General features: G+C 39.2%; 3 protein-coding genes and 1 long non-coding RNA gene across 8 annotated transcripts in view; 2 read left to right on the top strand and 2 right to left on the bottom strand.

The window, feature by feature from the left end:
• The window catches only part of LOC134634886 (zinc finger protein OZF-like), a 10,988-nt gene extending 2,018 nt beyond the window's left edge, over positions 1-8,970 (bottom strand). For 2 of the 4 annotated variants that reach the window (XM_063484318.1, XM_065471683.1), the window contains exons 1-4: positions 8,862-8,970; positions 6,005-6,110; positions 2,629-3,034; positions 1-444 (exon numbers count right to left, since the gene is read on the bottom strand). The exon at positions 1-444 is cut by the window's left edge and continues 405 nt beyond it. In XM_063484318.1, the coding sequence (XP_063340388.1) occupies positions 1-444; positions 2,629-2,733 (549 nt within the window). In that variant the 5' untranslated portion in view covers positions 2,734-3,034; positions 6,005-6,110; positions 8,862-8,970. Of the gene's footprint in view, positions 445-2,628; positions 3,035-6,004; positions 6,111-6,945; positions 6,967-8,861 lie in introns of those variants that run through there. The other 2 variants (XM_063484319.1, XM_065471684.1) reach the window with 2 other exon arrangements.
• A 24,358-nt stretch (positions 8,971-33,328) lies between these two features.
• On the top strand, positions 33,329-53,610 carry LOC134634610 (zinc finger protein OZF-like). Of its 2 annotated transcripts, XM_063483922.1 has the most exons (4): positions 33,329-33,425; positions 45,362-45,467; positions 50,590-51,438; positions 52,529-53,610. In XM_063483922.1, exons 2-4 carry the CDS (start codon positions 45,450-45,452, stop codon positions 53,219-53,221), a joined length of 1,560 nt encoding a protein of 519 aa, XP_063339992.1. In that variant the 5' UTR covers positions 33,329-33,425; positions 45,362-45,449; the 3' UTR covers positions 53,222-53,610. The 2 variants fall into 2 exon arrangements, 1 of the variants encoding a protein (XP_063339992.1); XR_010094851.1 differs by lacking the exons at positions 50,590-51,438; positions 52,529-53,610 and adding an exon at positions 48,688-48,740.
• Positions 53,611-58,967: 5,357 nt separating this feature from the next.
• Positions 58,968-61,225, bottom strand: LOC134634844 (uncharacterized). Its single transcript, XR_010094892.1, has 4 exons — positions 61,028-61,225; positions 60,040-60,102; positions 59,892-59,954; positions 58,968-59,768 (listed from the first exon to the last, which is right to left on the bottom strand). It is a non-coding gene; the product is annotated as an uncharacterized LOC134634844 (long non-coding RNA).
• A 2,670-nt stretch (positions 61,226-63,895) lies between these two features.
• On the top strand, positions 63,896-71,208 carry LOC134634109 (zinc finger protein 883-like). Its single transcript, XM_063483178.1, has 4 exons — positions 63,896-63,903; positions 64,183-64,255; positions 68,815-69,747; positions 70,073-71,208. Exons 1-4 carry the CDS (start codon positions 63,896-63,898, stop codon positions 70,763-70,765), a joined length of 1,707 nt encoding a protein of 568 aa, XP_063339248.1. The 3' UTR covers positions 70,766-71,208.
• The last annotated feature ends 881 nt before the right edge of the window (positions 71,209-72,089 follow it).

Below are 72,089 nucleotides of genomic sequence, written 5' to 3'. Positions count from 1 at the left end.
CCAGGAAAAAGACTTTCCACACAAGTCACAGCTGAACGGTCTCACTCCAGTGTGGATCACCTGATGCTGTTTTAGTTTATCCTTCAAAGTAAAATCCTTCCCACACTCGTCACAGCTGTATGCCTTAATTCCAGAGTGGGTCACTAGATGCTTCTGTAAGCTGCTACTGTGAGTAAAAGCTCTGCCACACTGATCACAGCTGTATGCTTTAACTCCACTGTGGATGAGTTGGTGTGTTTTTAGGGAACGCTTCCTGGAAAAAGACTTTTCACACAAGTCACAGCTGAACGGTCTCTCTCCAGTGTGGATGACCTGATGCTGTTTTAGTTTATCCTTCCCAGTAAAATCCTTCCCACACTCGTCACAGGTGTATGTTTTCTCTCTCTTTCTTCTGTGAGGTTTGTCGGCCTCCTGAGAGCGCTGACTTCTCGCTCCATGTTGGTCCTGCAGTGACAAAGATACAAACAGAGGCAGTGAGTGAAATGCAGTCGTGGAACAAACTCAACCTTCAAACTCCCTCCATTAACACTAGTTTTAAACCTGAAGGTGGAGTGTGGCACCAAACACCTTAAAGGTCTCTTATCCCCACCTGCTGGTAGTTCTAACACATTACATCCAACCTGGTGCAAAAAAAAAAAAAAAAACATGACTGTTTATATTAAATATTTCTATAATTAGTATAGATTTATACATAATTATTCAGTGATATTAAATCCTATGTTTGTTTATTTGTTTATTCAAAAGGAACCCCATTAGCTTCCACAACAGATGTTGCTCGTCCTCCGTCAAATACAATCACATAAAATATTATACAATAAAGTGGATTCAGGATATCCACATAATTTGGCTCTTACATCCACAGTGAGGTTTCACAATTGTTAAAATATAAGCAATCAATAATAATAGTATAATAATAATATCAATAACATTGAGGCACATTACACAAATTTCAAAAACAAATCCTCTCTTACAATATTTACAACAACTAAAAGTTCTGTAAATCGGCTTTTAACCTCCTAGGACCTGGCGTCCACATATGTGGACATCACATTTTTGATAATTAGGCCAAAATACTAAATTTTGCTCTACAAGGGCCTGATATCCACCTACAAGGACATTATACTGCTACTGTTCTATCAAAATTTTAAACGAATATCCTCATATGTGGCTCTTATTTTTCTTAAAAACAAAAATAAGGTTAAAAAAAAAAAAATCTGGTAATTCTTTGTTTTTACATTCATCGGGCCCCAATCTGACCAAATATTACAGAGAAATTAAAAATGCATGCAGTGGAAGAGTTCAGGTCTTAGGAGGTTAAATGTTCATTGAAGTTTTGAATAGTTGCTAATTCTCAAATTTTATAAGGCAATTTATTCCACTTAAAAGTTGCTCTAAATGTAACAGTTTTACAAAAAGTTACTTTTAACTCGAGCATTTACTAAATTGCCGTTTATTGAAAACTGTGTAATATGATTATGTATTTCATCTGGATACTGCAGCTGAGCAGGAATAAATGTGGTGTGTTTAACAGAATTGCTTTCTTTATAACTACAAGTAAGCCATAGAATATTTTAGCCTGTACAGGAAGCCAAGAAAGTTGATCATTCATTTTATCAATATTAGTATAGTATGAACATCTTAACACTAATCTGGACGCCTTATTCTGGACTAACTGAAGTCTGTTAAGATCTGTCTTATTAGCTGCTGACCAGATGATTGAACAATACTCCAGATGAGACATTACTAGTGCATTAATGACATCTTTCATAATTGAAGAAGTGATACAGAAAGAGCATTTCATAGCCATAGCTATGCCTTGTCCCATTTTCTTAATAACAGAGTCGATGTGGTGAGACCATGAAAGGTGGTGATTTATGGTAACTACTTATGAGCACCTGCAATCGTTCTGGTGCTGTGACATAAAAACAAAACGCTGACCCCTGACTCTGGCACACAGTTTTGCCTCTTTTGCTCATTTTAATGTGTGATTAGGGCACGATCAGGTTGCCTTTCATGTAGGGCTGTGCTATATCATACCATTCACGGTAATACCGGTATAATGTTGGGCAACGATAAGAAATTGAAATATCACGATAGAATATGGGTAAAACACGCATGCGCAGTGCCTTTGTTTTCATACGCACATGGAGGAAAAAGCATGGCGGCGACGGAGAATGAGAAGGACGAAAGTGGATTGTTGAATGAAACAGATGAACCAGAATTGGTTTGTAAAAATGCTGCAACTTCAGTGGTGTGGAACTGGTTTAGCTTTCGTCGGTCAGACACACAACAAAGCACTATTTGTGGTAGAGCATGCTAGCAGGCCGTCGTTATTACCGTGTTTTTTTTGGAAAATACAGCACACTTAAAATCAATCCTTTGATTTTTCTGAAAATCGACGGTGCCCCTTATAATCCTGTGTGCCTTATGTAGGAATTGCTGTTTATCAAACTGTTGTTGGGAGAAGTTGTTGTTGGAGGCTGTTTTAGTAACATTCTTTATTCATGGCTGTGTTTTTGGGCAAAATTGTGAGTGAGCCCACTCCCTTGGATGAGAAGCAACCCCACACATGAATGGTCTCAGGATGCTTTACTGTTGGCATGACACAGGACTGATGGTAGCGCTCACCTTTTCTTCTCCAGACAAGCCTTTTTCCAGATGCCCCAAACAATCGGAAACAGGCTTCATCCGAGAATATGACTTTGCCCCAGTCCTCAGCAGCCCATTCACCATACTTTCTGTGGAAGATTAATCTGCCCCTGATGGGTTTTGGGTTTTTTTTTTGGAGAGAAGTGGCTTCTTTGCTGCCCCTCTTGAAACCAGGCCGTCTTCCAAAAGTCTTTGCCTCACTGTGCGTGCAGATGTGCTCACACTTGCCTGCTGCCATTCCTGAGCACGCTCTGCACTGGTGACACTCTGATCCCGCAGCTGAATCCTCTTTAGGAGACGATCCTGGCGCTCGCTGGACTTTCTTGGACGCCCTGTAGCCTTCTTAACAAGAATTGAACCTCTTTCCTTGAAGTTCTTGATGATCCTATAAATTGTTGATTTAGATGCAATCTTAGTAGCCACAATATTCTTGCCTGTGAAGCCATTTTTATGCAACGCAATGATGGCTGCACGCGTTTCTTTGCAGGTCACCATGGTTAACAATGGAAGAACGATGATTTCAAGCACCACCCTTCTTTTAACATGTCAGGTCTGCCATTCCAACCCAATCAGCCTGACATAGGCTGTATCCCAATTCAGGGTCTGCAGCCTTAAAGGCCGCATTTTAGGGCCAATTACGTCACAGCGACAGCGAGGCTGTCCCAATTCAAAGGCTGCTCGAAATGCAGCGGCAAATGCGTCATTAAGGATGGGTCGGTGTAGCCTTCATGGCCCAACATATCCCAGACTTCATAGCGCGGCGGTGGATGTGGATAAGTTTGCCGAAAAAACGGCGGAAGAGTAAACTTTTAAAAGTAAGTACTGAATATTATGTCACTTATTTATGTGTAAATGTTTTTATAATGAAGAACATTAAAACATTACTGTTGGCCACATGTCGGCAAAGTTATGTGACATTAGTGATGTTTGTACTAACTTGGTTTTAAAGCCTTTACTTTAAAATATACGCGGTTCAATAGTCGACCTTAATCTTACAGAGAATGTGATGATTTTATGGATAATTAAAGTCAGTCATATATCCACAAACACAACAAGCTGAAAGTCAGTGATGCTGCTCGGTTTGCAGTCCTGAATATCACGGCACAAGCAGGATTCACTGCACTGTTAATGTTAGCTATGTTATATTACTGCCTCTGTTCGGTGGCGTCGAGCCAAACGGACTTTAACGTGTGTTTGAACGAGCTGACGGTTCACTCGTTAAGCTGAAAGAAAGATGCTTTAATCACAGGAGTCACACATGTGTCCACTGGACCATCTGGGAACTCTTCTTGTTTAGCACTCGTAATAACACAAACACTAAATCCTCCTTCTCTTGTGCTGTTTTGTAGCAGTGTATACACCTGAGACTGTCACATGTCTGTCTGTCCTGCACTCTCTCTCTGTTTCTTTCTCTCTGATTGTGTAATAAAAGTGTGAACATGTATTTATAAGTTACACTTGTGTTTGAATCCTGCAGCTTATCACACATTTGATTTCCATGTGTGACAACTGCAAGTGTCCAGAGTGAGGACAGACTGAGGGACCCACTGCTTCACATCATCTGTGAGGCTTTGCACCCCTGATGGTCCACCAGGACAAACTCAGCAGTGTGTGAGGAAGAGGAGGAGGAAGAGCCAGCAGCAGCTGACAGATGGAGAGAATAGACAGACTGTTCCCTGTTTGTGAAGGACTGCTAGGAAAGTTTAAAATAACTAATTGTCTGTCCTGAATCAGTCTTATTAGGTAATGTTCAAATAATTATATCATTCCAGTGTTTTCAGTGTGGGAGAAAGTACTCAGAGCCTTCAAGTTACACACTATGAAAGGCAGCAACAAGTTTTAATGTCCAGAAACCTGAAGTATGTATCAGCAGCAGAATGGAGCTAAAAATAAATGTTTGTTTCAGTTCTCTGAAGCTTTGAGTATTTTGGATTAGTAGCACTGCTGTGTTTGTGGCATCATATTGCTGTAATTGTTTATATGCTTTATATATTCTGACGTAAGTTGATCTATAGTGTTACATCATATTCTATAAGGATGTTATGTGTTTGTTTACTTTCTGCCCAGTTTGACCCATTTAGCAGAAGTCAGCCTGTTTAAGGCTCTGATATCTATTCTGTGTGACTTAAAGCAGTTATGACATGGTCTGATTTTCTCACCCAATAAAGGAATATTTCATATATCAGTCTACTCTTCATTCTATCAGAAACAGTTATCACAGCTTGTACATTTGCTTTTTACACATATGTAAGCATTGAGCCAAATTTAGTAATGCCAACATATTAAACGAACAATATTTGTCTCTTATATATGATACATCTATATATACACTGTCAAAGATACTTGTCTTTGAGTGAAGTGAGTAATATAATCACTATAATATCGGCCATATTATAGTTACTTTACCAAAGTGAGATGACTTTAGTCTCATGAACAACATTAGCTAATTGTTATTTACCAGCTAATCTTAAATGACTGTTCAGTACAGAAATGAAGCTCAACAATCATGTTTTACAGTCCTGTGGTCTCAGCCTCAGATACTTATTAAATCACACAGAGCTCATGTAGAAACAAATGAACAAAATATGTTCTCCTTCATTTCTGTCAAACACAGCTGTATGAAACGTTTCCAGCTGTTAGTATCATGGTTGCTAGGCAACCTGGGCAGCATGATGGAGGCTAGACCGTCCCATTTCACAAGCCTACAAGCCTCGCACTTCTGGCCTTAGCGGTCTTTGAGTACGCAGCCCTTGAGGACCGTTGAGGCTGCGTACTTTAAAGCTGCAGAACCTGAATTGGGATACAGCCATGAAGACGATTACTGAAATGGTCTCAGCAGGTCCTTTAATGACAGCAATGAAATGCAGTGGTAAGGGTTTTTGGGGATTAAGTTAATTTTCATGGCAAAGAAGGACGATGCAATTCATCTGATCACTCTTCATAACATTCTGGAGTGTATGCAAATTGCCATTATAAAAACTTAAGCAGCAACTTTTCCAATTTCCAATATTTATGCAATTCTCATAACGACTGTATAACCTGTTTTTAAGTTTGTGGATATTATACATGGTTATGCTCAGGATATGCCGCCAATTTCCACTGGAAATGCCTTTTGGTTAAACTGTCAGCAAGGAATTTGCATTTGCACTGTTAAATTTTTATATAACTTTAATGCACATAAAAAACAGCTGCTTGTTTAAGTGAAAATACATTGATGGGTTTTTTAATAAAGTTGTGGAGTTGTAAAGTATTTTGTCTAGTGTCAATTATATCGTCAGTTATATTGTTATCGCAAATTTTCAAATGTATATCGTGATAAATATTTTTGGTCATATCGCCCTGCTCTGTCTGTCACCTTCTGTGTTGAGCTCATTGTTTTCTCTGTAGTGGCTGAGCTGAGTCCAAGTAGCTGAAAATGTTCCTCTGCTGCTCCGTCAGACTCTTCTCCTCCTGCTGATCAGCTGGGACACAAAACAGATCTTTGTTAGGCTCCACACTGCACTGAAGAGTCAAAGTGTCTCATATGTTCATCTGACAAGTAAAAGAACACATTTTTGCTTCCTGAGGTGGGCAACTTATTGTAAACAAACACAAAAGGTTTGAGCACCGATACCTGGCATTGCTGGCATTGAAAGACGCAATGCCATCAATGAGGATTGTCAAGACTCAAACCAATCATTAAGCAAAGACAACAGGGATCATTTGTTTCTGTTTATTTAGCATTCACAACATTTGTAGTTGCCTTCTGTACAGGGGAAGTCCACGCACACTGTGTGGTACCGCCATCCGCAGAAGGTGCATTCAATCTCTGTAAGAAAAACTAGATTGTCTGAGACTGAAATGATATTAACAAAAGGAGTGGTGATTTGTAAAACTTCAAGTGTATGATAAGGTGAAAACAAATACACAATTGCATGTCATGTAGTTGAAGGTTTTTTTTTCTTCTTTTGGAAGACACTGGAAACACTGAAAGTTACAAATGTATTGTGCTTGAAACAAATTCAAAATAGGTGATAAAGCCAGCTGCACATGTGTGTCACAAGTAAATTTGGCTGTATAATAAACAGAAACAAGTGATCCCTGCTGTCTTTGCTTAATGATTGGTTTGAGTCTTGACAATCCACATTGCTGGCATTGCATCTTTCAATATGTTTGTGGGTAGATTTGAATGCACCAGTGTAAGTGCAGCCACTCAGACTCTACTCAGTGTGGTCATAGAAACAGGTGCAGATGTGTCACGAGTTAATCTAGTAGTAGGCTATGGCACTTGGCCACAGGTGGCAGTAGTGGACTGACCTCCATTTGAGACTGCTCCAGCTGCTCTGTGACAGTCAGTAGATCTGCTACAAATTGCAGATCATATGCAAGTTTTGGAAATTACATTATAAATATTCCTAACTTAGTCATGGCAGCCATGTTGATGTATTACCTATATTGGATGAAAATGTTCATTTCCAGAGAAAAGACACAAGCAGACTATGCTTACAGGATGTGATGTTACATGTTATTATGTGATGTTATTGAAATCATCATGAATAACCGGAGTGGTGATTTCTATAACTTTGTGTATATAATTTGGCATTTCTTACTGATGTAGGCCAAACATAAATACATAATAAAATTTAATTTATTTTAAAGGTTTATTTGCAAGACACAAAAACAGACAAAATAGAAAGTTCCACATGTATTGTGGAACTTTCCACACACACACATAAGACATATTAAGGATTGTGCATAAACATAAAACTGTTGTCGAACTTCACCAGAGAAACACACACACACATGAAGAGAGAGAGAGAGACAGAGAGAGAGAGAGAGAGAGAGAGAGAGAGAGAGAGAGAGAGAGAGAGAGAGAGAGAGGATATGCAAGCAGCTACCAAACAGCCATCATAATTCGTCATACAATGAGAACATGACAAATCAACAATGACTAATTAATATTAAAATATGTAACATAATGTATTGTTTGGAGTTTAGTCTGATTGTTTCAGGATGACCTGCCATTATCCAATGACACATCTGCTTACCTGTATCTTTTGCTCGTTTCTCCTCCTCTTCTTTTCTATTTTTTCTAAACTGAGCACCTGATGGCTTTAAAACTTTTCTTGTCCATCTTCCATTGGTTTTAATTTTGCACTGCAGTATGAACACAAATCCCGCAACTCGAGTATCACCACAACTTAACCTAATAGACCTACAGCTTAGTTCACAAATTCACTTTGTCTAAGGATTATTTCTGGGATTTCACACAACCCAGTATTCAGATCGTGAATACATAATGGGCTTGGATTTACAGCATTATGAATGAAATGTGCTCTATTTGGAAGCAGCATGTCCCCCTCCCCTTTCCAGGGGTTGTGTGTGAGACTTTAAATCATCAAACTGTAAATTATTAATTTTTAATTGTTATTGATCCCTTTACCCCTGGTCCTAAAATGAATATTTATTTTCTTACATTTATTGTTTGTTTACTTGCACTGCTGTAACTGGGGCCAAGTCGTCTCGTCTCTCTATATACTGGACTGTATGTAGCGGAGATGACAATAAAGTTTACTTTGACTTCAGCAGCAGGCGCACCTCGCAAACGGAGGGCGCCCTTAGTCCCAGCAAATGGACGATAGAAAACCGATCGGTGCCTACGACATTTTCAATATGCGCTGGCATGATGTCGGGGCAGCATGAGTACTAACAATTTTTATTTTTCGCCGACGCCCGTGATGCCGCCCCCCACCACGATGCCGCTCCGGGAAACCGCACGTGTCAAAAATCGCTACTGCCTATACTACTGTGCTGTGATGTTGCTCGTAAGGGTGAAACTCATTGTGAAAAGTTTGAGAACCACTGCTACAGAACAATGGAGATTTCCGTTATATGGTAACACCTGCAACTCACGTGACGCCCAGAATTGTACAATACTGATGCTTGAGAGCGCGCGTGTGATGCAAGTATGTGTAGAGTGTTGAGCGCGTGATCAGTGGTGAGAAAAACAACTCACGAAACTTGACCTTTCTATACTCGTGGCTCACTTGCACTTCTAACCTATTCGTTTGCACACTCACACACACACAGCTGCTGTTTCCTGTTTTGCTACACTCTGGAGAGCCTCGCCTTTAACGGTCTTCTCTCACAGAGAGCAACAGAAAACTTCATTCAGAAAACTTCGAAAAACTCGAGATTGACTGAACTCAGTTCGAAGTTACCTTGGCACTTACCTTTAGATGTGAGAGGTAGTGACGGTCCGCTTGAAGCTGATGCTCCGGTGCGTGTGTCAAAAAGATCAACACGCTGCTTCAGAAGCACTGTGTCGAGGCTTGATTCGTTTGGCCAGAGTCACGTGATTAGTGACGTCTGAAGCTTCGTTTAGAACGTACCTTTTTTTTTTATTTTAACTTTATTGAAACACAATGATTATAGAACATACAAACAGATAAAGTTTACAAAAGAAAAGAACATGAACATACAGAACCAGGGGTAAAAAAATTATCTTATGAGTACGCGCAAAGATTCACATATAAATGGACAGATGACATGATACAATCCAGTAAGAGTGGCTGGATCCAGGCAACTATCCACTCTTACTAGATTGTATGATGTCATCTCAACAAGAACAAATTAAGTTGCTCAATTTCATGCAGATGCTATATGATTTAATTGCGTTCACCATAGAAACATGGAATTATTTAGTTCAAATTACAAGTTTCGATCTTATGCATGTAACAACCACCCACTCTCTTGCACCTGTAAGAGAAAGGTTAATCTGAGGCCTACGATTTTAATAAACATCTTAATGCAATATCAGTGCTGTAGGTTATATTATTAATGCAATGTTAATGATGATGAAGGTTATATTGTAGCAGTGAAATATTTCTGTATCCCCACACTGTGAAAAGCAGATTTTTCCCACTGCTGACTCAGCTGGATCAGGGAGAGTGACTGAGGTAGATATTGAGCTGTCAGTGTTTTTATATAACATTAAAGTACCTGAGGGTATGGCACCAAGCACCATTGAGAATTCCCAAACACTGACGGGAAAATTATACAGTGTAAGGAATTCATTGTAAGTAAGTAGTGCTCCCTCTTTATTAACCCATCATCCCATCCCATTTATACACATTTAAGAATTAACGTGGAAAATATCCTTTTGTTTGCATTTGGAGACTCGGCATTTGAACCATCCCAAATATCTGCACCAGGGAACAACTCCTCAAGCCGGTAAAAAGGTCAAGGACACAGTTACACGATCGCTAAACTAACCTGTTTTTGAATAAAAGAAAACCATATAAGCATGAGCCCTGGAATCTCGGACGCCGGACACCTCCTGACCTTATTTCCACGAGCCCTCGACTCAGCTGCAAAGTGCTTACGGGGTCAGTTTCATCAGAATTATCTGCTGTCATTCAGACATAAGTTGAGCAATGGTTTAACCAATTTTCCATCAAACCATAAAGGGATGTCGGAATTAAACAGAACATTGGATGTAAGTTAAGGAAATATAAGTTTGACTATGGAGCACATCTCCTTCAGCGTTCACAATAATGGATTGCATTTCTCTCAGTCAACTGACTGTTTAGGGGGGAAAGCGGCTAATAGTTAGTGGGCTCTGTGTTTGTGGTTTTTGTTTTTTAATCACACTAGGAGTGAACAAAAGCAGAAAACAACCCTGTAAAGATGCAGACTGTGAAAGTCTGGTTTATACCATAAATCTTACCAGCTGTAACTGAGTTTTTTGTGTTTTAAGTTATAAGCACGTGTCAAGACTTCTGTCTCCCAGCAACATTGCCGATGTGATCCTTCTTTTTTGTTCCCTATTAATGATCTACGGTAATTTGTGATATTGCCCCCATAAAATAATAAGTCTTTAACCCTCAGGTCTTGTTTAAAATCACTACCCTTTCAGCTTGATCGTGGCCAAAAGTGGCCACCTACAGGTTAGGCCTGTAATTTTTTTTTTGTTTGTTTTTTTTGCCATTTTTTCTGCATAAAGCTTTTAAGTAACTTCAGTTCTTTCCATAAATATAAAATAATTATTACTTTTTTATTTTTTAACCCTTTAAACACCAGTTTGTTTGTCCACTGCACCAGCTGGACGACAACCTCAAATCTCGCAATTTTATATAATTGCATTGCTACTGAAATTTCTTGTATTAATAATAGTAGAGTCTGGGGCATATAATTGATTCACATCAACAGTGATTATAATGCATTGTTATTTTAGTGCAGAGAGAGCAAAAACATAAAAACTCCCTCTCAGCTTGTTCGTGGCCACAAATGGCCACCCCTTGTTTACATTTACAAAATGCTATAAAATTCATATATATTAAGAAAAATGTCCAGTTTTTTTTACATGATTTTTTAGATTAGCATCAGGGCTGTTCATGAAAATCAAAATTTCATTCAAATTCTGAAATTTAACCCTTTAAATACCAGTTAGAGCACATAATCATAACAACTCATAAATAGAGAAAATCATAAAATCCCATTTTTTTTTCTAAATAATACATGCCATCTGATTTATTTGCTAACCATGATGAAGGTTACATGCATAGCAATAATTAACAGCATCAATAACATTTATGCATCTTTGTTTTTTTGTGCAGTGACAGAAAAACAAAAAAACTCCCTCTCAGCTTGTTCGTGGCCAAAAATGGCCACCCCCTGTTTACATTTACAAAATGCTATAAAATTCATATATATTAAGAAAAATGTCCATTTTTTTTACATGATTTTTTAGATTAACATCAGGGCTGTTCATGAAAATCAAAATTTCATTCAAATTCTGAAATTTAACCCTTTAAATACCAGTTAGAGCACATAATCATAACAACTCATAAATAGAGAAAATCATGAAATCCCAGTTCTTTTTCTAAATAATATATGCCATCTGATTTATTTGCTAACCATGATGAAGGTTAGATGCATAGCAATAATTAACAGCATCAATGACATTTATGCATCTTTGTTTTTTTGTGCAGTGAGAGGAAAAACAAAAAAAAAATTTCTCTCAGCTTGTTCGTGGCCAAAAATGACCACCCCCTGTTTACATTTACAAAATGCTATAAAATTCATATATATTAAAACATTTTTCTACTTTCATTGACTTGATTTTTTAAATTAGCACCGCTTCTAGTCATAAAAACCAAAATATAATTCAAATTCTGATATTATACCCTTTGAATACCAGTCAGATTATGTATTATTATAGTAAAAATAGTAATACAGTTCACATCTTTTAGCATATAAACGGTGAAACCTAATATGTTTTTTATCATCATTGCAGGTCAGTAACAGTAACTGTTACAATGATTTATTTTTTATTTATTTATTTATTTATTTATTTATTTATTTATTTATTCTTTTTTTTTGGGGGGGGGGGGGATGAATGGCCAAAAGCAATGTCACACATGGTGTGTTAGTGGCCAGAAAGGCAATTTAATGACCAAATAATCCCTGCAATCACCAATAAAATGATCAAAATTTATATTCCAGTATCTGTGTGCTTCTGTGTGCATCCTCATTAGCAGCAAGATGTACTAACCACATTAGAGTGGTTTTTGTAGGCACACTTTCTACACCTGGTTCAAGGGGCTGCTGTTCCGTTCCTTTCACGCATCCTTTATTCCCCATCACCGACTGCTGGTTCCTTGTGTGTTGCTGTCAAAAGAAGCATATTCCTCCGTTGCTTTGGCATGTGGGATATTGCTGTGGTAGTTTTGGTGAAGCCAAAGACAGACAACAAAATCTTCCTCTGTTGCAACTGGAGGAGCTGAGGAGGAAGCTCTGGGTTGTTTCCCCTGTGCCGGTTTTCATCTGAGGAGTTCCTCTGCCAATGTGACCGAAGGAAAGACGTTGTCCTCGGAGCTCCTCCGTCAGTTGGAGTCTGAACCCCATGCCTTTTTTACTTCCTGAGAACTTCCAGTGTTTTCATCCAACATGCTATGTATTGCTTTATTCTGGTGTAGGTTTTATCTCCACTTCATCTATAATCCTCCAATCCTCACACCTTGGCCTCCCGTGCAGGTTTGTAAGGGTGCACAGCAGCTAAAAGATCTCCTTTGTTATAAAAAAGTCAAAAGTAGATCTCAGGCTGCTAATGCAGGAAACTGCATACAGGGTGACCCCTGGTTTGATACCAGTGGGTACTGGATTGTGGTGCAGTCTCTCTTCAGTAGTGGGACCCACATGGTTTTCCTTTCATGGCAGATCCACTGAGTCGCCGGCTCCTCGGTCTCAGAAAATGCTCCTATGTTCTTTTTTTTTTTTTTGGGGGGGGGGGCTCCACCTCCATGCCACCCAACCCCAATCCTCCCCCAAAGAAGAGGATTTGGGCACTGGCTAGAACTCAACATCAGTGGTGATGCAGTCAGCCTCTTTGAAGATTGTCCCCTCATCTTCTGGAGAGGAGGTTTCTTCATCTTGGGCAGATGTATTTTCTTCAAGGGCAGAGGACTGCTGCTGTCCTTGCTCTCTGACCAGATCATATAGGCAGTGCTTGAAGCAGTGATGATCTAATTGCCATATTGCCAGAATAAATGATCTGGAAGCTGTTAGGCTTACTTACAGCAGTAGCTCTGTCTGCACCTGCATAAACTCCAGGACACGTTTACAAATAGTGTTTGTTGTTGTTTGCGCTCCAGCTGCAGCTGCAGGTTTGAACTCTGCAAAATGTCCTGTGATTGGGGTCTTTTTTGTTTTTGTTTTTGTTTCTAGAGTTGATATTTTGGGTATGGTATCTTTTGATGAAAAATACAAGAGTAAAAGTGCTTTTAACATGTGCTTCAAAGCTAAGTTTGACTGGGAACCTCAAAGCTCAATATCCTGCATCCACAGAAATTCACTGCAGCCTATGTAATGTTTGAATTTATTCCAGTCTATCTTGCAAATACATGTTTGTACTACAATGTCATGCACAAACACAAACTATTAGATCCTTAAGATCAAACCTACGTCAAAATTGTTTCATTATTTTGGTCCATTGGAGTGTGGTAGGCCATCAAAGGCTGCTACTAGAAACTCAGAATATTACATGAAATTGCTTGCTTGGCCAAAAATGGGTAAATGATGTAATTTGGTAAAAAACATTAAAAACTACAATTTTCATGTGTTGAGTTTAGAATGAAAGCAATTTTACCTAAATCGCATGATATAGTACTGTCAGTAACAAGGAATCAAAAAAGGTGGTTATAATGGGTTTCAATTGGCCACAAATGGCCACGATAGAGCCAAGAGGAACAATTTAGTGTATAGTGAATATTATTGACATTATTAAGGAGCTGATGTTGAAAATTAAAAAAATCTGAAAGAAATACACACCTTTGGGAAGTTTCATTCCATTTGCATTAACAGAACAAAAATGGTTGAAAAAAGAAAAGTGAAGTGGCCACAAATGGCCAGGATAGAGACCAGAGGGTTAATGAAATCATTGTGATACAGAGATTTGGATTCTTGTGCATGCAATGTGCATGAAGTAGATAAACAAGAAATTTTGTTAAGATTGGATGTACTTCTGTGTTTACCAACTGCTCCTCAGTCCAAACTGACTTTATGGTTCATACGTGTCAACTCAGGGAACTCCTGTTGTGACCTCCCCTCTGTGAGCACACACACACACACACACACACACAAACGCACACACACACAAACGCACACACACACGCACACACACACACACACACACACACACACACACACGAACGCACACACACACGAACGAACACACACACACACACATGCACACACACACACACACATGCATGCACACACACACATGCACACACACACACACACACACACACATGCACGCACACACATACATACACACACACACACACAGAAAGAGAGAAACAGAGAGAAACAGAGAGATCATTACAGGTTTTTACAGACGCTAGGACACATTTCTCAATACTTAGGTCACTTTTGCAAAACTCCTCACACAGTGAGCACAACAGAAGTCTATGTGGGCTAAACTGAGGATCAGTTATCATTGTTTTGGCACAAAATGCATTCAATGACTACATCTCTCAAATTTCATGAATTATTTTCTCACTCAGACACAACAACTGCCAAAAATATTTGTACGTACAGGACATTTTGCATGTACTTACATACTGTTTTCAAAACTGTTAAACTTATGGTCAAAACAATAACATAATGCAAAACTGAATAAGACAGCAAAATTCAACAGCAATATTTTATTGAAACATATTTTAAATCTAAAAATGCAGTTTAACCAGCCACAGCTGATTCTGATTGTAGATGAACATCTACACAGGTGTTACTCCTTCAATTTCATTACAAAAGGAGACAACTGCTGAATAGGTTTGTTCTGTGATGTAAACATGGACCCAGCCAGAAATGGAGAAGTGGCTGAAAGAGGAAGAAGAGTGGCTGGGAGGGGGCGAGGAATACGTATGCGTGGTGCAAGAAGAATAAGAGGAAGATCAAGAGCTGTAGTCTCAGATGAGATCAGAGCTACTGTAATTGATCATGTAGTAAATCATGGTCACTCAATGAGAGAGGCTGGTCAGAGAGTGCAGCCAAATCTGCAACGCTCTACAGTGGCATCTATTGTTAGAGTTTACCGGCAAACCAACAGGTAACTTGTATTCTGCAAGGGCATTTGCACATTTCAGAAGTAAATAAGCTTTTGTGTAATTGTTGTTGCATTTCTGCTTAGGACTCAATGGTTACTTCACACAGGAGGGAGAGGACGGATGTTCACTGATGTGCAGGAAACTGCCATTGTTGATATGGTCATCAGAAACAATGGGATAAAACTCACTGAAATTAGACACAGAGTCTTGGCAGACAACGTTACTTTCGCAAATATTCACAGTGTAAGCATAACAACAATTTCTAGAGTCCTGAAAAAACATCAGGTCAGGATGAAACAGTTGTACACTGTGCCTTTTGAGAGGAACTCTGAACATGTCAAGCAACTCAGGAACCAGTATGTCCAGGTAAGATCACAATAAAATACAGATCAGTTTTTGAACAAAACCAAACACACACAAAGACAATTTTTACAAATTTACTACTGTAACAGCTTATGTTGCCTTGTGGATTTATGTTAGAGAGTCATGGAGATTGAAGGCAGGCAAACACACCACATTTTCATCTTTGTGGATGAGGCAGGTTTCAACTTGGCCAAAGCACGGCGACGAGGGAGGAATGTGATTGGGGAGAGAGCCACAGTGAATGTCCCGGGCCAGAGGGGTGCCAACATCACAATGTGCGCAGCAATATCCACTGATGGACTACTGTTACACAGACCACTAATTGGGCCATACAACACTGAACGGCTCCTTGCGTTCCTGCATGATCTCTATGGAAGGGTTGTGCTAGGTGAGGAAAGGGATGCGGAGAGAAGGAATCAGCCAACATTTATAATTGTATGGGACAATGTGGCATTTCATCACTCCCGTGCAGTCACCGAGTGGTTTGCAGCCCATCCCAGAATGGAGTCTCTTTTCCTCCCACCTTACTCTCCATTCCTCAACCACATAGAGGAATTCTTTTCCTCATGGCGGTGGAAGGTTTACGACCATCATCCACATGATCAAATGTCCCTCCTGGATGCAATGAATGCTGGATGCCTGGAGATATCAGCAGAAGATTGCCAGGGATGGATCAGGCATGCCAGAAGATTCTTTCCTAGGTGTATTGCCCTAGATGACATAAGATGTGATGTGGATGAGAACCTGTGGCCAAATGGAGAAGACCGAGTAGATTAGCATTACTATTGTATGTGTATCAGTGGATGGTGTGCATACAAATTCTTGTATTTTGGGATTACTTAGTGCAAAAAAATAAAAATACATAAACAAATATTAACGAATTCTGCATGATGTCTGATTCATTCCAGTAACATATATTGAAATTATAAACGGAGATGTGTCCTTGTTTTACACAAGAAAACACTGTGTAATGCTACATGTTGTTAGTGTTTTTTAGGTCATTGTTTTGTGGGTGACAAAGTGTGTTTGTCGGCTGTCAACCTTTGCTAGTGTTCTGGAAGAATAAGTTTATTTGAGACCTGAATAAAGTGTTTTGGTAGTTGTAGTGCATTTTGAATGTGAAATGAACTGCTTTGCCAAGCTGAAGGTCAGTTAGGAGAATTGTGTGAAGAGTTTTGCAAAAGTGACCTAAGTATTGAGAAATGTGTCCTAGCGTCTGTAAAAAACTGTAATGCAGAGGATTGCAGCAGCTTTTGGATTTTCACTCTCTGCTGGATTTTAGATGAACAGTCACATAAATCTCGCTCCAAATTTTTCACCTTTTCTTCAATTAAGATGTGTCTTTAAATCCTTTCTAGTTCAAATAGTTTATTCACATAGTAAAAAAGTAGCTCAGGAACTCAGTAAGTAGGAACAGCGATAGTTTGATGACATTTTCTAAAATAAAGAGGATTTCATCATCCGCAGTTTGTGAAAACTGCAGTTAAAAACAAATCAGTAAATTCACAAATGATGGACTCTTTTCAGAGCTACGCTTCATGTACTGATTAACATACAGTTCAAAGATGTACATTAGGGTGCAGGCTGGTTATGTGGATTTGCTATATGAATATGCTCAAGAGTCTGTTTGAGCTAAAAAAAACTTGAAATATATACATATAATTTTAAATCAGTAACATAGATAAAATGTTTTTGGATAACAAATGAGTCACATTTTAAACACTGTTTGAATAATCAAAGAGACAATTATAAAGCGCAGGCTACAACAGACATGCTTACCGGGAGCAGAGAAACACGCTGTATTTTCTATTTTCCATAAGCCACACCAGAAACTCTCTGTGGGGATAGCAAAGTCTGCGCCGTGGGAGTGTCTGGACCCTCCATGCTGGTGTTCTGACAAACCATCCTACTTTGGCAAAACGTCCTACCGTAGGTAGTTTCTGCACATTTCTGCTGGCACAGAGTAATTCCAGCACAAACTAAAGTAGGTATGACGGTTTGCCACTTAATGTTGCCCATCAGAGTATGCTTGTAGCTGATATTCTTAAAGCCAGGATGGTTTACCACTTCATTTTACCCGTTAAATTATGCTTGTAGGTCACATTCACAAAGGTAGGATGGTTTGGCACTTAATTTCGTGTTGTGCACATGCGCAGAAACAACAGGTAGGATGGTTTGTCAGGTAGGATGGATTCCCAGAACACTGGGATCTGCCCCACAACCTCGCACTGGTCCCCAGGGGCACGGCCAACTTGTAAGCCCTAGTTTAGCTCCCGAAAAATATGTTCGAGTTGTTCTTGTGTCCAACAAAAATGAGTTCTAATATGTTTTATTTTTAATGTTACTGCGAAAAAAGAGAAAGCTGAGCACAGATGGAGAAAAACAAACCTCCAGGTTCATTATGACATCTATAAAGAGAAAATTCACAATTATAATTTACATTAACTTCTCTGACATCATCACTAAAAACAGTCATAATGCTCGGGTCTTATTTTCTACAGTTGACAGGCTAACAAACCCTCCTGTGTCAGTGGCAGCTGAACTTCATTCAACCATGGCCTGCAATGACTTTGCCAAATTCTTCACAGAAAAAATCCAAAAGATTAGACAAGCAATTAGTACATCAACAGCAGATCCAGGATATGTACTGTGTCCACCGAAAAACTGTTTAAACACCATCAAACAGTTTCACCCTATTAACAGCAAAGACCTGGAGGACATCTTAGGTCAACTGAACTCCTCCTCTTGCTGTTTAGATGTCCTGCCAACAAGTTTTTTCAAAAAGGTCTCAAAGACTTTGGAGTCAGACCTGTTACAGATCGTCAACTTTTCTTTAATATCAGGTGTTTTTCCAGAATCACTAAAAACTGCTGTAATAAAACCTATACTGAAAAAGGACAATCTTGACAAGACACAAATGAACAACTACAGGCCGATCTCAAATCTCCCATTTTTAAGTAAGATCACTGAAAAAGCAGTTTCTCAACAGCTCAATTACTTCTTAAAACAGAATAACTGCTATGATGCCTTCCAGTCAGGTTTTAGACAGAACCACAACACTGAAACCGCTCTGACCAAAGTGTTTAATGACATATGTCTGAATACAGACAGTGGCAAAATGTCAGTCTTAGTTTTACTGGATCTCAGTGCAGCATTTGATACAGTTGACCACAACATATTACTCAAACGACTGGAGAACTGGGCAGGTCTTTCAGGAACTGTACTAAACTGGTTCAAAACATACTTAGAAAACAGGAAATACTTTGTATCAATAGGTAACTTCACATCTGAGCAGACAAGTATCACATGTGGAGTTCCACAAGGTTCCATCTTGGGACCCCTTCTGTTTAATATTTACATGCTCCCACTGGCACAGATTATAAAGCACAACAAAATAAACTATCATAGCTATGCAGATGACACACAAATATATATCACAATGTCACCAGGAGACCGAGGCCCTGTACAGGCTCTTGGTAAATGCATTGAGGAAATTAATGACTGGTTGTGCCACAATTTTCTCCAGCTAAACAAAAACAAAACTGAGGTAATAGTCTTTGGTGCCAAAGAAAAACGATTACAGGTCACCAGAGAACTTCAATCTATACACCTAAAATCCACAAACCAGGCGAGAAATTTGGGTGTAGTGATGGATGCAGACCTAAACTTAGAAAAACACATTAAGACAATAACAAAATCAGTTTACTATCACCTCAAGAATATTTCAAGGATAAAAGATCTGATGTCTCAACAGGACCTGGAAAAACTAGTCCATGCATTCATCTTTAGTAGGCTTGATTACTGTAACAGCATCTTTACAGGTCTACCTAAAAAATTAGTCAGACAACTACAGCTCATTCAGAACTCTGCTGCTAGAGTCCTCACTAAGACCAAAAAAGTGGACCACATCAGTCCAGTTCTGAGGTCTTTACACTGGCTGCCTGTCCGTCAGAGGACAGACTTTAAAGTTCTGATGCTGGTCTATAAAGCTCTGAATGGTTTAGGACCAAAATACATCAGTGAACTCCTGACCCAGTATGAACCTTCCAGATCCCTCAGGTCATCTGGATCTGGTCTGTTATCAGTCCCCAGAGTCAGAACCAGACACGGAGAAGCTGCATTCAGCTTTTATGCTCCATATATCTGGAACAAACTCCCAGAAAGCCTCAGATCAGCTGAAACACTCAGTTTATTTAAATCCAGGTTGAAGACTCACCTGTTCTCAGCTGCTTTTGAATAAAGCACCAAATCCACACTTTTAAGCTTAAATTTCAAAACCTACTTTTTAACTACTGATTTTATCTACTGTTCTGATTTTATCTACTGTTTTGATTTTTGATTTTATATACTGTTTTGTTTGTTTGTCTGTTTGTTTGTTTGCTTGTTTTAATCAATTTTAAATCATGCTCTTTATTTGTTTTTGTTTTTAATGTCTCTGTAAAGCACTTTGAATCACCTTGTTGTTGAATAGTGCTATATAAATAAACTTGCCTTGCCTTGCCTTGCGTTGAAGTTAGCACAATTTAAATTCAAAAAATTATTAGACTCTTAAATGTATGGCATCTTGACGTGGACTCAGTGAATGGCTTAAAAAACTAATACATTGCTTTACATCTTGTGCACTTGATCACACTCCAATGAAACTCGAAAAGTGAGATAAGTACAGACAGATTATGGAGATGATGACTCAGCATTTGTTAGGGAGGAGTGTAAGTATAGAGAGGAGGAAAATAAAACAGGAAACAATACACAAGGACACAGGCTAAGAAACACGGACCTTACACAGGCAGAAATAAACCTAAACCAGAATAAGCTGGAACCTAGATCATCATCATCATCTTCTAGACCAAGAAGATAACCAAAAGTACAAAATCAAACTAAGACATGAAAACTCAAAATACTGTGTCAAACTGACCCAGAACCGTGACACTCTTTGGGTAAAAATTAAGCCAACATCCAAGTGTCAAAGGTCGGTTCTAAAAACAAGTCAGTCCCTGAAACTTATTTGTCTCACAGATGCTAATTCGGTCACTGCGGGAATGTTTGAGGAATGTTTTGGGATTGTACCCCTGTCTGATCTTAAAAAAAACTAACTTTGTTGTTACATTACAGCAACATTGAGGAAACACTTAACGGCTGATCATGGAGCAGGATGAATGTCAAAGGGAAAGTCCCTGGGACGCTTCCGGTTATGCTTCCATCCGGCGTAGTCATCTGACCGGTCCGTGCTATATCGCCCCTCCTGACCCGGAGTGGTATAACGTTTTGTAGAAAAGTTTGATCAATTCACTCGCTCTCTCTCTCTCTCTCTCTCACTCTTACAAAAATAATAGATTCTCTGGGGTTTTTTCTCATATGTTTATGGTACCCGACGGAGGAAGCATTGACCGGGATGAACCAACGGTCGTCTGACTCCTTCTTGATGTGCGTAAAACAAGACCATTTTCTTTTAGGCTTTCTGTCTATTTTCTGTTAACGGGAAAACCCGTTGTAAAAGTAGCTATAAAAATGAAGAAAAACTCTTTACTTTGGTATGAGTGGCTGCACAAAACCAAAATACCTCATCGGGGTGTTTTAATAAAATTATTTAGTTCTGAATTTAGTTCTGAGTTCTGAATATGTGCGCGGTGCTTTTTTTTCCACTAAGGGTTATTTTACACGTACAAGGAGTTGAGGCATGCATGAAATTCTTTGCTAGGTTACAAGCATTAAGAAATACTAATATTGATTAGAGGGGTTGTTGACGCCTTCTTGACCCACGGTGTGTGCAAAATAAGACCGTTGTAAAAGTAGCTCAAAAAATGAAGAAAAACTCTTTACTTTACGTCTGATAAGGAGTGGCTGCACCAAACCAAAATACCTCATCGAGGTGTTTTAATAAAATTATTTGGGATAGAGTTCTGAATACGTGAGCTGCGCTTTTTTCACTAAGGGATATTTTTTTACACATACGAGGAGATGAGTGGGCGGCCTGTAGGTTAATATAAGAAAGTAAAATACATCCGCTATTGAAAAAAGAAATAGCTCTTTACCGAGAAAAAGGTTATCGAGATCATTGTCATAATACTGAAACATTTAAACAGAATTCAAACTGAAAAACGAACTGCATCGATCATTCTGTTTGTCTCTATACAGCATGCGCTCCGATCTCCGCTGACTCATCAGAAATCTGCTGCGTCACCCCCCTGAACTTTTCCTCCCCCCAGGAACCACCCCTCCTTTTTTCCCACCGGATGCGATTAGTGACACATATGGAATCGATTAGACACTTCCGGAGTACTTCCGGTAAGGTCAAAAGGTCAAGGCTAGGGCCATCAATCAAATTGATGACACATGGTGTAGGGTTATGTTTTTTTTTTCTATAAGGATGTTATGTGTTTGTATACTTTCTGCCCAGTTTGACCCATTTAGCAGAAGTCAGCCTGTTTAAGGCTCTGATATCTATTCTGTATGACTTAAAGCAGTTATGACATGGTCTGTTATGACTGTAAAACAATCATGTTTTACAGTCCTGTGGTCTCAGCCTCAGATACTTATTAAATCACACAGAGCTCATGTAGAAACAAATGAACAAAATATGTTCTCCTTCATTTCTGTCAAACAAAGCTGTATGAAATGTTTCCAATTGTTAGTATCATGGTTGCTAGACAACCTGGGCGACGTCCCATTTCACAAGCCTACAAGCCTCGCACTTCCGGCCTTAGCGGTCTTTGAGTACGTGGCCTTTGAGGACCGTTAAGGCTGCGTACTTTAAGGCTGCAGACCCTGAATTGGGATACAGCCCTGGTCTGATTGGGGAGGGGACCAGAGAAAACTACGGAGTCCGACATTGTTTTGGCAAAATTACACACTGATTCAATATTGATTTTAGTGACCTCCGATTGGCCTAACCGGGTGTTGATTGATTGATTGATTGATTGATTGATTGATTGATTGATTGATTGATAATACTTTATTCATCCCAAGGGAAACTGGGTAACCCTCTCAGGCTCAAATTAAGTTTTTGTTGCTAATGCACAACCAAGTCCTGCAGTGATACTTCTGAGTAAAAAAAAAAACAACTCATAAAATATATATGTGGGGTAATCAGGTTGTTAGTTTTTAACTGTTCCAAATCGGCAACGCCTGCCTTGAGCGGGTTAAGGCTGCCAGCCTTGCCAGTGCCATCTTACCCTCCTAACCATACATACATTACACAAATATCACATGATTCCAGTCAGTATCAGTATATTCTTGAGAACAATGTTCAAGAATCAGTGACAAAGTTGAAGTTGTGCCAGGGCTGAAATTTCAACAAGACAACAATCCTAAAAACTGCTCAAAATCTAGTAAGGCATTCATGCAGAGAAACAAGTACAATGTTCTGGTATGGCCATGTCAGTCCGCAGACCTGAATATTATTGAAATTCTATAGTGTGACTTAAAGTGGGCTGCTCATGCTCAAAAACCACGAAAACTGGCTAAACTGGAGATGTTGTGGAGATGGTCCAAAATACCTTCAACCAGAATCCAGACTGTCATTGGAAGCGATAGGAAGCAATTAGAGGCTGTTATTTCTGCAAAAGGAGGATCTACTAAATATTGATGTAAATTTTCTGTTGGGGTGCCCAAATTTATGCAGCTGGCTAATTGAAGATTACGAAATGGTAATCTTAATGGTAATCTTAAACCTCTAGATTAAGGTCTGTTGTCAACCACTAAGAGAAGAAGCAGTTTTTGTAAAGACCACTCATTAAACACTATTAAAGACAAAGTCACAGGGAGAAGTTCTTTTGAATGTGGCCACAAATTAATTTAATTTACAGGTGCTGCGCTGCAGTGGTTTGAATCATATCTATCTAATAGACTCCTATTTGTGCACGTAAATGGAGAGTCCTCTTCACACACTAAGGTCAATCCTGGTGTTCCACAGGGTTTAGTGCTAGGACCAATTCTGCTTACATTAAACTTTCTGCTTCTTAATTCAGATAAAACTGAGGTTATTTTACTCGGACCTGAAAATCTTGAAATATTTTCTGATTCTTGAAATATGGTATCTAACCAGATTCTTACTCTGGATGGCATTACCTCGGCCTCCAGTAACATTGTGAGGAACCTTGAAGTCATTTTTGACCAAGACATGTCCTTCAATGCACATATTAAAAAAATATGTAGGACTGCTTTCTTCCATTTGCGCAACATCTCTAAAATTAGAAAAATCCTGTCTCAGAGTGATGCTGAAAAACTAGCTCATGCATTTATTACTTCCAGACTTGACTACTGTAATTCATTATTATCAGGATGTCCTAAAAACTCCATGAAAAGCCTTCAGTTAATCCAAAATGCTGCAGCAAGAGTCCTGACAGGGACTAGAAAGAGAGAGCATATTTCTCCTGTATTGGCTTCCCTTCATTGGCTTCCTGTTAAATTCAGAATCCAAAATCCTGCTCTTCACATACAAGGTCTTAATAAATAATCAGGCCCCATCATATCTTAATGACCTTGTAGTACCATATCACCCTATTAGAGCACTTCGCTCTCGCTCTGCAGGTTTACTTGTTGTTCCTAGAGTATTTAAAAGTAGAATGGGAGGGAGAGCCTTCAGTTTTCAGGCCCCTCTTCTGTGGAACCAGCTTCCAGTTTGGATTTGGGAGACAGACACTATCTCTACTTTCAAGATTAGGCTTAAAACTTTCCTTTTTGCTAAAGCATATAGTTAGGGCTGGACCAGGTGACCCTGAATCCTCCCTTAGTTATGCTGCAATAGACGTAGGCTGCCAAGGGATTCCCATGAAGCATTGAGTTTTTCCTTTCCAGTCACCTTTCTCACTCACTTTGTGTAAATAGACCTCTCTGCATCGAATCATATCTGTTATTAATCTCTGTCTCTCTTCCACAGCATGTCTTTATCCTGTTTTCCCCCTCTCACCTCAACTGGTCGCAGCAGATGGCCCCTCCCCTCCCTGAGCCTGGTTCTGCCCCCTGGTTTCTTCCTGTTAAAAGGGAGTTTTTCCTTCCCACTGTCGCCAAAGTGTTTGCTCATAGGGGGTCATATGATTGTTGGGTTTTTCTCTGTATCTATTATTATAGGATCTACTGAGGCTGTCTGTCTCCCAAATCCGACTGTTGCGATTTGGCGCTATATAAATAAAATTGAATTGAAGAGGTGTCATCGTGGATATCCCTAATCACGGCACTAGGTTAACTGAAGTAGAACAACGTGTGAGAAAACTTGAGACAGTAACTGTGGACCTGAGAGATACGCTAATTTGCTGTCTGGACCAGCAGAAAACTCTCCAGACCAAAGTCACGGATCAGGAAGGAAGATTGCGTCGCAACAATCTCTGTATATATGGAATTAAAGAAGGTGCTCAGGGGAATGATATGATGGCATTCAGTACAGCTTAAAGAAAGAACTTGCCCTTCTGGAAAATGAGGATTTGCAGATTCAGCGTGCTCACGGATCACTGGGACAAAAGCCGCAAGACACAGTGATTGCAAAGTCTACTCAGGTTAATGTTCAGAGGTATGACATAAAAGACAAAATTCCGAGAGCAGCTTGGGCTAAGAACATTTCTTATGAGGGCAAAACTAGACTATACAGCCCTGTTGAGCACTAAGATCATCTTCCCAGTCACTTTTGATACAGCCGAGTCCCGGCTGAAGACTAGAGGTGACCGCACGTTTGCCTTGGCTGCACCTGATCTGTGGAATAACCTCCCCATTGCCACCTTTGAGTCCGATTCCATTCAATCTTTCAAATCGAGGTTAAAAACCTATTTATTTAACCTCGCCTTTTCTACCAGTTAATGCTTGTTTGTTAGTTAGTTTAATACTTGTTGCTACCTTCATTCTATTCTTAACCTCTTTTAATTATTTTACATTTTTCTTGACTCTTTCATATTTTACACACAATGTTCTATTATGCTTTTATATGTATTTCTGTGTTTTTAATGCCATTAACCTGCTAGCATGTTTGGTACTTTGCCATGGCCTTCGTCTTTCTCTTTTACTTACATCTGACCCTCTCACATGTTCAGCACTTTGGTATACCACTGGTTTTTAAATGTGCTATATAAATAAAGTTTGTTGTTGTTGTTGTTAGTAGGACAGAGATCAAGAGTATAATATGGCACAAAATGAAGGAAAGGTGGCAAAAGCGATGAGAGGAAGAGAGGAAAGGGCGATGGTTTTACGGTGTGGTCTCTCTTTGTTTGTGACTTCTTGATGTTGGTAGATAGTAATAATTTAAAAATACATATAATATACACATTATAATGTACAACACATTATGGAGTATGCTTCTGCTTTGAGGCTCTCCTCCATGTACTAATACAATTAATCACTGGACAGCTGAACAATATGTTTATTAATAATATTATATTAGGCCAATATTTTTATACGTATTTTTGACCTGGGGGCAGAATTGATTGTGAACTGGAAAGAGAAAATGCTTATGAACTTGCAAATTAAAAACATGATGCATTTAAGGTAACCCTTTTTCATTTTTATTTAAGAAGAGAATTTGTTCCACTGTGTGATGGCCGAGTCTGCTTGTTTTCATGGAGTAATTTCTCCTGCCTTAAAAAAAACCCCTCTCAGAAGAGGCTGGAGTGCACAGAAACTGGTAGAGATGCAGGTATCTGGTCGTCCTGGGTTCCACAGACTATCAGCTAAAAAGAATAAAGACATTAAATTGCTGCACATTTGTAAAATAACATTTAAGATTACTTTAAAAATAAAATATATTTTTTATTACATTAAATGTAAAGAGTCAAATTGAAGTCTTTCTAAAGTTATTTCATGATATTTATATTATGAAAAGCAAATTTTTGACAATTTAAGTTTTTTACAAAATAAACATGCAAAAAACAAACAACAAGAACACAAAACTGGCAAACCTAACCAAAACTGACCAAAATCAACCGAAAATAATACCACACGACAGAACCTCTCCTCTGCCTCTCTGGCTCCATATCTCTCAATAGATCAATCTGTGGTTTGCTATCTCTCACCATCAGAACACTCCACAAATCCTGCGAATGATTCACTTTCTTATAAACAGTGTTGGCAAGTCATTTTGAAAAAGTAATTAATTATAGTTACTAGATACTTCTTCAAATAAGTCACTTAGTTAGTAACTGAGTTACAAGATTCTGAAAGTGATGAATTACTTGAAAAGTAACTATTGCGTTACTTTAAAAAAACGTTTAACCCTGTGGGGTCCAGGGGATAATTGGCCATGTTTAACTACTTTTGATTTTACCTCCATATTTCACCTTTACAAACGATTTACTTTGCCTTGTTTGGTATCATTCTTTTCACCACATCCTCACGTGTCTGAATTTACAGTCATGTTTTCATTTTGATAAACTGTACTAACACAATTGATCTAAAATCAGACAAAAACATAAAGTCCAAGTAGAAAAAGTGATATATTTTACTGTAACAACCACAAACATGTTTAATGAATCATATTTCATAATTTTAAATGCAAATATAAATTGACAATTTTAAAATTATATACAAAAGTTTTGCAAACAACAAAGTTTTTGCAGCCATTTACCTTTTACCCCTTTTTTTTATAACCATTTCAAACACTTTACAGAACAATCAGGTGTTCTGCATTCAATAAGATGCCACACAAATTATTTGTGCCACTCCAAATATTTCTGTCCACTATAACAGAGAACATCACAGCCTGATACCTGCAGCAGGTGTATCACTCCTGTTTCTACCTGGAGACAGCAGTCGCTACTACTAGACACTACCTTTGTTCAATAATTAGACACAATAACAGTACTTTCATTACAGCAAATATATATGGTTACAATAATAAATCTGAAAATGATAAATTATTTGATTCCTTAGAAGAAATTATGAATAACTCCTTACTAAAAGATAAAATGGTTAGAACGCAGATTAATAAATTAATGGCTCATTATTGGAATAAAGCTAACAGAGACAAGTCCTTTTGTATCAATTGGGAACTTTTTAAATTTGAAGCATGCAAATTCTTGAGACGATATGGGAGTCAAATTATTAAATCAAGGAAAGCTGAAGAGGAAGAAGTGATAAACAAAATTGCCTCTTACCAGAATTCCCCAGAAGAAGACCTTCAAAATAAATTGGATGGTTTATTTCGACACAAGGCTGAGGGTGCTTTTGTAAGATCCAGGAAGAGGTGGCTGGAGGAGGGTGGAACAAAATTCTGCTTTTTCAGGCTTGAAAAATACAGATCCAAAATCAACTAAATATTAATGACATTGTCTCTGACAAGCCTAGAGAAATTTCCAATTTTTGTGCCAAATTCTATACTAAACTGTACAACTTCTAATGTACTAATTTCTCAATAATATTAAAAACCTAGAAACTATTGTTGTGGAAGATAGAAGTCACTGTGACAGCCCTCTGACTGTGGAGGAAGTTTGTAATTCTATTTCTGCACTTAAGGCCAACAAATCTCCTGGCACAGATGGTTTAACTGCAGAGTTTTATAAATCATTTTCTAATCTCCTGGCTCCGTTCTTACTGCAGGTTTTCATAGAAAGTATAGAGAATAACACCCTCCCTCCTACTCTTACTCAGGGTCTCATAACACTTATTCTAAAGCCAAACAAAGACTTACTTGTTATTGATATTTGGAGACCCATCTGTCTGCTCAATAATGACTATGAGACTATGGCTTTAGTACTTGCTAACAGAATTAAAGAGTTCTTGGACACAATTATCGATAAGACACAATCAGGCTTTATGAGAAATAGACACATTTCTAATAACATTAGACTGGTTTTACAAACCGGATTCCGAAAAAGTTGGGACACTAAACAAATTGTGAATAAAAACTGAATGCAATGATGTGGAGATGGCAAATGTCAATATTTTATTCAGAATAGAATGTAGATGACAGATCAAAAGTTTAATCCGAGAAAATGTATCATTTTAAAGGAAAAATATGTTGATTCAAAATTTCACGGTGTCAACAAGTCCCAAAAAGGTTGGAAAAAGTAGCAATAAGAGGCTGGAAAAAGTAAATCTGAGCATAACGAAGAGCTGGAAGACCAATTAACACTAATTAGGTTAATTGGCAACATGATTGGGTATAAAAAGAGCTTCTCAGAGTGGCAGTGTCTCTCAGAAGCCAAGATGGGTAGAGGATCACCAATTCCCACAATGTTGCGCAGAAAGATAGTGGAGCAATATCAGAAAGGTGTTACCCAGCGAAAAATTGCAAAGACTTTGCAGTTATCATCATCAACTGTGCATAACATCATCCGAAGATTCAGAGAATCTGGAACAATCTCTGTGCGTAAGGGTCAAGGGTGTAAACCCATACTGGATGCCCGTGATCTCCGGGCCCTTAAACGACACTCCACCACAAACAGGAATGCTACTATACACAGAATGGGCTCAGGAATACTTCCAGAAACCATTGTCAGTGAACACAATCCACAGTGCCATCCGCCGTTGCCAGCTGAAACTCTACAGTGCAAAGAAGAAGCAATTTCTAAGCAAGATCCACAAGCTCAGGCGTTTTCACCGGGCCAGGAATCATGTAAAATGGAGTGTGGCAAAATGGAAGACTGTTCTGTGGTCAGACGAGTCACGATTCAAAGTTTTTTTTGGAAATGTGGGACGGCATGTCATCCAGACCAAAGAGGACAAGGACAACCCAAGTTGTTATCAACGCTCAGTTCAAAAGCCTGCATCTCTGATGATATGGGGTTGCATGAGTGCGTGTGGCATGGGAAGCTTGCATGTCTGGAAAGGCGCCATCAATGCAGAAAAATATATTCAGGTTCTAGAACAACATATGCTCCCATCCAGACGGCATCTCTTTCATGGCATTTTTCAACAAGATAATGCCAGACTACATTCTGCATCAATCACAACATCATGGCTGCGTAGGATAAGGATCCGGGTACTGAAATGGCCAGTCTGCAGTCCAGATCTTTCACCTATAGAGAACATTTGGCGCATCATAAAGAGGAAGGTGCGACAAAGAAGGCCCAACAGTTAGAGGCCTGTATTAGATATGAATGGGAGATCATTCCTATTGCTAAACTTGAGACACTGGTCTCCTCGGTCCCCAGACGTCTGTTGAGTGTTGTAAGAAGAAGGGGAGATGCCACACAGTGGTGAAAATGGCCTTGTGTCAACTTTTTCAGATTTGTTGACACCATGACATTTTGGATCACCATATTTTTCCCTTAATATGATAAATTTTCTCAGTTTCAACATTTGTTCTGTGATTTATGTTCTATTCTGAATAAAATATTGACATTTGCCACATCATTGCATTCAGTTTTTATGCACAATTTGTTTAGTGTCCCAACTTTTTTGGAATCCAGTTTTAGATCTAATTGATTACTCTGATTTGGTATCTGACAATAGCTTCATTCTCTTTCTGGATTTTTAAAAGGCTTTTGATACAATTGAACATCAATTTATTTTCCACTCTTTGGAAAAATTTGGCTTTGGAGAATTTTTCTGTAAAACTTCAAAACCTTGTACACGAATGGCAATGGCTCAGTTAAAATGATTAAGACTCCACCCCGAGATTTGACCTGTTATACAAGGAATCACCATAGCTGATAAGGAGCTTATCATCAGCCAGCTAGCTGATGACACCACACTCTTCTTGAAGAATGCAAATCAAATCCGTCCAGCGCTTAGTGTTATTAGTGATTTCTCTGAGGCATCTGGTTTATGTCTAAATCTAAAAAACGTGAATTACTAGCAATTAAAGGCTGCACTGCAAATGCTATCTGTAACATTTCTGTTAAACAAGAAGTCACATACCCAGGACTGTTAATATCCAAAGACCAAAATCAAATCAAATCAAATCAAAATTTATTTATATAGCACATATTAAAACAACAGTGTTGACCATAGTGCTTCACAGTCAGTAAAAGCATGAGACAATTAAAACAAACAATAAAAGAGGACAACAAACAATAGGTAACAACACAACAAGCTAGACCAGCCAACTAGTCAGAATCAAAAGCCAAAGTAAAAAGATAAGTTTTAAGACGTGATTTAAAAGACTGGATAGACTCGGCAGTACGAATATGAACAGGGAGGTTAGTCCAGAGTCTTGGTGCCACGGATGCAAAGGCCCGGTCACCTCTCGACTTCATTCGAGACCTAGGTTGTGCTAGGAGCCCGTGATTGGACGATCTAAGTGCTCTGTTGGGATTGTATAAGTGGAGTAGTTCAGAAAGATAGCTGGGCGCTAAATTATTCAGAATTTTAAAAGTGAACAAAAGAATTTTAAAATCTATGCGATGTTTAACAGGGAGCCAATGTAATTTGACTAAAATTGGAGTTATTTGTTCATAGATTCTCGTACCTGTTAAAAGACGCGCAGCTGCATTTTGATTAACTGAAGCCGGTAAAGAAAAGAGTGTTGGAGGCCCGAGTAGAGGGAGTTACAGTAGTCCAATCTGGATGTAATAAATGCGTGGATAAGCTTTTCAAGGTCCTTTAAAGGAAGGAACGGCTTTGCTTTGGATATCTGACGCAACTGGTAAAAGCTGTTTTTTACCACAGTGGAGACCTGTTTCTCAAGTTTAAAAGAGCCATCCAGGAACACTCCGAGGTTTCTTACAGTGAGCGAGAGATGGCTAGCGAGAGGGCCTAGGGCATCAGCTAACTGGTCTGGCGGAGTGTGACTACCAAAGACTATGATTTCGGTCTTATTCTCGTTCAATGTAAGAAAATTATGTAACAACCAAATTTTAACTTCATGCAAACAGTTGAACAGAGGTTGCAAAGAAGCAGACACATTGGATCTCAGAGGTGAATAAATCTGGATATCATCGGCATAACAGTGAAAGGAGATGTTGTATTTTCTAAAAATTAATCCCAACGGCAACATGTACAAAGAGAAAAGAGCAGGACCGAGCACGGACCCTTGAGGCACACCACAATAAATAGGGGCAGAAGCCGAGGAGTGTTGCCCCATAGCAACAGAGAACGACCTCTCTGAGAGGTAGGATTTAAACCAAGATAAAACCGTACCTTTGAGACCAACATGTTCCAATCTTGACAGAATGTTGTGGTTAACTGAGTCAAAAGCAGCAGTCAAGTCAAGTAAAACTAAAAACACGGAATAGCCAGAGTCAACAGTTAAAAGAAGATCATTAAAAACTCTAAGTAAGGCTGTCCCTGTGCTGTGGCGAGGTTTAAACCCAGACTGAAACTTTTCATTAATACCATTTGCATCTAAAAAGGCCTGAAGTTGTTTTAGAACTACCTTTTCCAATATTTTGGAAATAAAAGGGAGTTTGGAGATCGGCCTGTAGTTAGTGAGACCATTAGGGTCAAGATTTTTCTTTTTGATAATAGGTTGCACAACAGCATGCTAAAAGTCAAGATGCTCGTCAAACTTCACTCCGATTATACAAAAAACATGAAAAAAGTTCAACCAGTGACTGCAAAGGGATTTATCTCTGACAGGTAGAGTGTTAATTACTAAAGCTGAAGGGATATCCCGACTGGCACATGCTGCTCTCTCCTTACACCTGGATAAGAAAATTAGTAAAGACATTGACCGCATGCTCTTTAATTTTATATGGAAAAAACCATAAGCAACCATAAGCAGGTCCTCTTAGCGTGGACCCTCATTTATAAACACAACTTCTCACCACACAAATACCTCATCTGGAACAACAGAGATATTTTATTTCAAAATAAATCACTTTTCCTGGAAACTTAGTCCAAAATGGGATCCTATTGGTGGCTCAGCTGGTTAATAAAGAAGGAGTACTACTTACTTACAATGAATTCCTTACACTATATAATTTTCCCGTCAGCGTTTGGGAATTCACAATGGTGCTTGGTGCCATACCCTCAGGTACTTTAATGTTATATAAAAACACTGACAGTTCAATTTCTACCTCAGTCACTCTCCCTGATCCAGCTGAGTCAGCAGTGGGAAAAATCTGCTTTTCACAGGAACTTGGTAACAGCAATATGAGAATACGTAGTTTATTCCAAGAAGATATCGTGTCTCTCCCATATATATAATATCTTACTGGAACCGACATGTTCCAGATATCACCTGGAAGACAGTCTGGACGATCCCCCATAAATATCTAATTGTAAACAAGGTGAAGGAAATCTCATATAAAATTCTTCATAAATGTTACCCAGCCAGTCACTATATGGTAAAATTTAAAAGAGACATAAATACTAATTAAACTTTCTGTGGGGATCATCCAGAAACTGTGACACATCTATTTTGGTACTGTTCCTCTACACAGAGATTCTGGAAGAATTTAGCAGTTTTGTTAATGTCCATATTTTAAGGGAGTTTTCTTTATGATGGAAAATGTTTTATTCTGTTTCTTTAAGTTCCCCAGGAAGAATGATAAATGTTTTTTATAATAAATTTGTTGATACTTTTAGCTAATTTTTTTATCCATAAATGTAAGTTTATTAATAAAACACCATATTTCTGCGTTCTTATAAGGATATGGAATTGTACATATAATCAATATCAGACTCAACCAACAAAAAGCCTCTCAGAACAATATATATATATATGTTGATTTTTTTCGCATACTCATAATTATTTTTTTTATCCCTGGTTTTGTATGTTCATGTTCTGTTCTTTCTTAAACTTCATCTGTTTGTATGTTGTATACTCACTGTGTGTTCAATAAAGTTCAGTAAAAAAAAGTACGTTCTAAATGAAGCTTCAGACGTCACTAATCACGTGACTCTGGCCAAACGAATCAAGCCTCGACACAGTGCTTCTGAAGCAGCGTGTTGATCTTTTTGACACACGCACCGGAGCGTCAGCTTCAAGCGGACCATCACTACCTCTCACGTCTAAAGGTAAGTGCCAAGGTAACTTTGAACTGAGTTCAGTCAATCTCGAGTTTTTCGAAGTTTTCTGTTGCTCTCTGTGAGAGAAGACCGTTAAAGGCGAGGCTCTCCAGAGTGTAGCAAAACAGGAAACCACAGCTGTGTGTGTGTAAGTGTGCAAACGAATAGATTAGAAGTGGAAGTGAGCCACGAGTATAGAAAGGTCAAGTTTCGTGAGTTGTTTTTCTCACCACTGATCACGCGCTCAACACTCTACACACACTTGCATCACAGGCGCGCTCTCAAGCATCAGTATAGAGATTGAAAATGTGACGTCATTCAGGGGTAAAACCGCAAAGGATTCTGGGAACTGGTGGCAAGCGGTACTAGCGCACGCAGGCTTTCAATTGAAATCAGTTACACAGCGATAAAAAGAAACACAAAAAATGGCAAGAAGCTGTTGTAATATTAACTGCAATAGCCGGTCGCATAACAGCCACGGGAAAAGAGATCGGTTTTTATCGGATTACGTCGTAGAAGAGGAATTGTTTAAGCCATGTTTCCGAAGTAACAAAGACGCGACGGATGGCCTGGATATACCAAATATAATGTCTCAGAACACTCCAGCTCACATGTTAGTCTGCTCCAAGCATTCCCACAAAGGTCAGTGTTTTGTAGTAGTTAACACGTCATTTTTCATAACATAATTGGTGATATAGGTTACAAGCAAGTCTGGCGCTGAACAGAAATTGTTGTGCTATGCTCCTTTGTTTATTGTGCATAAATAGTGAATTGTCCTGACAGAATATTGCGTTTCGCTTCTGTTATTACCATGGTACATTGACAAAAACATATACTTTTATTCACAGGATAAAACAGGTTTTTTTGTATCACTAATTGCCCAGTACGATTACAGCATACAATATTATTGTCAGTGCTACATTTCTGTAATGCGTACCAGAAATTATTTCCACTACTAATTAATTACCGTTGAGCTCAAAGGTTATATTAATAAACGGTTAACAAATATGTATTTATGAAGACGATTTGTGAGACTGGTAAACTTACCTTTGTTCGTACGATGGTCTTTCGTTCTATACGGTGCATTTCAAGGTCCTGTACCCATCTGTCGGTAAACTGTACCTGGGCTTGTTGCAGTGACCTGAAGTTACTAAAAACTTCATGAGTGTATGCACTCACTCCAAGAACCGTATAATTATAAATCTGAGCGTGGTGAAAGTTGGGCAGCACGCTAACGTCTTTTGTCCACTCTGTGTGCTCCTAAGGGTCTGACCCTTTCACTCCGTTGATTTTTTCCTCGTACCTTTTCTTTGCCTTTTCTTCGAGTCTGTCTTTGTACGGACCGGCATTGTTCTCCTTAGTTTTGTACATTCCTTTTTTGGTGAGGAAAGAAAAAGCAAGACGGTATTGGAACCGGAGAATAAACGTTTTGCGGTGCTGCAAATGCTTGCATTTGATGCGGTACTTGGATAGTTTTGCCACCAGTTCCCGGCATGCAATGCGCGAAAGTCACGTGGTCTGTCAATTTCTATTGTACAATTCTGGGCGTCACGTGAGTTGCAGGTGTTACCATATAAGGGAAATCTCCATTGTTCTGTAGCAGTGGTTCTCAAACGTTTCACAATGAGTTTCACCCTTATGAGCGACATCAAAGCGCAGTAGGCCTATTTAACAACACATACACATGAAGACGTTTCACTCTTATCTGAGAAGCTTCTTCCGTCCTAAGGGTCAAATGGTGGAGAGTCCCAGATTTAAATGTATTTCAAGCTACTTGAAGAAGTCCAGACACTTTTCTTTCCAAGCTCCTTAGACTACGATGACCTGGATGACTGAGAACCTTCACAGACACCACATACACATATTTGCCAACATTCAAAAGGGCACTCTGTGTGTGTGTGTGTGTGTGTGTGTGTGTGTGTGTGTACACGTGGCCCGGGTCCTTTGAAAGTCGGGTAGGCTGGAAGTGAGCGATTGTGAAGTTGGACGGTCTAGCCTTCAGAATTACGTCACAACCTCTCTCAGTGGAGTTAAACTCTGCCGTCTGCTCCCTGCTATCTAAAATATAATCGGATGCTGGCGTAAATTCTTGACCATCTCACACTTTTGTTTAATCAGTTTTCTGTTTGACGTGTTTTCAGCTGTGTGAAAACCCCGGAGGAACCCTCCCGAGGGAATAATAATGTTTTATTTAATCTAATCTAATAACTTTGATCTCAGCCAAACCGATTTACTCAGGAACAAACAAAACACTGAAAAAAGCCAAACAATATTTTTAAGTTGTCTAAGTGACTTATATATCATGTTTAACCTGAGTAGCAAAAGACCACAGGGGGTTTGAAAACGATGAAGCCAGGAGTTCGCTGTTCTGGCCGGCTCAGATATTTGAAGTTTACACAGCTACATTCTCACCTGAAAATATTTTGAAAGTTTATTTTGCAACCCAGGAAGAGTAATAAGAGTAATATTAAAACTAAGTTGCTGCCGCCATTGTTGGAAACTGGAAATAGCTGGGCCGCGGTAGGAATACTTTGATATGATTTTTCAATTTTGTTGTTGTTTATTTTGGGTCACTGTCCTGTTGTAAGACCCATGACCTGTGACTGAGACCTATCTTTCTTACACTGGCCGGCACATTTCACTCTAGAATCCGTTGATAGTCTTGAGATTTCATTGTACCCTGCACAGATTCAAGACACCCTGTGCCAGATGCCATTGAGGTTTGTTTCATTAATATTGTCCTCTCACAAAGAAAGATGACTTGTTTTAGTTCACCTACTTCCTGTATTAAATAGTGATGTGCAAGCATGAACTTCAGCTTGGATCTCTTTAGAAGTCTTTCTGGGCTCTTTTGTTACCATTCGGATTATCCGTCTCTTTGATCTGTCATCAATTTTCCTCCTGTGGCCACATCCAGGGAGGTTGGCTACAATTCCATGGATCTTAAATTTCTGAATAACATGTGCAACTGTAGTCACAGGAACATCTAGCTGCTTGGAGATGGTGTTACAGCCTTTAGCTTTAACATGCTTGTCTATGATTTTCTTTCTGATCTCCTGAGACAACTCTTTGCTTTGCTTCCTCTGGTCCATGTTGAGTGTGGTACTCACCATGTCACCAAACAACACCTGGAGTCTTATATATAGGCCCACTGACTGATTACAAGATTGTAGACACTAGAGCTGGGCGATATGACCCAAAATTCATATCTCGATATTTTTTAGCTGGATGGCGCTATATGATATATATCTCGATATTTTTTTTTAAACCATAAGGTAAGAACAAAAAGAGAGTTTAGTCAAAGCTGTGTCCCAGATGTCACACAGGCACTTCTATTAACATACAGCGTAGATGTGCATGAAGAATTTACTCAAAAATAAATTATCAGCATTTATTAAATAATAATGCTCCATAAATAAAAGAACACAATGTTGTTTTTGTGCATAACAAAAAGCTCACAATTGTGCATTCAAAATGTAAACTAAAAGATGCTGAGCATAATAACAAAGAGACAGATTTCACAGCTGCTCTATTTCCAAGTTCTACTGCGTGACTGACAGCCTTGAGTTTGAAATCCTCTTAACCATGTCTCTTAACAGGTGCCATTTATGGCCCTTATACACACACAGTACAGTAATAATACGTTGAAGCACAGTACGTATCACTCCGCGAGGCTCCACTACGGTAGCCGTAATGCTCCAACAATCCATCAAGTGGTGCAGCTCCGTAGCTTACCAAAGTCCTACTAAAACATTTTTTGACAGATTGCTGAGTGCCGTGTACCACATAAAAAACAGACCAGAATTCATACATAAGGCACACAGTCAACTTTAGAGAGAATGAAAGGATTTTAGGGGGCTGCATGTCGTTAGCGCGGTTAGCTCGTTAGCGTGGTTAGCTCGCTAACACGTTGACGCCGTCCAGCCCCACGCACGGGGCAATCCGCAGTAACTCGTTACTGGAGATTTGCCGTGTTCATCTTGTCGTTGCCTGCAGGTGAAGCTATAGGGGAGGGGGAGTTGTTCAGTGAAGGAGAGGCGAGGCCCAGTAACGCAGCGTAGAGACAAAAATGGACAAAAAAGAGGCAAACTTACGGCTCCACAAGTATAGCTGCAGCTTTAAGCGGCTGTGCGCGCTCCCGCGGACGGCAATCACTTTCTGGCAGACAATCACTTTTTGACACAACAACTGCACGGAAACGGTTGGGGCTGAAAGCCGACAGCTCGCTGATTCTGATGTTTCGGCGGGTCCGCACTTTGTGTTCACGCCCTTTTTGCGCTGATTCTAAAGCTGTTAGTTTTATCTCTCTCCAAACAATATTGACCGAACCAGCAGCAAAAGAAGATCCAAACTACGCTTCACATAAACATTGTCATGAAATCACTCTGACTTTTACTGTTTTGCTTCACCCACGATAAAATCACACTTCATGCACAGCTCTCTCTCTCTCTCTCTCTCTCCCTCTCTCTCTGTACTTCAAGAACAGATTCCCGTCTAAAAATCTGTTTTCTGCATTACTCGCTTGCTTGTTACGCACAAGTCTACTGTTGTTTACAGCGCCGCTGTTTTTTTTTTTTTTCGTTTTACATACTTCCGAAAAGAAAACCTAATTTCTGCTGTTCAATACTGAACAAATTTAAACTTTTTAAAATTATGCAAAATGCAAAACGCTTAGCCGTGTCTCTAATAAAACCGCTGTAACATCAGAGGTAACGTTCATATGTTGATTAATGGTTTTCTTTCGTTTTTGATGTACTGCAGAATATTTTTATAAAATCCCAGGCCAGAAAACCACCTTCATGTTTTTCTGTGTTTTATCTTCAGCTACTTTGACACAAAGGCATCTGCTGTGACGCTCACACCTTTGATAAAGTCTTGCGTGTGTCAGCTTCCTTTTTATAGATACAAAAATATGTAAATGTACTGATCTGAATTATAATATTTCTGACTGTCAAAATTTCCCAGATTCAAATCGAATTTAACTGAATCGAATCGAATCGAATTGAATCGAATCGATTCGGGACCTTGTGAATCGGAAACGAATCGATTCTAGAAATCAGTGACGATACCCAGCCCTAATTGTCACATCTTATATCTCGTATGAAAATATATCGATATTTTTAAAAAAACTCGATATATCGCCCAGCTCTAGTAGACACCTATGATGCTGATTAGTGGACACACCTTGGATTAACATGTCGCTTTGGTCACATTATTTTCATTCTGTTCTAGGGGTACCATCATTTTAGTCCAGCCCTGTTTCAACCATTTATTATTATTATTATTAAATAATTCAGTTGAAGCATGGTTGAAAAGCAATGTTTGATTTTTTATTGGTTAAGATTTATAGAATTTTATTTATTATTACTTTTGTCAGATTAAAGTTATTTCTGTGACCATTGTGAGTTCTTCTTTCATTGACTGAAGGGTACCAACAATTTTGTCCACGTCTACGGCGCTACTCCCTCGGACCGAGAAACTCCTCTCTCTCTCTTGGGCCTGGGTGATGGTATTGCTCTTGAGCTCATGTAGAGCACACTGTCCTTACTAGGGACGGATGACGGCGGATTCCTCTTCACTCAAGTCTCCCTCCGACAGCTGGCTTCGCCAATTCACTGTTGCTGGCTGCAAAGGATTACTACTCACTTGCAGAAGCGGCCGCGACCACTGGCAATAAGGAAAGGCTGCTCTTTATAGAGGACTCATGCTCGGGGAGACGTTTTCTGGTCCACCCTCTCTCCCAGAAGAGCCCCGGGAACGCTTGTGTCGTCTTTGCATACCTCCACAATTACATATTGTTTAGTCTTTAAAAAAAAATTGAGATTTTCCGTGTACCACCAGAGAGAGACTAAGTACCACTAGTGGTATGTGTACCACAGTTTGAGAACCACTGTTCTAAACCATGCTGTGAAACTCCTGGGGACCACCCCTTAAGGGTGAGATTAAAAGTATATATGTATGAGTGAGGGACTGCCCCTCAGATCTGCTCTGGGAGAAACATAGGAATGCAGAAGAGGTGAAGGGAGTGTGTGTTCTTTAAAAAAAAACAAACAAACAAAAAAACAAACAGCATGTTGGCTGTAGTGGTGCAACAATACTCGTATCGATATTGAGCCGTTCGATACAGCGCTTTCGGTTCGGAACGCATATGTATCGAACGATACAAAATTTTTTATTTGTTTTATCAACTTTTCTTCCAACGATGCTGTCTGTGTTGAGTGCTCAGTGGATCTGCGTTCAACTACTCCGCCTAGGCTGCACTGTCGACAGAGGTGGGTAGTAACGAGCTACATTTACTCCGTTACATTTACTTGAGTAAGTTTTTGAAAAAAATGTACTTTTTAAGTACCTTTTTTGCACGATACTTTTTACTTTTACTTGAGTACATTTATGAAGAAGAAACGGTACTTTTACTCCGCTACATTTGCAAAATTCGACTCGTTACTTTAAAAAAAAAATTAGTTTAACACATTAGATAACATGCCGTCAGTGGAGTTTCCGGTAACTTTTTTACCAATGAGACGTGGCCATACAGTCACATGACCAGTTAGAACCTGTGGCGGGCAGAGCGGCCCAAGCGTTTCAAAGTAGCGGACACACGGAAAGAAGAAATATGATGGCAGAGTCTACGCTAGAGCTCAAGAGGATGAACACCTTTGGCCTCACATACAAAGAATGTTTCGCTTAAAAGCAGCACAAAAGAACAGCTATGTCTGCAGTGTCGGTGTCTTCAGTCAGAGCCAAAACAAACCAACTTTGTGAAACAACTCAGCTCGTAACCTGAGGAAACGGTAAGTTTTCTCTAAATATCTTTTTAGCTGTGGTTAGCTGGATGTCAGTCTTATGTTACAGCAGCTGTGTCGAGCTCGAGCTGCGAGTCATATTTCCGGCGCTACGTTGTAATGAGATATGTTTGTGGGTGTTTTGTGCAGCTTCAGATGTCTTTTTAACTGCTCGCTGGTTAGCTAGCGTAAGCTATAAGCTAACAGCTAGCCTGGTTAATGACGCTAGAGTTCTACGAACATGCAAACAGCTCATCTCTACTGCTTTAACTGTTAAAACAGAAGGCAATACTGCGGGTGACAGGGTTTATTATGTGAAACAGCAGCTTGTTTAGTTTAAACAGTCTGCATTAAGATGGGCAAACACTGTGATTTTTTTTCAGTCACGTTATTCAGCTCCTGCTCAAACTGTACAATTAAATCGCAGAGGTTAGAAGTTCATAGGTCACGATGCAGGGTCTCTCACTATACGGCCTGATGCTCTGATGCGACCTGAGTGCTCAAACTGTGCGTCCATAACATGAAGCTTATCATACAAAATCTGTCCCTCGCTCTCCCTCTCTGTCTTTCACTCACACAGACACACACACCATCAACTTTGCTAAATTACTAATGAAAAACATTGACCAGGCTGCTGTGATTGAACAGCAATGTCCATCCAACTCTTTTCATGGTTGTTGTAGTCGTGATAATTTTGTGAGGCCACACTGAAAAGCCTCGGATACGGAAGCGTAGAGCTGCCACCGGGGCAAAAGAAAAATAGAGCTATGTCACGTTATAACATGAAAAGTATGTTTTTCTAACAATATACTTTTCACGTTTGAATAATATAATATGGCCTGCATTTGTATAGCGCTTTACTCAGTCCCTAAGGACCCCAAAGCGCTTTACACTACATTCAGTCATTCACCCATTCACACACACATTCACACACTACTAATATCACGTTATTACAATATACATAATTATCACGTTCGTAGAATATAAATATTATATTGTTCAAACGTGAAAAGTATCTTGTTAGAACAATAAACAGTTTACGTTATAACGTGATATAGCTCTATTTTTCTTTTGCCTGGGTGGCAGCTCTACGCTTCCGTACTCGGATGAGCCTCATCCTACAAGTTGTGCCTCCATCTCTTGTGTCCAGATCACACGCTGCACTGCCGTGCCGCTCCACCTTTTCCTTCATTTCTGTGTTTGTGCTGCGCAGTGTGAGAGGCGACAGGATTTCAAACTGGTTTGATTATCATGCGACCATACGATTGATGATTGGGAGCTGGTCGTGAGGTGTTAACTGCTTTTCGTTACCCCATGTATACTACACGATGCACACACGATTAAGGCAAAACACGGCCGATCCCCAAAACGGTTGCGCGATTGAAAAATCGTCTCAAAATGGGCCAATAATCGCAGAGTGTATGGCCATCTTTTGGAGGCTTCCTCCAAACAAACATCTGCAGCTTGGCAGTGTATACAGCACTATAATGACCAGACCTAATTCTTTTGAAAACCTTACATCTTTCCACAGGTCTCCACTTCATCAGACATCACCTAGACCCAGAGCTGGGTGAGGCCAGCACAAACAGCGGCCTATTCGATGAAGTTGATGGATCCATGGGGTCAGGAAAGCCAGTAGCAGAGGAACTGGAGAAGTACCTTTCATGTCCATTCACTGGAGGTGTGGAGCTATTGCATGGCTTTCCTCACATCAAGAAGCTGTCGATCAAAGTCAATATAGCTCTTCCTGCATCTGCAAAGTAGTCGTCAAAAAAGTTACTTGAGTAAGAGTAAAAAAGTACTTGGTGAAAAGACTACTCAAGTACTGAGTAAGTAGCGAGTAACTGTTTGAAATGTCCGATTTATTTTATAAATAAATGCTATCAGACAATCAAAAATAAATAAATATACAAATTTTAGTATTTTCAAAAGGAATATATGTAAAAAAAAAATCCACAAAATAAGGCACAACAATTCTAATTTCAAGATTTCAGTTTTTCACAACGTAAAGCTTTTTCAAGCAAAACCCACAGTAAATATATTCGCATTTACAGCAGCCTCAGAGAAAACATTAGAACGAGGCAACTTCAACATAACAGACTACAGCTGATGCGCCAGAATGTCATACTAGGGGTGGTTCTTTTAAATACAAGGAGGGATTAAGTAAATCAGAAACAAATGACACAGAGATGCAACAGGTATAATCAGGAAAAGTTTATTCCCAAGGCGGACAGCAGGAATAAAAACAAAACAAAACATCTGTGCTAAAATTCCACAAGAATAGACATTCAAACAAACCTTATTTTGTATACTAAAATACCCTGAAGTATAGACAGCGGATTAACACAATGTAATATGTAAAAATGTAAAAACTACACTCACAAATAAACACTGAAATCAGAGTAAAACTAATTATAAAAGACAAATACAAATTCCCACTATGTGGATGTACATATGTGTATGGCTCACTTTACCATAAATTGTTTCTTCAGTCAGTGAAATGGTGCTTCAGCTTCAGCAGCAGTTGGCTCTCAAGGTTCTTGCTGTGAAGCTGTGACCGTTTGGCAGTGAACAGGAGTCCTGCATGACTAAAAAGTCTCTCACAGGCTGCAGATGCAGGAAGAGCTATATTGACTTTGATCGACAGCTTCTTGATGTGAGGAAAGCCATGCAATAGCTCCACACCTCCAGTGAATGGACATGAAAGGTACCTCTCCAGTTCCTCTGCTACTGGCTTTCCTGACCCCATGGATCCATCATCTTCATCGAATAGGCCGCTGTTTGTGCTGGCCTCACCCAGCTCTGGGTCTAGGTGATGTCTGATGAAGTGGAGACCTGTGGAAAGATGTAAGGTTTTCAAAAGAATTAGGTCTGGTCATTATAGTGCTGTATACACTGCCAAGCTGCAGATGTTTGTTTGGAGGAAGCCTCCAAAAGATGGCCATACACTCTGCGATTATTGGCCCATTTTGAGACGATTTTTCAATCGCGCAACCGTTTTGGGGATCGGCCGTGTTTTGCCTTAATCGTGTGTGCATCGTGTAGTATACATGGGGTAACGAAAAGCAGTTAACACCTCACGACCAGCTCCCAATCATCAATCGTATGGTCGCATGATAATCAAACCAGTTTGAAATCCTGTCGCCTCTCACACTGCGCAGCACAAACACAGAAATGAAAGAAAAGGTGGAGCGGCACGGCAGTGCAGCGTGTGATCTGGACACAAGAGATGGAGGCACAACTTGGAGGATGAGGCAAGCTCATCCGAGTACGTACCCAGGCAAAAGAAAAATAGAGCTATATCACGTTATAACGTAAACAGTTTATTGTTCTAACAATATACCTTTCACGTTTGAACAATATAATATTTATATTCTACGAACGTGATAATTATGTATATTGTAATAACGTGATATAATATTGTTCAAACATGAACAGTATATTGTTAGAAAAACATACTTTTCACGTTATAACGTGACATAGCTCTATTTTTCTTTTGCCCCGGTGGCAGCTCTACGCTTCCGTATCCGAGGCTTTTCAGTGTGGCCTCACAAAATTATCACGACTACAACAACCATGAAAAGAGTTGGATTGACATTGCTGCTCAATCACAGCTGCCCGGTCAATGTTTTTCATTAGTAATTTAGCAGAGTTGATGGTGTGTGTGCCTGTGTGAGTGAAAGACAGAGAGGGAGAGCGAGGGACAGATTTTGTATGATAAGCTTCATGTTATGGACGCACAGTTTGAGCACTCAGGTCGCATCAGAGCATCAGGCCGTATAGTGTGAAACCCTGCATCGTGACCTATGAACTTCTAACCTCTGCGATTTAATTGTACAGTTTGAGCAGGAGCTGAATAACGTGACTGAAAAAAACTCGCAGTGTTTGCCCAGCTTAATGCAGACTGTTTAAACTAAACAAGCTGCTGTTTCACATAATAAACCCTGTCACCCGCAGTATTGCCTTCTGTTTAACAGTTAAAGCAGTAGAGACGAGCTGTTTACATGTTCGTGGAACTCTAGCGTCATTAACCAGGCTAGCTGTTAGCTTATAGCTTACGCTAGCTAACCAGCGAGCAGTTAAAAAGACATCTGAAGCTGCACAAAACACCCACAAACATATCTCATTACAACGTAGCGCCGGAAATATGACTCGCAGCTCGAGCTCGACACAGCTGCTGTAACATAAGACTGACATCCAGCTAACCACAGCTAAAAAGATATTTAGAGAAAACTTACCGTTTCCTCAGGTTACGAGCTGTTTGTTTAACGCTGAGAAGTTGGTTTGTTTTGGCTCTGACTGAAGACACCGACACTGCAGACATAGCTGTTCTTTTGTGCTGCTTTTAAGCGAAACATACTTTGTATGTGAGGCCAAAGGTGTTCAGCCTCTTGAGCTCTAGCGTAGACTCTGCTATCATATTTCTTCTTTCCGTGTGTTCGCTACTTTGAAATGCTTGGGCCGCTCTGCCCGCCACGGGTTCAAACTGGTCATGTGACTGTATGGCCACGTCTCATTGGTAAAAAAGTTACCGGAAACTCCACTGACGGCATGTTATCTAATGTGTTAAACTAATTTTTTTTTAAAGTAACGAGTCGAATTTTGCAAATGTAGCGGAGTAAAAGTACCGTTTCTTCTTCATAAATGTACTCAAGTAAAAGTAAAAAGTATTGTGCAAAAAATGTACTTAAAAAGTACACTAAAAAGTACATTTTTTTTCAAAAACTTACTCAAGTAAATGTAACGGAGTAAATGTAGCTCGTTACTACCCACCTCTGACCGTGACACCAAAGTATCGAACCGAACTGAACTGTGAATTTTGTGTATCGTTGCACCCCTAGTTGTAGGTAAAAGTGCTACAATGAAAAACATTTCAAGAAAATGTAAAAGAAATGTATTCCAGGATAAAACACAGCTGTTGTTGTCTTATCGGTACAAATCGTTGTGTCGGCCCACTGGGCATTTGATTCTAATAACAGGCCTCAGTCTCTCCTGCTACTTGTCTGCCATACTGCTAAATTTGGTATCGGTGCTCAAACCTTTAGTGTCTGTTTGCCCACCTCGGGAAGCAAAAATTTGTTTTTTGTTGTCAGATGAACATATGAGACACTTTGACTCTTCAGTGCAGTGTGGAGCCTAACAAAGATCTGTTTTGTGTCCCAGCTGATCAGCAGGCGGAGAAGAGTCTGACGGAGCAGCAGACGAACATTTTCAGCTACTTGGACTCAGCTCAGCCACTACAGAGAAAACAATGAGCTCAACACAGAAGGTGACAGACAGAGCAGGGCGATATGACCAAAAATATTTATCACGATATACATTTGAAAATTTGAGATAATATATAGCTGATGATATAATTGACACTAGACAAAATACTTTACAACTCCACAACTTTATTAGTGCAAAAACAACCCCATCAATGTATTTTCACTTAAACAAGCAGCTGTTTTTTATGTGCATTAAAGTTATATAAAAATTTAACAGTGCAAATGCAAATTGCTTGCTGATAGTTTAACCAAAAGGCATTTCCAGTGGAAATTGGCCGACATTTGCTCCAAGGAATTTGCATTTGCACTGTTAATATTTTTTCTTTAGGTGAAAATACATTGTTTTGTTTTTCTTTTTTTGCACTAATAAAGTGGTGGAGTTGTAAAGTATTTTGTCTCGCCTCAATCATATCGTCAGTTATATCGTTATCGCAAATTTTCAAATGTATATCGTGATAAATATTTTTGGTCATATCGCTCTACTTTCATGTGTTACTGTTTAGGCTTAAATTGATTTGATGTTTGGTGCCTTTTTCTTAATGTAAAAAAACCCTCAGGTTACAATCAGACATTTTTCTTCACTGGACCAAGCTGGTCATTTTACCAGCTCAGCTCTAATTCATATGACAGATAACATATGGTATAAACGTCTAGATGATGGGAAAGTGGTATTCCTGGACTTTAGTGCTGCATTTGATTTGATAAATTTTGATCTTTTGATTGATAAACTAAAATGTTATTGATTTTCACCAGCTGCTCTGTGCTGGATGAAAAATTATTTGGACAGAAGATAGCAAAGGGTTTATTATACTGGGTATTTCTCAGAGGGCTGCGACATGAACTGTGGTTTACCCCAAGGCAGCTGCCTCGCTCCACTTCTCTATTCAGTTTTCACAAACGATCAGCAATATGTCTTGGGTTAATCTTGGGTATGCCAATGATTCCACCAAGTTTTATTCAGCCAGTGACAACTCTGAATTGATCAGCGTGTCACAACAAAATTTGCTGAATGTGTTTGACTGGATAAGTAAAACAGGGTTCGTACGGGTGCTTGAAATCCTTGAAAATGCTTGAATTCTAATGTCGTCTTTTCAAGGTTTGAAAAGTGCTTGAATTTCAAATGTGGTGCTTAAAAGTTCTTGAAAATGTAACTGTATTTCATTCACAATAAATAGCTATCTGATTGAATTGTTTCCTTATCAGATAGAGGAAAAAAATGAGACGCAAAAGCAAAATTTCCCTGCCTGGGCTGCCTTGCGTCTGTTTCAATATGTGACCCCGCCCCTCCCTCGGACAGTCGGGGATGAGTGCGCTAACATAGCTGTAGGTTGCTGTTTTAATGAGTGTTTGATGGAAAACAACAATGGCGGAGTCTGCGTTCTCCAGTCGCATGATGAGTCCTAGTAAATAATTTTCCAGTACGTCTATGTTACACATGCTATTTTTTTTTAAATTATTTTTAATTTTATTATTTTTATTATTTTGCTAGCTATCAAACTCGCTGGAGAAATGATAGAAATGCACTGAGTGTGATGCAGTATGGCAGCGCTATTACGGAATATCCTGTGAACTTAGCTAACATTACTTAGTAAGATGAGTTAATTTACTCAAGTGAAAGCTTTAAACATTAGCCCAACACATAACTAGCCAACTTAAGGCTTTCTGATTAACCCTCTGGGGTCGACGGACCCAGAGTCTCCATTTCAACTTGGGTCGACTTCAAACTATATACCAGTTTTTAAATTGTGTTGATAGGTCACGTAAAACCGATGTTTTTTGGGGGGGTTTCTTAATAAAACAGTGGCGTTTACTCCGGGAAGAAACGGTAAAAACAGCGTTTTATATAGAGAGCGCTAGCTAACACGCTTTGCTTGTGAGTGTAAAAAGAAAAAACACTCCTTCCCTATTGGTGGAAAAATGTACCATGTCGACCAATCAAAAAATGATACGGCAACATGTGGTATTTGGTTGTTGGGAAGAGAGGGAAGAGAGAGAGTAAGTGAGCGAAAAAGAGAGAGAGTTTTGATACGTGAGAGATTTGTGACGTTTATCGTGTTTGGAGTCTCAAGTTAGTGTGTTGTCTTGTGTAGTTAGTGTGTAGTGTAGTCGTTTTGTTTTGTGTGTCAGTTCTACTAGTGAACGTCACAGTTGCTGCAAAAAAGCCACCAAAGGCAGGTTGCAGTGTAAACGCTGAGTGACACACCTGCTGTCAGACCTGCAGGTTTATCCATGCGCTGTTCTCGTCTGTTATAGTGGACACAAACTATTTTTTGGAGTTGTATAAATAATTTGTGTGCCTTCTTATTTGATGCAGAACACCTGATTATTCTGTAAATAGTTTTGAATGGTTATATAAAAAAACGTCTGAGGGTTGGCTGCATTTTTAGGTAAATAGTACCATATAACTTTGTTGTTTGCAAAACTTGTTCATATTTTTTAAAAATGTACAATTTCTATTTGCATTTCAAGTTATGAAAATGATTCCTTAAACATGCTTGTGGTTTTTACAGTCAAAAATATCACTTTGTACTCGTATTTTAAATTTTGTCTGAATTTAGATAAATTGTGCTGACACATTATGTCAAAATGAGTAAATAACAGATTGGCAAGATAAACAGTTTTTAAAGGCGAAATATAGAGGCCAAATCAAAAGTAGTCAAAAACGGCCAATTATATCCTGGACAACAGAGGGTTAGCGGCTAAAAGCAAAGTTGTCACCAAGTACTGTTTATATTTGTGTGTATTGCTGCAGCTTTTTTGAGTATTAATTTTGTGCCTTTGGGTGAAATAATGGTAATATGAGTGATCTATATGGTCACAAAGAATAGCCACTTGTTTCTGTGCTACCAAAGTTCCCCGGCTTTCATTCAAAATGTGTTTATCGCCACCTGCACATTAAACTACTTAAACAGTCAGTGCTGTTCTCCATGCCTGTCTGACTTGATGTTATTAGCACAAACACTTTAAAGGTGATCATTTAGGACTTCAGCAATAATACAGACAGCAATGTAGTTAGCAACAAAACAGTTTTATTGGGAAATAACTTAAAAAACAAACAAACATCTGTCTCCTATTTTTTGTCACACAGGAAAGAAGCATCAATATCTGATGAGAAGACTTATTTCTTTATTTTATTTTTTTTTCAACAGGAGAAGAATATCTCTAACAAATTGATATATTCACATTTCCATCCATCCATTCACTGCCGCTTATCCTTTTCAGGGTCGCGGGGAGCGCTGGAGCCTATCCCAGCTTTCATAGGGCGAGAGGCGGGGTACACCCTGGACAGGTCGCCAGTCTCTCGCAGGGCTAACACACAGGGACAGACAACCATTCACACTCACATTCACTCGCACATTCACACCTAGTGGCAATTTGGATTTTCCAATTAACCTATCCCCACAAGCTTCATGTCTTTGGACGGTGGGAGGAAGCCGGAGTACCCGGAGGGAACCCACGCAAACACGGGGAGAACATGCAAACTCCACATTTTTAAGTGAAATGTGCATTTTGAGTTTATACACTATGTATATAAGGTGACCGTTTCCTTTTGCAGTATTTTTGTGTGGTGCGTTTTTCTATGTCCTAACAAAAGGGGAGCAAAGGTGTCTTTTCATATGGTCTTACTGAGGTGATGCAAATTGAAACATGCATTCTTTTTTTTTTTTTCTTTTTTTTGGCGGGGGGGGGGGGGGTGCTGGAAAATCTTAAAAAGGGACCTTGAAAGTGCTTAAAAGGTGCTTGAATTTGACCCTGAAAAAAGCGTACGAACCCTGGTAAAAATAACATGATTTTAAATGTATCTAAATCCAAATCTATGTTAATTAGAAGCAGATTAGTCAACAGCCGGCAACTGAGTCTTTCCATAGCCAGTGTTAGAACACGTCACCCAGATTAAACTACTCGGCGTTACCATAAATCACCACCTTTCATGGTCTCAGCACATCGACTGTTTTTAAGAAAACGGGACAAGGCATAGCTATGGCTATGAAATGCTCTTTCTGTATCACTTCTTCAATTATGAAAGATGTCATTAATGCACTAGTAATGTCTCATCTGGAGTATTGTTCAATCATTTGGTCAGCAGCTAATAAGACAGATCTTAACAGACTTCAGTTAGTCCAGAGTAAGACGTTCAGATTAGTGTTAAGATGTTCATACTATACTAATATCGATAAAATGCATAATCAACTTTCTTGGCTTCCTGTACAGGCTAAAATATTCTATGGCTTACTTGTAGTCATAAAGAAAGCAATTCTGTTAAACACACCACATTTTTTTTCTGCTCAGCTGCAGTATCCAGATGAAATACATAATCATATTACACAGTTTTCAACAAACTGCAATTTAGTAAATGCTCGAGTTAAAAGTAACTTTTTGTAAAACTGTTATATTTAGAGCAACTTTTTAGTGGAATAAATTGAGTTATAAAATTAGAGAATTAGCAAATATTCAAAACTTCAATGAACACTTAAAAGTCGATTTACAGAGTTTTTAGTTGTTTTGTTTGTTATTGTAAGAGATGATTTGTTTTTGAAATTTGTGTAATGTGCCACAATGTTATTGATATTATTATTATACTATTATTATTGATTGCTCATATTTTAACAATTGTGAAACTGTGGATGTAAGAGCCAAATTATGTGGATATCTTGAATCCACTTTATTGTATAATATTTTATGTGATTGTATTTGACGGAAGACGAGCAACATCTGTTGTGGAAGCTAATGGGGTTCCTTTTGAATAAAGAAATAAACAAAAATAATTCATGACTGTTTAAACACTAAAATCATGCCCATCCCTCCTGATTGTACACACACACATTTTTATATTATTTTATAATTTATATTATTTTGTTGTTTCCTATTACATATTTCTGTAATTTTTGTAGATTTATATATAATCATTTACTGATAAGAAATCCTATGTTTGTTTATTTGTTTATAGGTTGGATGTAATGTGTTAGAACTACCAGCAGGTGGGGATAAGAGACCTTTAAGGTGTTTGGTGCCACACTCCACCTTCAGGTTTAAAACTAGTGTTAATGGAGGGAGTTTGAAGGTTGAGTTTGTTCCACAACTGCATTTCACTCACTGCCTCTGTTTGTATCTTTGTCACTGCAGGACCAACATGGAGCGAGAAGTCAGCGCTCTCAGGAGGCCGACAAACCTCACAGAAGAAAGCGAGAGAAAACATACACCTGTGACGAGTGTGGGAAGAGTTTTACTGGGAAGAATTCACTAAAACAGCATCAGGTCATCCACGCTGGAGAGAGACCGTTCAGCTGTGACTTGTGTGGAAAGTCTTTTTCCTTGAAGGGTCACCTAAAACAACACCAACTGATCCACAGTGGAGTTAAAGCGTACAGCTGTGATCAGTGTGGCAGAGCTTTTACTCGCAGTAGCCACTTACAGAGTCATCTAGTTACCCACTCTGGAATTAAGGCATACACCTGTGACGAGTGTGGGAAGGAGTTTACTGGGAAGGCTTCACTAAAGCATCATCAGGTCATCCACACTGGAGAGAGACCGTTCAGCTGTGACTTGTGTGGAAAGTCTTTTTCCAGGAAGGATTCCCTAAAAAAACACCAACTCATCCACAGTGGAGTTAAAGCGTACAGCTGTGGTCAGTGTGGCAGAGCTTTTACTCGCAGTAGCCACTTACAGAGTCATCTAGTTACCCACTCTGGAATTAAGGCATACAGCTGTGACATCTGTGGTAAAACTTTCAGCCAGAGAGGGTACCGAAATATACACCTACGCATTCACACCAGACATGATGTGTACTGCTGTGAACAGTGTGGCAAATACTTTGCTACAGACACACTGTTACAACAACACATGTTTACCCACACTGAGCGACGACCTTATAAATGTGACCTGTGTGAGAAGGCTTTTAAATCTCCACATTACCTGAGAGGACACCAACAGATCCACACCAGAAAGAGACTCTACAAGTGCAGTTACTGTGAGGTTTGTATTTATATTTTTATCTTGTCATTTTAGCCTGACTGTTTGGAACAACTCTGCTCATTAAACTGTGTTAGCATGTTAGCAATTCTACTGCATGGAAAAGCAGCTCTAAGGCTACGTTCACACTGCAGGTCTTAATGCTCAATTCCGATTTTTCGATCAAATCCGATTTTTTTTTGTCTGCTTGTTCACACTACAAATAAAATGCGACAGCAAACGTGCTCTAGTGTGAACGCTCAAAGCGGCCTGCATGCGCAAAAGAAGACGTCACACACAACGCGCTCTGTTTAGACCCAGACCAAACAATATTGTTTGACTGTTGGCCCTTAATATAAAGACTTCGGACTTTACGTTTCCCAATTTTTGCTTTAAGTTATTTTATTATTTACATAATAATGTAAATAACCTAATAATGATCCTTACTGCTGTTTTAGAGAGGAGCGGTGCTTCAAAGGATAGTTGCAGATTTCTGTCAGAATCTACAGATTATACAGTACAAATAAAATGTTCACGTTTCTCCAACGTTGTCTTCCCAACACTTTCACTGACATCTACACTGGATGGCCAGGAAGTGTTCGCGATGTCGTCTCGGGCGCTTCTCCGGCGCTGATAATTGGCGTCTGTCTTGTGTCAGTGACGTAAAAGACGGATTTAATGCGACTTGACCGTTCAAACAGCAGTCGCTTTCTAAAACATCGGATATGTATCGGATTCAGTATCACATACGAAAGTGACCCAGATCGGATTTGACAATATCGGATTTCGTTCACACTGTCATACCATGATCATGAGACTAAAGTCATCTCACTTTGGTAATGTAAATATAATATGGCCAATATTATAGATATTATATTAATCACTCAGAACGTAGCTCTGAGTGATTATTCAGATTTTCATTTCAGTTATGATTTTAGTATTACTGGAGTATTATGGTGGTAGTATTGTAGTTATTGCAGCCCAGTAAAGTGAGTGTGTTAACTGAAACAGTCAAATGTAATTGGACGTCTGCAGAGATGCTCTTTATTTCAGGCGACGTTCAGGATAAAAATGTTGAAGGACTGACTTACACTGTCTTTGTGTCTTTGTTTAGAAGCAGAGCGACACAGATGGATCCAGTTCTCAACCCTGTCATCACTGTGGTGGTGGGAAAGACTTTCTTTGTGACCTTTGTGGAAAAACTTTCAGTTGGCAAGCCGCCCTAAAAATACATCAACGTAGACACACTGGAGACAAACTGAAATACTGCAAAGAATGTGGGAGAAGCTTCACCACATCACATCACTTAAAACAACATGAACTGATTCACAGTGGGGTTAAAAAGCACCTCTGTGATCAGTGTGGGTCATCCTTCACCACGGCAGGTCAGCTAAAAACACACAAACGAGTCCACACAGGAGAGAAACCATACAAGTGCAGACACTGTGACAAAAGCTTCTCACGATCAAGTAGTTGTAACTATCATGAACGTACACACATGGAAGGAAACTACAGCTGTGACCAGTGTGACAAGAGCTTCAGGAATCTCAGTTCATACTCTGAACACAAACGATCCCACGTTACTAATAAACTGTTTCACTGTTACCAATGTGCCAAAACATTCACCTCATTGTCTGCTCTGTGCAAACATCAGCGTGATCACTCAGGGCTGAAATCACTCCCATCACTGGATCACAGTGAATCTGAAGAGACAGAAAGATCCTCTGGTTTCAGTGTCAGACTCAAGAAGCTTGAGATCAGGCTCCACAGAGTTCAGATAGAATCATTTAAACTTGTGTTGAACTGAACTGGTTGCTGGGCTGAACTTCTACATAATACAGATTTACATGGGATCTTATTTTCTGTCGTTTTACTGAGTCCGTTTTGTCCTTCTTTCTCTCTCCTAGTTTTGCTCGTCTGTAAATAATTGAAACTCAGTCAAATAGTTCATTGTTCTCCAGGAAAACATTTTGGAAACTCATGTTTAACCTTTAAAACTCTGACATGTTTTAGCACACAAGGCTTCATCGGGGAGTTCACACATGATTGGACCATGAGAATAAAGGTTTTTAGTTCTTTCAAAGAGAGTCTTGGAGCTGTTTGATATTTTTTGTTTTTTCTGAAACCACCTGAAAGAAAAACTATTTTTCTTGCTTTATGTACTGTGGAAGTTTTTAATGTGTCTTTCATCTGTGATGTTCTTGAATGTGTTCACATGAAGATGGTACAAATAAACTGTCCTTTTAGCTTTAGCTCCTAATTTATTCATTATTTATGGATGTAGCACAGCAGCAGTTTCTTGATTAACACTAGATTTACTAAACCTGCGCAAATTTGCGTAACTTCCCTAAACCCAACACCTCTTAGAATTACTGTTTTTTTTATTTTCTGGTGCAAGTCCTGAGGTTTTCTGCAGGGACACCGGCCCTCGTGGACTGAGATTGCCCACCCCTAATCTAGACCAAGAAGATAACCAAAAATACAAAATCAAACCAAGACATGAAAACTCAAAATACTGTGTCAAACTGACCCAGAACCGTGACACTCTTTGGGTAAAAATTAAGCCAACATCCAAGTGTCAAAGGTCGGTTCTTAAAACAAGTCAGTCCCTGAAGCTTATTTGTCTCACAGATGCTAATTCGGTGACTGCAGGAACGTGTAAGGAATGTTTTGGGACTGTACCCCTGTCTGATCTTAAAAAAAACTAACTTTGTTGTTACATTACAGCAACATTGAGGAAACATTTAACGGCTGATCATGGAGCAGGATGAATGTCAAAGGGAAAGTCTCTGGGACGCTTCCAGTTATTCTTCCATCCGGCGTAGTCATCTGACCGGTCCGTGCTATATCGCCCCTCCTGACCCGGAGTGGTATAACGTTTTGTAGAAAAGTTTGATCGATTCGCTCTCTCTCTCTCTCTCTCTCTCTCTGTCTCTCTCTCTCTCTCTCTCTCTCTCTCTCTCTCTCTCACTCACTCACTCACTCACTCACTCACTCACTCACTCTTACAAGATAATAAATTCTCTGGGTTTTTTTCTCATATGTTTATGGTACCCGACGAAGGAAGCATTGACCGGGATGAACCGACGGTCGTCTGACTCCTTGTTGATGTGCGTAAAACAAGGCCATTTTCTTTTAGGGTTTCTGTCTATTTTCTGTTAATGGGAAAACCCGTTGTAAAAGTAGCTCAAAAATTAAGAAAAACTCTTTACTTTGGTATGAGTGGCTGCACAAAACCAAAATACCTCATCGGGGTGTTTTAATAAAATTATTTAGTTCTGAGTTCTGAATATGTGTGCGGTGCTTTTTTTTCCACTAAGGGTTATTTTAAACGTACAAGGAGTTGAGGCCTGCATGAAATTCTTTGCTAGGTTACAAGCATTAAGAAATACTAATATCGATTAGAGGGGTTGTTGACGCCCCTATTATTTGGGATAGAGTTCTGAATATGTGAGCTGCGCTTTTTTCACTAAGGGATATTTTTTTACACATACGAGGAGACGAGTGGGTGGCCTGTAGGTTAATATAAGAAAGCAAAATAAAGCCGCTATTGAAGAAAGAAATAGCTCTTTACCGAGAAAAAGGTTATCAAGATCATTGTCATAATACTGAAACATTTAAACAGAATTCAAACTATGAGTTTGTCTGTGAAAAACTAACTGTCTCGATCATTCTGTTTGTCTCTATACAGCATGCGCTCCGATCTCCGCTGACTCATCAGAAATCTGCTGCGTCACCCCCCTGAACTTTTCCTGCCCCCAGGAACCACCCCTCCTTTTTTCCCACCGAATGCAATTAGTCACACATATGGAATCGATTAGACACTTCGGGAGTACTTCCGGTAAGGTCAAAAGGTCAAGGCTAGGGCCATCAATCAAATTGATGACACATGATGTAGGGTTATGTTTTTTTTTTCTATAAGGATGTTATGTGTTTGTAGACTTTCTGCCCAGTTTGACCCATTTAGCAGAAGTCAGCCTGTTTAAGGCTCTGATGACTATTCTGTATGACTTAGAGCAGTTATGACATGGTCTGATTTTCTCACCCAATAAAGGAATATTTAATATATCAGTCTACTCTCCATTTTACCAGAAACAATTATCACAGCTCGTACATTTGCTTTTTACACATAATGAAAGCATTGAGCCAAATGTAATAATGCCAACATATTAAACGAACAATATTTGTTTCTTATATATAATACATCTATATATTCACTGTCCAAGATACTTGTCTTTGAGTGAAGCTTTAAGGTGATAGGAAATATAAATAACTGCAACTTGAATCTTTACTGAAGCTCAGTATTTGACACAGAGTTCAAACTCACTGCTATAATCACTAATAATGATTAATATAATAACTATAATATTGGCCATTTTATATTTACATTACCAAAGTGAGATGACATTAGTCTCATGAACAACATTAGCTAATTGTTATTTACTAGCTAATCTTAACCCTCTCAGGCTCAAATTAAGTTTTTGTTGCTAATGCACAACCAAGTCCTGCAGTGGTACTTGTTCTGAGTAATAAAAAACCCATAAAATATGTATGTGGGGTAATCAGGTTGTTAGTTTTTAACTGTTGCAAATCGGCAACGCCTGCCTCGATATGGTTAAAATGACTATTAAGTACAGAAATGAAGCCCAATTAAATCACACAGAGCTCATGTAGAAACAAATGAACAAAATATGTTCTCCTTCATTTCTGTCAAACAAAGCTGTATGAAACGTTTCCAGCTGTTAGTATCATGGTTGCTAGGCAACCTGGGCAGCGCGACGGAGGCTAGACGTCCCATTTCACAAGCCTACAAGCCTCGCACTTCCGACCTTAGCGATCTTTGAGTACGCAACCCTTGAGGACCATTAAGGTTGCGTACTTTAAGGCTGCAGACCCTGAATTGGGATACAGCCCTGGTCTGATTGTGGAGGGGACCAGAGAAAACTACAGAGTCCGACATTGTTTTGGCAAAATTACACACTGATTCAACACCGGGTGTTGATTGATTGATTGATTTATAATACTTTATTCATCCCAAGGGAAATTGGGTTAAGGCTGCCAGCTGCCGACCATACATACATTACACACAAACATCACATGGGGAAGACAGGTCAGAGGGGTATAACATGGAAAATGCACAACATGAGGAAAGATAAGGAGAAAAAAATAACTCGCCCCAGACTGAGCTCCCAGCCAACATGTATATATGGGCCCCACCTGGTTTTTGCTCGGGCTGGATGGGTACCATGTGGGCATGGGCTCAAACTGGGCTTTTTGTATGGGGCCTACTTGGGCAATCCCAAGTGGGCACTTTTAGGAGGTCCTAGCTGGGTCAAACATGGGAAACACTTAACTTGGTCCAAAATGGGAAACACATGTAGGACCCACTTGGGTTTTCCACATGGGATAGACATGGGCAAACACAGTCATTTAAGGATAGGCTGTTGTTGTGTGCCCCAGGTGGGGCAAAGTGAGGTAAATAATATATGTTTTAGTATCGATGACACAGGTGGGGCCCACCTGGTCAAACTATATGGGTCACACATGGGCAAATGCAAGTCAGACCCTGAAAACATGTCTATGTGGGCCCCAGGTGGGGCAAAGTGAGGTAATCAATATATTTTTTTAGTACTGATGACGCAGGTGGGGCCCACCTGGTCAAACTATATGGGTCACACATGGGCAAATGTAAGTCAGACCCTGAAAACATGTCTATGTGGGCCCCAGGTGGGTTATGTTAAGTTAATATGGGCATATATTTCATGTGGGCTCAAGATTGTTTAGTATATATGGGACCCACTTGGGTTTCTCACATGAAAGCCATATTGGCAAAACCAAGTGGAAACATATAGTAGGTCCTGGCTGGGTCAAACATGGGAAACACTTCACTTGGTCCAAAATGGGAAACACATGTAGGACCCACTTGGGTTTTCCACATGGGTTAGACATGTGCTAACATAGTCTTTTAAAGAAAAGCTGTTGTTGTGTGCCCCATATGGGGCAAAGTGAGGTAATCAATATATTTCTTAGCACTGATAACACAGGTGGGGCCCATCTGGTCAAACTATATGGGTCACACATGGGCAAATGCAAGTCAGACCCTGAAAACATGTCTATGTGGGCCCCAAATGGGTTATGTTAAGTTAATGTGGGCATATATTTTACATGGGCTCAAGATTGTTTAGTATATATGGGACCCACGTGGGTTTCTAACATTAAATCCATATGGGTGGGCATCCAATGTAGGTCCTAGTTGGGTCAGTGATGGTAAATGTGTACATTGGTTCAAAATGGTAGCACATGCTTATGTGAGGATTCTTCTTCTGTGAAGAGCCTGAGAAAGTGTTATTTGAATAAAGGAGGATTTATTCCAAACAAGCCCATCACAGATTGCACACAACCCAGGGAGTTCTGAAAGTCAAATTGTAAAAAGAATCTCAAAAGAATGTATGAACATAACTCTCTTTTATAACCTGCAGACAGCACCCATGGGGTACCATTCTCTAACGAATCACCCTAACTTTAACATATTTGGCACAACCTCAGTCTATCACTTTTGCTATCCTTACGTACAGTCAGATGTTCTTTACCCTTCATTTTTGACCCTCTCAGTATTTAGCCTTGGCTAGCGAATGTACTTAAAGTCCACGTTGAGACCTCAAGATGTTATGTGTTATCAGACTCTACAACCCAGCTGTCAAGTGAGACTATAGGAACTTTGATGTTTTTGAACATTCAATGTTACTCAAAACACTCTGCACACTATTCCAAATAACTGGTTTGAAACTGGTTACTTTTTAATTTTAGATTTCATTTTAAGTACTTAATTTGAACTTTCAGCGCTCTGCATGGTAGGCTGCATGGTGAGGCTCAGATAAGATAAAATAAGGACTTCATGATTCTTCTTAGGTAAATTCACTTGTCACAGCAGCAATAATAAGTGATTAAAACGGACACAAGAGTAGAAAAAAAGAAAAGCAAAAAATACAAATAAAAAACCTAAGATAAAAGTCAATTACACAGACAAAATCCAGATTTGGCATTTGCAAATTAAGGATTACTGGTTGTTCAAACAATTAAGACTATTTACTTGAGCAAACATGCAATTGAGGATTTTTAGTAGATCAGACACACTCTATTGTATTAGAGAAAAGACAGTTAGCTACATGGAAGTTGGAAGTTTTGGTTAATCAGATCCAGTAAAGCTCCTGAAGTATATTACCGATCTGTTAAAATGTTACTCTTCAAACTTGTGACCTCAAATTAAATAACCAGAAATAATTTATATTTTCTTTGAACTAGTGGAAAGGAGAGGGAATGGGGTCTTTCAAGCAGTCACACTTCAACTGTGAAACTCACTTGTCCTTATGGTGTATTGACACTATTGAAACTTTTCAAAAGCAGTCTAATGTTAGAAGAGCTTTTAGGTAAACTGTTATTATTCTTCTTATCCTTATTATATATTTTATTAATTATATTTTTATTATGATGTTGATTTGGGTGACAATTATTTGATAAATATTATATATTAATTTTTTAAACATATTAACCATCCCTATGCTTAAAAACAAAAAAAAAAATAAAATCAGCAACAGCTTCAGAATGAGTTGGACAAGGACGTGCATTAGACACAGGACTGTCTGCTACAGCGACACTGCTAAGTCTTGCATGCAAAACTTCGCATTTGTTTATTATTTGCGCAGCCCACTGGTTAAAAGCCTCAAAGTCAAACCATTTAGCTCGAGTGGAGGTACCATCATTGTGTTTGAATAATTTACGGGGTGGGTCCATGGTGTAGATTTTAAAAGTCAGCGATTTAAAAATCTGGTACTAATGAGATCTAATAAACCCCAGGTATTGTTTATTGCCTGCTGGGTACTAGTTAGAGCCACTGCTATTTCTTGCACATCCCTCTGTACTGCTTGTTGATGTTGGCTGAGTTTAGCATCGATCAAACATAGTATATCGTTGTCTGAAGCAGAATGGCTCTGATCAAAGTTAGAGGTGTTTGCTGCATTTAAGTATGCGTCATATGCCTGTGATATTTGCGAGTCTGTTATGCAGCCTTCTTCAAAACCTATGTCTGTATCACTGTTGTTTCTTAGACATTCTGGCGTGGTGGGTATGTCAACTATATTGAAATCTGATAGGTTGTACTCAGAAATATCGCTGAAATCACAAGGCTGGCACTCGTGTGTATGTATGGTCTGGTGATGAAGAATGGTTCTGAGTCTCCGTTGTTGCACAAAGCTTGTGGTTTTTCTTGTTGTTCTGGGAGTTCAATATCGCGTATATATTCCAAAAGCATCAAGGGGTCTTCATGGTCCGCATCGTGGGAAGGGGTTGTGTGATTGCTGTAGAGATAGACGTGTGTTAAACACACACACACACACACACACACACACACACACACTCTGTATCATTTCAAAACAACAGGACATGTTTGGGTCTTTTGATTTATTTATGACTACACTCACACATTGGTCTGTGTTATTCCGGATGGCCCTGGTTCTTGACACGCTGCGTACTCTGTCTCAGGTCTGGTGTATTAGAACATTTGTAAATATTTAAACCTTTTTTTTCCTTTAAATTGGTTGTCATGTATACAGAGACTTGTATATATACCTAACGTAAGGCTCGGTCTTATTGCTCCCGCTGCTGTAGGTATTTCTGGACAGCTTATTGACCCTGTGTCCGGGGGGATAAGGACAGTTAATGCACGGTTTAAACAAAACACTCTTATATTTAAAACATGTGTAACACTGTATATACCCTGTGTTTTTTAGGTGTAGTTTGCCCTATATAGGCTTGTGATCCTGTAGAAAGAGACAGAAACATACATTTTAAATGGTACTATATGAGAAACTGTTATGTGAAGGCTGTGTGCAGGCAGGAGTGGTAGTAGGAGGACCCAATGTGCAGACAGTCGGAGACAAAAGGTGAACTTAAATACAGCTTTAATGCTGAACTCCAAAAGGTAACAAAACTGAGACTTCCAGGTTAAACTTACACAGACAGAACACACAGCAAGATAAGGGTAGATGGCGACAATGACAAACTGAAACACAGGGCTTAAATACATAGAGGGAGCAATCAGGGAATGGGCAACAGGAGGGAAACACAGCTGGGGCAAATCAGGCCTAACGAAACAGGGGAAGCAAAACCAGACACATTAACATAAGACACGCACCTCCAAAGTAAAACAGGAAACATAACACAGACTGAACTACACACACAGACTCTGACTGAACACAGGGAGACAGCAACTAGAGAACACAGAGACATAAACCATAAGACAGAACTCTAACAAAGAAACCAAAGACTAGAAATGATAAATAATATAATAAACTCAAAACCTCTGGGTCAACGACCCATGCATCCTAACAGAAACAGGTAAGATTGCTTCTAAAACAAACTGTTTTGTGTGAGCGAGTGACTTTTTTTTTTTTTTTTTTAAAGAAACACAAGGTTTGTGTATGTGAAATGTATGCTGTCCCGTTGTGACGAGCTCCTAAAAATCAGGCTTTGGTTTTAGAAAAGAAAACACATTGAATATCCTATGATATGCTATGATATAAATTTAAAAATACATTAACAGTCTTGTTTTACTTACCATATATGAAGTCCATGTTAAACAAAAAAAGAACACTGTTAGCTTTGCTGTCCGTCCTGCTGAACGAAGCATTGTGCTCGCAAGGGCTGATGTGTAGTAGGTAGGAAAAATACAGGGTGTCTGTGTCATGTCTGTTTGTAGGCAGGCAGGAAGAGAGGACCCAAAATGCAGAACTCACGGAGGTGGAAGAAACTTCAAAATACACAGCTTTATTGCTAATAATAATAATGAACAAAGCACCAGAACATCAGAAAATAATCCATAATGCAAAAATAAACCAAAATATAAGAAACTCAAAATGCTGGGTCAACACTGACCCAGAACTGTGACAGTCTGATTAGGGTGTTTTTATATAGGTGGGGTTGGTTTCAGTTGACCTCTGAGAAGTAGAGATAAAAGAGTAGGATGTAAAGAAAACCCCTCGGAGGTTCGGTTGGTCAGTAGAAAGTGTAATTGACAGATAAAAGAGCAGTTTGTAATGAAAAAAGGTTGAAACTATAGAGGTACAGTTAGTCACTAGGAGGTGTGATTGTCCTGGAAAAACCTTTGGAGGTTCAGTTGGACATGGTTTCAGTTGACCTCTGACATGGAGAGATAAAGGAACTGTTTGTAATGAAAAAAGGAAAATTGGGGGTTTATACAGTGCTAGCGTGGCTAGGTATGAATATGTGTTTTTAGAAGTATCACAAGAAAAGTTTATTTCTAAAGGGATACCTGTTATTTATGGCACTGTTTAAAACTATTAGTCTCTGTGTGCTTCAGAGCACAAAAGAAAAGTAAAATGCTCCTAAACTAGTTAAATCATATATGTGTAAATAACAGAGCACTGAGACCTATACAATCCTTAAAAACAGTTTAATTAAAACACATAATGGTTTCATTAAATAAAATGCTATTGAACACATGTGAACTCATATGACCCCTGAACTCACATGCACGAGCAAAGCCACCGGCTACAGGGGGACACGCACGCGTACATGCACTTGTAAAAGGTTAACATATGTGTTTAAGTTGAAATGTGTGGCTGATAAATCTGGATTAAACTAATAGTTAAAAAGTTAAGAGATAAAAGGACTTATGGGGATGTTAGTTCAGTTTATGTTTTCATACAAGAAAAAAAGGGAACACCCCAGTTATATTTTGGTCTTTGTTACATCGTTAAGTGTTGATTCAGTATTTTCTAATTACACTTTACATCTTCCATGCCATTACTTAAAAGATACCACTAGGTGGCGCATAGCACTCAGGAGGAGCGTAAACCCCCCTGGGAGGCGAATCTGCAGAATAAATCCTGCAGTTGAATTGTAAACAAGTTCATGATCTGTGCCTCTTTATTTCAATACACAGCTGCGGGCTCTAGGATCGCACCCCTCCCAGGCACCTGTCACTCCAGGGGGGCAACACACTCATGTACACGTGGTGGGGAGGGGGTGAGGGGTGTGGGGGGTGGAGGTGGGGGCAAAAAATACTGCCAGTATATTACTACTTACAAGGAATCACCATAGCTGATAAGGAGCTCATCATCAGCCAGCTAGCTGATGACACCACTCTCTTCTTGAAGAATGCAAATCAAATCCGTCCAGCCCTTAGTGTTATTAGTGATTTCTCTGAGGCATCTGGTTTATGTCTAAATCTAAAAAAATGTGAATTGCTAGCAATTAAAGGCTGCACTGCAAATGCTATCTGTATCATTTATGTAAGAAGTCACATGGGTATCAAAGATGTTTGCCATCAACTGTTAATATCCAAAGACCAAAAGTCAAGATGCTCGTCAAACTTCACTCCGATTATACAAAAAAAATCCGAAAAAAGTTCAACCAGTGGCTGCAAAGGGATTTATCTCTGAAAGGTAGAGTGTTAATTACTAAAGCTGAAGGGATATCCCGACTGGCATATGCTGCTCTCTCCTTACATCTGGATAAGAAAATTAGTAAAGACATTGGCCGCGTGTTCTTTAATTTTATATGGAAAAACCATAAGCAGCCATAAGCAGGTTCTCTTAGCGTGGACCCTCATTTATAAATACAACTTCTCACCACACAAATACCTCATCTGGAACAACAGAGATATTTTATTTCAAAATAAATAACTTTCCTGGAAACTTGGGTCCAAAATGGGATCCTATTGGTGGCTCAGCTAGTTAATAAAGAGGGAGTACTACTTACTTACAATGAATTCCTTACACTATATAATTTTCCCATCAGTGTTTGGGAATTCTCAGTTGTGCTTGGTGCCATACCCTCAGGTACTTTAATCTTATATAAAACACTGACAGTTCAATATCTACCTCAGTCACTCACCCTGATCCAGCTGAGTCAGCAGTGGGAAAAATCTGCTTTTCACAGGAACTTGGTAACAGCAATAAGAGAATACGTAGTTTATTCCAAGAAGATATCGTGTCTCTCCCATATATATAATATCTTACTGGAACCAATATGTTCCAGATATCACCTGGAAGACAGTCTGGACGATCCCCCATAAATATCTAATTGTAAACAAGGTGAAGGAAATCTCATATAAAATTCTTCATAAATGTTACCCAGCCAGTCACTATATGGTAACATTTAAAAGAGACATAAATACTAATTGAACTTTCTGTGGGGATCATCCAGAAACTGTGACACATCTTTTTTGGTACTGTTCCTCTACACAGAGATTCTGGAAGGAATTTAGCAGTTTTGTTATCGTAAATATTTTAAGGGAGTTTTCTTTATGATGGAAAATGTTTTATTCTGTTTCTTTAAGTTCCCCAGGAAGAATGATAAATGTTTTTTATAATAAATTTGTTAATACTTTTAGCTAAAAATTTTTATCCATAAATGTAAGTTTATTAATAAAACACCATATTTCTGCCTTTTTTATAAGGATATGGAATTGTACATACAATCAATATCAGACTCAACCAACAAAAAGCCTCTCAGAACAATATATATATATGTGAATTTTTGCGGGTACTCATAAGATATTTTTTTACCCCTGATTTTGTATGTTCATGTTCTGTTCTTCCGTAAACTTCATCAGTTTGTATGTTGTATACTCATTGTGTGTTCAATAAAGTTCAATAAAAAAAGTACGTTCTAATGAAGCTCCAGACGTCACTAATCACGTGACTCTGGCCAAACGAATCAAGCCTCGACACAGTGCTTCTGAAGCAGCTTGTTGATCTTTTTGACACACGCACCGGAGCGTCAGCTTCAAGCGGACCATCACTACCTCTCACATCTAAAGGTAAGTGCCAAGGTAACTTTGAACTGAGTTCAGTCAATCTCGAGTTTTTCGAAGTTTTCTGTTGCTCTCTGTGAGAGAAGACCGTTAAAGGCGAGGCTCTCCAGAGTGTAGCAAAACAGGAAACAGCAGCTGTGTGTGTGTAAGTGTGCAAACGAATAGATTTCACTAGCAGGGACCACATCCTTGGTAACGATGAGGGATGAGGAAGTGTGAATAGTGCTGCAGTTTGGGGAAGGGCTTGAAGGGGACTGGCGACGGCTCTCGGGTATGGCGTTATGTTTGTGCCACTATTCTGAGCGCACGTAAAAAAAAAAATTGAGCGCACGTAAAAAAAAGTTTGCAGGTGCAAGTGTTGTATTTTGAGGACAAATTTATTTTGAGCAAAGAAAAGCTGAATTTGAGTGAACAAAATTAATTTCTGCGTGCAAAAAATGTATTTCAGTGTTTGCTATTATCCATACATACACACAATAGCAGCCCCTCTCGCTCAGCGTTTGCATTTGCGCTCGCTCGCAATGTGTTGCTCGCGCTCTCAACATTTCTGCCCGTGCGCGCTCAACTCTTTCTCTACACCGTGATAGTTGTGCCACAAAACCAGCCAATCACAGACTTGGATGCAAAAATATCTGATTGGCTGTTCTTGTCTCCAATCAGCTCGAAATGAAGAGAAATGTCTCCCGTTGTCCCGTGTTCCCTCTGACTGTCTCCTTGGTGCATTTAAACCCCTGTTCCTCCCTGTCCTCATCGTCTGTTGTCTTCATCTCCATTATCAGTCATCATAATTTTACCCTCTCTGTGCAAGTCTGCAAATTTCCTTATTAAATCATAAGATTCTTAAATTCATCAAGTCTCTCTGTGCCTGGGTCCTCATCACAAAACATGACATCACTGTTTAGTTCATTTTAACACAATTTAATCCCCACATTTGTGAAAGAAAAGCAAAACACTTTTTTGAAAAGTCTGTAACAAAAACATCAAATCTGATAAAGGTTATTTAAACGCTGCTAAAGACTACTACTGCCAAAAAAGAATGGTGAGGTTATCTCAAACACACTCCGTCAGTCTTGATGCTGTTGAACAACAAAATGTTTAAAAATGTCGCGCGTTTACCTGGTGATAGTCTCATGCGCGACGCGATCGCGAAAACGGCAAACAATTAACACCACGCCGATGCTGTTCACAGGACAGCAAGAGTAAACGATCGGGAGACTCTTGTCGTCGTTATCGTTCCCCTCGAATGTGTTATTACTCCGATTTCAGCATTTTTGCTTCACAACTAAAGCGTGCAGTTTACTTTGTGTGCACTAACATGGACTCGAATCAACCAGCGCCACCTCTGGCCAAGTGCCATAGCCTACAGCCAGATCAACTTGTGACACACATCTGCACCACGTTTGAATTCGTTTCATGCACAACACATTTGTACCTTTCAGTTGTGTCTGTTTGTGCGTCATGCAAATAAACCTTTGAAATGAATGAAATGATATCATGTATTTATTATTGGCCTACATTTGTACAAAATTCCAAATTATATTACACAAAGTCATAGAAATCACCACCCCTGTTCATCATGATTTTAATATTCTCTTTTTCCATAACAATGAAATACGCCTTGGACAAATATGACACATCAATATTTCATTAGTGTTGTCACATCACATGTCATAAGCATAGTCTGCCTGTGTCTTTTCTCTGGAAATTAATATTTCCAGCCAACATAGGCAATCCATCAACATGGCTGGAGAGTTGGTAGTTATATACAGTCTGTATAAGTGTGGTTAATCTAATGAACATTTGTAAGGAGATGGCAGTTACTGTGAAATTACAGCAGTTACACAGTGATTAGTAATAAACAGAGCCAGTGAGAGTGAGTGGATTGAAGAAGGTCAGTGACTCCGGTGTGTCGATTGGTTTGTCATTTGTTTTTGAGTCTGGAGGAGACGCAGAAATCTTTTGTTTTAAATCTTAGTTAGGAAGATTCCTGTTTTAAAACAAGCACTTTTTGTGAGATATGCAAGAAGTACATCTGCAGACTGCACACAGTTACATTCTGTCCATCATGTGGACAAAATTGAAAATGTTGAACATTGAAAAACTGAGAACGTTGGGCAAGTTCAAAAGAAATGTGTTTGTAAGAACGAAAAACCAAATTGTTCCTAAAAATAGTTATGGAAAGTCAAACTGTTGTATGTCTGTGTTGTACATGTTTATATAATGGAAAATAAAGTTGCTATTGTTTTATTGCAGTTTTTTAACAATTCTGAGTGGATTTACACAGTACGGGTCAAAATGACCCGCAACAAAATCAATATCATTTTTTTGTTTTTCAACATAATACAAGGGTTAATTTCCAAAACTTGCATATGATCTTCAATTTGTAGCAGATCCACTATCACATAGCAGCTGGAGTAGTCTCCAATGGAGGTCAGTGATCCCAAATGATCCCTGTTGTCTTTGCTTAATGATTGGTTTTAGTCTTGACAATCCTCATTGCTGGCATTGCATCTTTCAATGCCAGCAATGCCAGGTATCAGTGCTCAAACCTTTTGTGTTTGTTTCCAATAAGTTGCCCACCTCGGGAAACAAAAATGTGTTCTTTACTTGTCAGATGAACATATGAGACACTTTGACTCTTCAGTGCAGTGTGGAGCCTAACAAAGATCTGTTTTGTTTCCCAGCTGATCAGCAGGAGGAGAAGAGTCTGACGGAGCAGCAGAGGAACATTTTCAGCTACTTGGACTCAGCTCAGCCACTACAGAGAAAACAATGAGCTCAACACAGAAGGTGACAGACAGAGCAGGGCGATATGACCAAAAATATTTATCACGATATACATTTGAAAATTTGCGATAATGATGTAACTGACGATATAATTGACACTAGACAAAATACTTTACAACTCCACAAAAAACACAGTAATAATGACGGCCTGCTAGCATGTCCTACCACAAATAGTGCTTTGTTGTGTATCTGACGGACGAAAGCTAAACCAGTTCCACACCACTGAAGTTGCAGCATTTTTACAAACCAGTTCTGGTTCATCTGTTTCATTCAACGATCCGCTTTCACCCTTCTCATTCTCCGTCGCCGCCATGCTTTTTCCTCCATGTGCGTGTGAAAACAAAGGCACTGCACATGCGCGTTTTACCCATATTCTATCGTCATATTTCACTTTCCTATCATTGCCCAACATTATACCGGTACTACTATGAACGGTATGATATGGCCCAGCTGATTGTGCACTAATCACACATTAAAATGAGCAAAAGAGGCAAAACTGTGTGCCAGAGTCAGGGGTCAGCGTTTTGTTTTTATGTCACAGCACCAGAACGACTGCAGGTGCTCATAAGTAGTTACCATAAATCACCACCTTTCATGGTCTCAGCACATCGACTCTGTTATTAAGAAAATGGGACAAGGCATAGCTATGGCTATGAAATGCTCTTTGTGTATCACTTCTTCAATTATGAAAGATGTCATTAATGCACTAGTAATGTCTCATCTGGAGTATTGTTCAATCATTTGGTCAGCAGCTAATAAGACAGATCTTAACAGACTTCAGTTAGTCCAGAATAAGGCGTCCAGATTAGTGTTAAGATCTTCATACTATACTAATATTGATAAAATGCATAATCAACTTTCTTGGCTTCCTGTACAGGCTAAAATATTCTATGGCTTACTTGTAGTTATAAAGAAAGCAATTCTGTTAAACACACCACATTTATTTCTGCTCAGCTGCAGTATCCAGATGAAATACATAATCATATTACACAGTTTTCAACAAACTGCAATTTAGTAAATCCTCAAGTTAAAAGTAACTTTGTGTAAAACTGTTATATTTAGAGCAACTTTTAAGTGGAATAAATTGCCTTATAAAATTAGAGAATTAGCAACTATTCAAAACTTCAATGAACACTTAAAAGCCGATTTACAGAGCTTTTAGTTGTAAATATTGTAAGAGATGATTTGTTTTTGAAATTTGTGCAATGTGTCTCAATGTTATTTATATTATTATTATTATTATTGATTGCTTATATTTTAACAATTGTGAAACCTCACTGTGGATGTAAGAGCCAAATTATGTGGATATCTTGAATCCACTTTATTGTATAATATTTTATGTGATAGTATTTGATGGAAGGCGAGCAACATCTGCTGTGGAAGCTAATGGGGTTCCTTTTGAATAAACAAATAAACAAACATAAGATTTATTATCACTGAATAATTATGTATAAATCTATAAAAAATATAGAAATATGTAATAGGAAACAACAAAATAATTGTGTGTGTGTGTGTGTGTGTGTGTGTGTGTGTACATACAATCAGGAGGGATGGGCGTGATTTTAGTGTTTTTAAATAGTCATGAATTATTTTTAACAGCAGGTTGGATGTAATGTGTTAGAACTACCAGCAGGTGGGGATAAGAGACCTTTAAGGTGTTTGGTGCCACACTCCACCTTCAGGTTTAAAACTAGTGTTAATGGAGGGAGTTTGAAGGTTCAGCTTGTTCCACGACTGCATTTCACTCACTGCCTCTGTTTGTATCTCTGTCACTGCAGGACCAACATGGAGCGAGAAGTCAGCGCTCTCAGGAGGCCGACAAACCTCACAGAAGAAAGGGAGAGAAAACATACACCTGTGACGAGTGTGGGAAAGATTTTACTAGGAAGGATAAACTAAAACAGCATCAGGTCATCCACACTGGAGAGAGACCGTTCAGCTGTGACTTGTGTGGAAAGTCTTTTTCCAGGAAGGGTTCCCTAAAAGAACACCAACTCATCCACAGTGGAGTTAAAGCGTACAGCTGTGATCAGTGTGGCAGAGCTTTTACTCACAGTAGCAGCTTACAGAAGCATCTAGTTACCCACTCTGGAATTAAGGCATACAGCTGTGACATTTGTGGAAAAACTTTCAGGCTGATAGGGGACCGAAATAGACACCAACGCATTCACACCAGACATGATGTGTACAGCTGTGAACAGTGTGGGAAGGAGTTTACTGAGAAGGCTAATCTAAAACTGCATCAGGTCATCCACACTGGAGAGAGACCGTTCAGCTGTGACTTGTGTGGAAAGTCTTTTTCCTGGAAGACTAACCTAAAAACACACCAACTCATCCACAGTGGAGTTAAAGCGTACAGCTGTGATCAGTGTGGCAGAGCTTTTACTCACAGTAGCCACTTACAGAGTCATCTAGTTACCCACTCTGGAATTAAGGCATACAGCTGTGACATCTGTGGAAAAACTTTCAGGCTGATAGGGAGCCGAAATATACACCTACGCATTCACACCAGACATGATGTGTACTGCTGTGAACAGTGTGGCAAAGAGTTTACAACAGACGCAAAGTTACAACGACACATGTTTACCCACACTGAGGGACGACCTTATAAATGTGACCTGTGTGAGAAGACTTTTAAAGTTCCAGATTACCTGAGACGACACCAACAGATCCACAACAGAAAGAGACTCTACAAGTGCAGTTACTGTGAGGTATGGATTTATATTTTTATCTTGTCATTTTAGCCTGACTGTTTGGAACAACTCTGCTCATTAAACTGTGTTAGCATGTTAGCAATTCTACTGCATGGAAAAGCAGCTCTGAGTGATTATTCAGATTTTCGTGTCAGTTATGATTTTAGTATTACTGTAGTATTATGGTGGTAGTATTGTAGTTATTGCAGCCCAGTAAACTGAGTGTGTTAACTGAAACAGACAAATGTAATTGGACGTCTGCAGAGATGCTCTTTATTTCAGGCGACGTTCAGGATACAAGTGTTGAAGGACTGACTTACACTGTCTTTGTGTCTTTGTTTAGAAGCAGAGCGACACAGATGGATCCAGTTCTCAACCCTGTCATCACTGTGGTGGTGGGAAAGACTTTCATTGTGACCTCTGTGGAAAAACTTTCAGTTGGAAAGCTGACCTACAAAGACATCAACGTAAACACACTGGAGACAAACTGAAATACTGCAAAGAATGTGGGAGAAGCTTCACCACATCAGGTGACTTAAAACAACATGAACTGATTCACAGTGGGGTTAAAAAGCACCTCTGTGATCAGTGTGGGTCATCCTTCACCTCTGCAAGTCAGCTTAAAAGACACAAACGAGTCCACACAGGAGAGAAACCATACAAGTGCAGACACTGTGACAAAAGCTTCTCACAATCACATCATCGTAACAATCATGAACGTACACACATGGAAGGAAACTACAGCTGTGACCAGTGTGACAAGAGCTTCAGGAATCTCAGTTCATACTCTGAACACAAACGATCCCACGTTACTAATAAACTGTTTCACTGTTACCAATGTGCCAAAACATTCACCTCATTGTCTGCTCTGTGCAAACATCAGCGTGATCACTCAGGGCTGAAATCACTCCCATCACTGGATCACAGTGAATCTGAAGAGACAGAAAGATCCTCTGGTTTCAGTGTCAGACTCAAAAAGCTTGAGATCAGGCTCCACAGAGTTCAGATAGAATCATTTAAACTTGTGTTGAACTGAACTGGTTGCTGGGCTGAACTTCTACATAATACAGATTTACGTGGGATCTTATTTTCTGCCGTTTTACTGAGTCAGTTTTGTCCTTTTTTCTCTGTCCTGGTTTTGCTCGTCTGTAAATAATTGAAACTCAGTCAAATAGTTCATTGTTCTCCAGCAAAACGTTTTGGAAACTCATGTTTAACCTTTAAACTCTGACATGTTTTAGCACACAAGGCTTCATCGGGGAGTTCACTCATGATTGGACCATGAGAATAAAGGTTTTTAGTTCTTTCAAAGAGAGTCTTGGAGGTGTTTTATGTTTTTGTTTTTTCTGAAACCACCTGAAAGAAAAACTATTTTTCTTGCTTTATGTAGTGTGGAAGTTTTTAATGTTTCTTTCATCTGTGATGTTCTTGAATGTGTTCACATGAAGATGGTACAAATAAACTGTCCTTTTAGCTTTAGCTCCTAATTTATTCATTATTTATGGATGTAGCACAGCAGCAGTTTCTTGATTAACACATGGAGGGCTCGGGATCTGATGGTAAATAATGTTTTGTGTCCTTGTACACATCATACAGCTCAGCTGTTCCACAGATGTCAGGTTTACACAGTGGGATGGTTTGTAAGAACGCAGCTCTCCTGTGGATAAATCCTTACTCTTAGCCTCAGGACCTCACACAGTCCCAGCAGGTTCGGTCAGAAGATTTATCCCTTATACCAAAACTTCACAGAGTCTCCTTTGCTGTGCTGTTTTCACAAAGAAACGTAAACTGAAGACCTGCACTTACAATGTTTTAATTAGTTTAGCACAGGGGTCAGCAACCTTTAAGACCCAAAGAGCCATTTGGACCCGGTTTCCATGCAAAAGAAAACACTGGCAGCCGCAAATACTTTTTGACATCTAAAATGAAGATAACACTGTATATATTGGTTTTTACCTTTATGCTTTGTGTGAACAACTGAGGTGTGCTGCTTATGAAATCCAGGAAGTGCTACAGAGAAAATTACATTTTATTTATGTAATCAACACATTTTGAACTCTTAAAAAATAATTGGAAAAAAGCCTGGGCATGTCTCACCCAAAAGGGCATTTTCTTAACAGCTGCCTTTCTCTCATGTGTGTTTAAGAAAGGCAAATGTGTTATTAGCAGCTGTGAGATTATTATGCTGCTATATATTACATTATACCTGTAATCAAAATGAGTGAATCATGACACTGCTGTAGGCCACATCATACTTCTTGTGTAATCAGTATGTAGTTTTAGTTCGCATCATACTTCTGAGTTAAAAGAATGTGAAAATCATTAGATTAATTAGATAGGTTGGTATTATCCTATACTGC

Source organism: Pelmatolapia mariae, linkage group LG9 (assembly GCF_036321145.2).
Source record: "Pelmatolapia mariae isolate MD_Pm_ZW linkage group LG9, Pm_UMD_F_2, whole genome shotgun sequence".
NCBI lineage: Eukaryota > Metazoa > Chordata > Actinopteri > Cichliformes > Cichlidae > Pelmatolapia > Pelmatolapia mariae.
Note: the sequence above shows the minus strand (reverse complement) of the source record. Positions and strands in the feature narration are given on the sequence as shown.

What these genes read in the sequence shown, in the direction of transcription:
- LOC134634610 (XM_063483922.1), top strand. An exon ending in ACAAGTGCAGTTACTGTGAG is followed by an intron (nt 51,439 to 52,528) that starts GTTTGTATTTAT and finishes GTCTTTGTTTAG; the next exon opens with AAGCAGAGCGACACAGATGG.
- LOC134634109 (XM_063483178.1), top strand. An exon ending in ACTACCTCTCACATCTAAAG is followed by an intron (nt 64,256 to 68,814) that starts GTAAGTGCCAAG and finishes CTGTCACTGCAG; the next exon opens with GACCAACATGGAGCGAGAAG. An exon ending in ACAAGTGCAGTTACTGTGAG is followed by an intron (nt 69,748 to 70,072) that starts GTATGGATTTAT and finishes GTCTTTGTTTAG; the next exon opens with AAGCAGAGCGACACAGATGG.